Here is a 72,089-nt window from a genome sequence, read left to right as displayed (position 1 = left end):
CTAATGGTATGCAATAGAGTCCCTTTTTTAGGCCAATAGATGGTTATTTTGCTCAAAGAAGAAATCTTGCTATCGATGCATAATTGTCTGTGCATTTCTTGATTTCCTGGTTTTTATATGTTTGCTGATAATTTTAAGTTCTGGAATGTAATACAAAAATATTAATTTTAAAACCAGTCATTGTTTCACAGAAAAATAAATTGCAAGAGACTGGTAAAGAATAGAAGGAAGCAAAAAAAACCATGGTCTTTATCTTTTCCTTCTGAAAGTACATATTCTTTGTTCTTGCTTCTAAATCAGAATTGTATTGTGACTTCTTTACTACTCTATAGCCAAAGCATTCTGTGTACCCCTTAAATATCACCCTGCAAAGGACCTTATTCATTGCCATCAAGATATATGTTTGTGGGAGCTGCAATTTTAGGAGTTTAATCCCACCCTATTACATTTGCTAAGCAGTATCAATCTTTCTTTTGATTCCTGGTTTGTTCCCAGATGTTTGCTAGTGTCTTGATTATTTTCTTCAGCACAGTGATCACAACTAAGAAAACATCTGTATTGAGCTTCTCTATTCATACAATAGAAAGTGTAGTAACTATTGCCATCATTCAGGTTTCATAAAGTATGAGTTAGCCTTTTTATGGCATTACATTTATCCTTGCTTTTATCTACATCCATTGTAATTTTTTAATATTTATTCTTGACTAAGAGTAAAATATAAATCTAATATTTTACAAGATGCATCTTGACTATATTATATGATAGAAAGGTAAAGAGTAACATTGCATATTTAAGTGCTTGCCTTGCTGTGACTGTCACAACTAATGTTTTAAAAGGAATTATTGGTTTGGAAAGACATTGGTGTAGAGCAGGGTGTCCAACCTTGGCAACTTTAAGACTTGTGGACTTCAACTCCCAGAATTCCTCAGCCAGCTTTGCTGGCTGAGGAATTCTGGGAGTTGAAGTCCACAAGTCTTAAAGTTGCCAAGGTTGGACACCCCTGGTGTAGAGGAAATTGTATTTCCTTTTTTAAATAGTTCCAACCTATCAAAATCAAATATATGTAATTTTGTGACTCATAAAGGGAAAATATCATAATGATCTTGATATTTAAAATATTAACATTTAATTCATACCCTACCAGTGGGTGCTTCATGAACTGCCCTTTTTTCTTTTCAGATTTAGAGTAGTGTTCTTTTCTAACGGAGTGCCTTCCAGCTGGATGAATATTCAATTTAAAAAGCTGTATCACTTAACTCAGCCTCTTCTTAATCTCCAGCAAGCAGGATTGCTTAAAATTTAGTTCCCTGAAGCTGAACAGTGAGATCAGTAAAAAGTCAAGTGAATTCATGTCAATTTTACTTCTCCTAAGTTCTGAAATATGTGTCTAAGAAAATGACAGCGTTTTTCTAGGATTCCAGTTTACCACAAAAATGGCCTTTTTCCTCCATAATTTCCCCATAATTTGTAGTTGAAAGCAGTGCGAACATTTTAAAACAATTGTGCTGCTTGTCTAAAAATTATCCTTATTTATATGGATTGTATTTTATTTAATGATGTTACCTAATTGGGTAATGAAAATCTGCAAGCAAACTGTCAAGAGCTCCAAGAACACTTCATCCCTGAGTTAAAGGTATTTTCTTCTGTCAAGATGAGACTAATAAGATGGAAAATTAAATGTCCATAGACATTTTGGATAGAATGGGAGAAAACGCCATGTCCCCATTTATATGGCATTGTCATCATACATCTGCTTCCCAAATCATTACAACTACATAAAAATATAATTAGCAGGTGAAAAATGAACACTGCATATATCATTATGAATAGGAAGAGAAGGAAATGAGCAAAATATCCATTCCAAATATTAGTTAATACAGCTGCAGAAAAAATCATTTAACACCCACCCACATTTTTTTCCTTAGGAATGCAGTTTGTACCTCAGTGCACTTTTAAATAGACATTTTCCAAAATAAAGCTTGATTTACCTTGCACAAATTTTACTATTTTACCAACAGTAAGGGGAAATGGCTACTTTAATTAAAATAGAAATACAGCCTATGGTTCCAGTGTCTGCTGGTTATTAATGTTTTCTTGAAAGAAAATATTCTCTTCCACTCTTCTGCAACTCAAAATCTACAAGTACTGCATTGTAGTGTAAGAGCCCTGTCTGTTGTTTCTGTCCTGTATGGCAACAATAATCACCATAGAGATAAACAATATGGGATACATGAATTGAAAAATGCATTTCCTTCCCATTGGTGGAATAGCATATGAAATATCCTGAAGAGAATAGTGAAATATCTTAAAGAAAACTTGAAACAGGGAAATTGTTTTCCAGTTCTTTCCTCCTCAAATTCCATTCTTCACAAGTTTTCCCAAGGTGTCAATTCAGTGCCATCTTCAGGGTAAGGAAAAACTAATAATATAGTCAGCGTGATGGTTATGCAGATTGCTAGAAGCCCTGCCCTTTTTTGTGTGTCTACATCACGGACATTAAAAGGGGTGGGGCTTGGCTTGTGCTGCCTCCCATCTTGATTTTTTGACCCCACAGTGCAGACGGCAGCTCTCTAAAACTATTTTAAATCAAAACTAGTTTCCTGCAAAGTCTATGGTTTAACGTGTCTACACAAAGTAAACGTTGGTTTCTCAGCTAAACTGTAGCTAAGCCCAGAGTTGCTCTGTGAATGAGAAGGGTGGTTTCTAAATTTTCATATAAATAAATAATCTTAAAAGCGCATGCATTTTTCACTCTTCTTTTTTCCCCTTTCTGAACTGTAAGCTTTTTGGGGATAGAGGATTCTCTGTTCATACATGTTTGTAATTCTAAGCACTGTGAATGCTGTGGGTGTATGCAGCATAAATAAATCATTACCCTGAGTGAAGTGGTTACGTAGAAAGTTAGAAGTAGTTGTAGTCCTTTGAACATAGTAGAACATAGTAGAATGGGAACTACTGCCCAGGCATGAAGTACCTTAAGTAACGTAAAAAGAATTTAGTTCCCGTCATATTTCATGAATGAGCAAGGCCATCAATTTTTCACCAGTGTGCAATTTAGGCTGACATCCCCCTTGTTCTTAGTTGCATATATAGTTTGTGACAAAATAGGATCCAGAAGGCATTTCCTACATCCCCATCCATTGTTCATGAGTACTTTCATTTCTACTGTAGGTTAATGGTTGCTCATGATACCGCCCATACTGCATGTGTTATTTATTGTAGTACTTCCCATGCCTGTTTTAATTTTCTTCTCGCCATAGGAAATGAGTTCTTTGAAGTATTAGCTCTTAAGATGTAAACAACCTATTGGATATTTCAAACAAAATAATACTGACATTTCAAAAGACAACTGGCTTGCCATTCACAGAAAAAATAGCATAGCTGTTATGGGAAAGTGGATTTTTACCCATAAGATCCAGGACTAGCAAAATGGGTTAGCTGCCCTTGAGCTATGGGCTTTGATGCTGTTTGGATTTCAATAAAGTTAATTGGAACATGTCATCACGCTGACAAAGATTTGTAAGGGGATAATATGGGATTGTGAGGTGCTTCACAAGTGCACTGTGTTATAGTTTAATGTAAAAATCAAGGCTTTCATTCAGCAGAGAGAAATAGAAACAAAGATGGGTTACTAGTCACAGATGGACATCCCTAGAATGCAATTCAGTGTCATCAGTTTTAATATCTTAAATTGTCATTTCTTGAGTACTATATTAAATGCAGTGTAAGCCACCTGTAGGCGTGAGCTTGAATGGACTTCAGAAGATGGTAGAAGACAGGAAGGCCCGGAGGAACGTTGTCCATGGGGTTGTGATGGGTCGGACATGACTTCGCAACTAACAACAACAAATCCACCTGGCTCTGAGTTTGTTGGTTGCAAATGAATCATAAAAGAATATATAGGGAGTTCAGCATATTTTCTGTTATCAGATACATTTCACAGTATCAACCTAGCGTTGGTACCTGCTAAATTTTTTTCTGGTTACTGTTTTGTTCAAAAATATATATCCCTAAGTATCCATCTGAGCCATTTTGTGATACCTAGATCCCATAAGCTGTACTACTGAACTTGGTGTTGTCAATGCCTTCCTACCATCTTCAGTCTAGTATGAATTTGGAAATATGGACCTTTTTAGCTTAAGATCCATTTCCTCAGCTTTAGAATGAAAAGAATAGATTATCCTAAAGATAATTTCAATAGTAATTAGAAGACTATTACAGTTACAATATTACAATGTTCTAATATTACACTGAGGAGACAATTGCAGGTAGTTCTCAACGTACAACTATAATTGAGACCACAATTTCCATTGTCAAGGAAGGCAATTATTAAGTGAATTCTGCCTGATTTCATAACCTTTTTTTTGCCACGGTTGTTAAGTGAAACATGGTTGCTAAGCAAATTTGGCTTCCCCCATTTCCTTTTCTTGTCAGAAGCTGATTGAAAAGGTAACAGATGGTGAACACATGATTACCAGATGCTGCAACTATCAAAAATACATGCTGGTTGCCAAGTGCCCAAATTTTGATCATAAAATGTTGCAATGGTCATTACAACTATTCAAATATCCTTTTTCACAAATTTTGTTACCAAGCTAGGTATCCTTTCTCCTATACCTGTACATTTTAACCTGTATCTTAAATTTTATTTTGTCACATTTTCAGTTCACATCTTTTATATTAACTTTTTAAATTTTATTTATCTCCTCTAGCTATCTTATTTGATGGTTATTTTAGCACCATAGGATGCAATTTGTCTGGCCTTGAAAATATAAACCTATTCAAAATAAATTTATATTCCCTGGTGACATTTCTATGGGCCTGAACCCCTGGTCTTCATCCAACTCTTCACAATCACTTGGTAGAACATATGCACACCTTGCTGGAGAAAACCGAAAGAGGAGGTGACTAGCTGTGCCTTTTATTTGTTGCCTCTTAGGATTTGCTATCTTGCATCTGGCAAATGGATCCTTTTCTCTTTCTTTATTTTGAAAAAAATCTAAGAATGCCCTTTTGATTCTTAGTATTATTCACCAACCTTCATTCATTCTGAAATTTAGCTTTTCTGACACTATTTCTGCGCTACAGGTAGTCCTCAACTTACCACCACAACTGAGCCCAAAATTTATGTTGCTAAGTGAATCACTGCAGTTGTTAAGTTAGTAACACAGTTGTTAAATGAATCTGGTTTCCCCATTGATTTTTCTTGTCAGAAGGTCGCACAAGGGGACCACGGGACACTGCAACCATCATAAAGATGAGTCAGTTGCCAGGCATCTGAATTTTGATCATGTAACCACGAGGATACTGGAATATTGTAAGTGTGAAAAATGATCATAAGTCACTTTTCAGTGTTGTTGTAATTTACACTAAACAAACTGTTGTAAGTTAAGGATTACCTATATTAGACAAATACCTTTTCCTTCAATATCCATCTGTATATTTGCTTTCTCTTTCTTTCTTTCTTTCTTTCTTTCTTTCTTTCTTTCTTTCTTTCTTTCTTTCTTTCTTTCTTTCTTTCTTTCTTTCTTTCTTTCTTCTATCAATTTTGATCCCGCCTTTATTACTTTATAGGTAACTCAAGATGAAAACATACATAATGCCCATTCCTCCTATTTTCCCCGCAACAACTCTGCGAAGTGAATTGGGCTTTGAGAGAGAAAGTGGTCCAAGACACTCAATGGCTCTTGGGCCTACGGTGCAACTAGAACTTACAGTCTCCTGGTTGTGCCTGGCTCCTTAATACTTTTGCACCTATATGCACCTTTTGTTGTTCTTCTTGTGTTGTTTTCATATTGTTGCTTTTTCTTCAACTACAACATTTTTTCCTGACGTTTTCTTCCCAAACTCCAAATGTAGCCATTTTTCTATTTCCTTTTTTAGCATATCCTTCTTTTAGGAGTTCCCATCCTCCCAGTCCTTCTTTTCGGGCTGCAGAATCCTACTTATCATCGGTGTACATCAATTAAAGTCCACAGATTTAACTTCACTCAGGTTTTTGTTTTTAAACAAAAAATATCAGCATTACATGGCTACTTTCCTCCAATGTCGCTGCTATTCCTATTTCCTCAGGTAAGACTTCCCTATTGGTTAGCATCAAGTTAAGGATAGCTGATCCTCTTGTGCCTGCCTCCATCCTCCGAAGGAGAAAGTTGTCAGCAAGACAAGTCAGGAATTTCCTGTAAAGTCCATGCTTGGCAGAGTTTATCTCCTAACAGATGTTGAGGTAATTAAAGTCCCACATCACTACTACTTCATGACTCTTTGAAAGAATTGCAGTTTACTTTTGGAAAGCAATCATGCCTCTTCTCCTTAGTTGGGCTGGCGATGGTAGCCCTCCAACAACATGGCTGTCATTTATTTTCTTCAGTTGGCTTTTTTAACCTAGATGCTCTCTACAGTGTCACCAGGTCTGTTCGCTTGGATTTCTATTTTTAACTTACAGTATAAATCCTCCTCCCTCTTTATACTTTCTGTTTCTCCTGAATAAATTATGTCCTTCAATTCCATTTGGAGGAGTCATTCCACCAGATCTACATTATACCTATTAAATCACATTTGCTTTCCTGTACTAAGAGTCTAATCCTACCGTGTTTATTTCCCATACTTTTTAGCATGTAGACAGTGAAGGCCATGAACTTTAGGAGGTTTTTTTCCCCCCACTGAGTGATTTAATAGGCCCCACGATAGGAAGAAACACTCCCACTCCTTTCTCTAGTGCACAAGCACCTGAAATTTTTTCCTCAAGGTTTGTGACTCCAACCCCCCACAAGATTCATTATAAAGCCATTCTGGTTCAACTTTGCCATACTTCAGCCAAAATATTTTTACTAGACATTGAGAGGTTCAACCCATTCTTGTGCCATTTGGAGCTATTGTTCTAATAGCTCAAACTACACGCCCAGAAACTAAAATCCTCTACCAAAATCAATTGACTGGGAAGGTTGCAAAAGGCAATCCCATGTCCCCAGGACATTGCGACCATCGTAAATACTAGCATCGAAATTTTGATCGATGAAATTTTAATGGTCATAGATGCCATAACTGCTAGTAAGTTAGTTTTTCAGTGTTGTAAGTTTGAATGGCCGCTAAACAAATGATTGTAAGTCAAGGACTAAATACCAGGAGTGTCACACTTGCATCGTCACGGCGTTGTCACAAGATGGATCACAAGTTTTTTTCCCTTTGCTAAACCAGGCATGGGCGTGGTCAGTGTGTGACACATCCGGGCCATGGGCCACGAGTTTGACACCCCTGCTTTATACATTAGTTACAAGACTTTCCCTTCCCCTTCTCCTTCCCCTTTCTCTTTCCCTTTCCCTTTCCCTTTCCCTTCCCCCTCCTGTTCTGCTCCCTCTCTCTTTTTCTTTCTGTTTCTCTTTCTTAACAGATAACAGATCATCAGAGTTGGAAGGGACCTTGTAGGTCATCTAGTCCAACCCCCCACCCAAGCGGGAGACCCTACATCATTTCTGACAAATGGCAGTCCAATCTCTTCTTGAAAGTCTCAAGTGATGGCGCTCCCACAACTTCCGAGGGCAACTTCTGTTCCATTGATTGATTGTTCTCACTGTCAGAAAGATTCTCCTTATTTCCAGGTTAAATCTCTCCTTGTTCAGTTTCCATCCATTATTCCTTTTCTGGCCTACAGGCGCTTTAGAAAATAGCTTGACCCCTTCCTCTCTGTGGCAGCCCCTCAAATATTGGAAGACCATTATCATGTCTCCCCTGGTCCTTCTCTTTACTAGACCAGCCAAGCCCAGTTCCTGTAACTGTTCTTCGTATGTTTTAGTCTCCAGTCCCCTAATCATCCTGGTTGCTCTTCTCTGCACTTTTCCTAGAGTCTCTCTAGAGTCCTCTTTCTCTTTGTAGCAGCATTCTGATGGACTAAAAGGAGACTAGTCTCTTCACTGAAAACAAAAGTTTACAGCTGGTTGGGTTTTTTTTTTAAACTAATTTTTCAAGCTATCAATCTGGAACTTTTAGTGTGCAGATAGATACAACAGTTGATAAGAATCTGACTGTACTCTTCTTTATCCACATAGTTTTGTATGTTAAAAACATATCAAAAGTGCCGTAATGGGAAGAGGAAGAGGTTGGCAATAGAAAATTTCAAAATTCTTCTTGGGACATTCAGTAATGCCTTTAGTGTCCAACTCAAAAGCAAAAACAAAAAATGTGTTCTAAGAGCTCCAGATATCATTACCAAACATGATTTTACAAAAAGCAGGATAGTGAAGGAAGGAAAAGAAGGGAAAAGGGCTGATTTGATATTCAACAGTCTTTGATGACCCGAAGACTCTGCCACCTCACCCAAATGCAAATACAGTAACATTCAAATTAATAAACTGGAAACAAGGGGCTTGTAATACATCGTTCTAGTATACAGCGATCACTCAGAACCTAAAATTAGTATATTATATAAAGGCCTCGCATTGTCCATTTGAATAGTTGCAGTCTTGGATTACTATGTCACTCATCTCTTGTGAGTCTTTCATTATTGTGGAGTTTAGTCAGAGATCAAGACAGATCGAAGAGGCATCAACTCATAACCAAATAAAGCATCAGGAATGAAACAGAAAGCTGTAACTGACCAGGAGTGAAGAAACAAAACAACAATACCATCTCGATAAAACAAAGTGTATCTTTTTTTTAAATAAAATCTGAATTTGTAGATCTACATACATACATATATATATTACTTGCACTTGCACTTGCTGTGAGCATATATGAAAACTTTTCCTACTTTTCAGGGGTGGGATCCGACTGGTGTAACTACTGGTTCGGTGATTTATGTTTTACACACACACGCGTGCATTTGACGTGCACACGTGTAAAATGTCATCAGCTTGTTGCCTGGACAGCTGAGCAGCGCTGCGGGTGTGCAGCGTTTGAAAAAGCACTTTTTTCCTGCTTTTTCAACCGCAGCTATGCTGCGCAAAGCAGCTGAGGTTGAAAAAGCAGGAAATAAAGGTCAGGTAAGAGCCTGGGCAGGTGGGTAGGCCAAAACAGCAGCAGACATAAAACCGGTTCTATGCTGCTCTTCAGAGCTACCAGTTCTACAGAGCTGGACAGAACCAGTAGAATCTCACCCCTGCTACTTTTATCCAATAAAATCTAATAATGTGCATTGATATAATCCATATGTCTCATAGAAGCCATGCCTAATATAAGCAAGTCCTTTCCAGCAACACCCTGCGCACGCATACAAAGAAGAAATGAAATTCATGCATCGGACAGCACCCCTACTCCAGACTTTCTCTCTTGTTTTTACACCCAGCTCAACTTCTCGTCCTTTTCTTTTGTTTCCTACCTGGGTCAATTTGAAATTGTGCAATTTGACCAATTTCAACTTCGTGATCATTTTTTTTTTTTTTTTTTGCAACATTCCAGCCAGTTGTCGACGATTAGTTGAAGGTCTATTGGACAATCTGCCGGACTCCAGATATGTTGGATGACAGATTCTAGACACTCCATTAAGCAGGAATGACCAGGTGGTGGTAGGGAGCTTCCCTCCTCACCGAAAAAGGGGGGGGTATAACACAGGTAAGAAAGGGGACAGGGCTTCGATGATGTAGTGGCAGCTTCCATTTTTACTTTTTTGACTCGCTGTGCAGATAACCTGCTAGGCAGCTTGAGTCTTGAGTCAACTTAGAATTACATTTAATAAATAATGAATAAACCTCATCCTATATATGTGGATGGCAACAGGTTAAAGAAGAATGTCATAGGACCTATCGGTGGATTTTATCTTTAAATTGCAGCTGAGACAATAGTCTGATATAAGAAATGCAAAAGAGGGTTGAGGTCTCAGAAGGGATCCTCCTCGGGCTCTGAAAGGTAGAAGCAAGGAACGGGAGAGATGCTTTCACACTTGCAAGGTTCTGTTACTATAACTTACAATAAAGGTAATGTTAGTATAAATGGTTTTAGTTTCCTGTCTGGACTATCTCAAAGGATTGACAGCGAATGGAAAAAGCTCTGACCTTTTTCTAAGTTTCTGCATTGGGCTTTCCTCTTCTTGTTTCATTTTGCTTCTTGTTTTTGTTTCTGAAATGTTTCCAGAGGACAGGTGCATGTTGCATTCAAGCAGGCATCCAAATTAAAATGCTTTCAGCCCCGCCACTTAAGACATTTAATTGTAGAACTGCAGTAGGTATATAGATGCACGCTCAATATTATGATAGTTAATGTCTCTCAAGAGAGAAATTATACACAATGTTTTTTTCTGGGAGCAGTTTTCATTTTAAAACTTCCTGGAAAGAACCAATTTCAGTGCATACAAATATTAATTTTTAGAATTCCTCTCGCCTTGAACATGCTACTCCACTCACAAACATTTCAAAACATTTTCAGCTTACATGTGTCTTCCTTTTACATTAGATGGCCAACTTCTACCTTGTGTGCGAACCTTGGCCCGTTCATTGCCAGCTATAAAACATGTTTCAAGAAGAGTTGTTTAGAAAAGCATTTACAGTATAACCTTATGGTGAGTGCCGAAAGAGGAATAAAATCATCGGTACCACATAAGGAATGGGGAATTGAAAATAAATTAAGCCCGTTCCTCATTTCCTCTGGAATGACATTTGACCATTTCAAAAGACCTGGCAATAAAACATATGATTGAGTGATCACCAGAGAATGCCTTTGCTATAAAGCAACGCATTAGTGGTGTGTTAGGTATGCCACAACTGTACTTGTGGTTTATGCTATTGCAGGCAGCAAATGAGCTTAGGCTGAGCCCCAGGGATTTCCCAATGGAACTATTTATACTCTTAAGACAGGTGTTACTGTACATTATATAAAGGTTTGATGTGCAGTATTAAACTACATATTGGGGTTGGGCATTTGTAAAAGAGATAGAAATGCAAATGAGAATTGATTATTTGGATCCTTAAAAAAAAACATCAAACCTGAAGATCCTTTTAAATAGCAATAGTGCTTAGACTTACATACTGCTTCACAGTGCATTACAGCCCTCTCTAAGTGGCTTACAGAATCAGCATATTGCCCCCAACAGTCTGCGTCTTCATTTTACCAACCTTGGAAGGATGGAAGGCTGCGTCAATTGAGCTGGTGAGGATTGAACTCCTGGCAATGGGCAGAGTTAGCCTGCAATACTGCATTCTAACCACTGCACCACCACAGCTCTTCTTAGACATGAAATACACTATTTGCATAATGTTTTCCTTCCTTTTGCATCCATCTGTACATCCTTAAAAAAATGGAGCAGGAGGTAGTAGACATTTCCCTGGATGGAATGGAATTGAGACCAGAAGCCAGTTGGGAAGGAGAACTCATTCAAAATTCTAAGACGGTTCTATTCAGGATGTCTATGGAAATTCTCAGTCATCCAGGTCATGGTTGTCCCAAAAGTGCTTTTTCAAGAGACAGCTGGACTTGCTTTATTTTTCCTTAAAGATGTTGTGCTTCTCATCCAATAATTCTGCAATCATTCTCTTGGATGAGAAGCAAAAAGTCTTCAAGGAAAAACAAAGAAAGTCCAGTTGCCTTTTGAAAAAGCATCTTTGGGTTATCTTCAGGATGTTCATTGAAAGAATGCATCATCTCATTCCATTGTTCAACAGATGGGTTGAATGCTGGGGAAGGTACATTTATAGGTTAAATATATATATAAAAAATTTTCTGGTGAACTTTATTAAGTTAAATTCCCTTTGGATAAAACTGATCATTTTAAAGGACATCAAAATTGTGCTTACTTTTAAAAATATATTTAGCACATTTGTTCAATTCACAATGTCTATTTAGAGATTACCAGATAGAGTACCAGAGAAGTAGTATTTCATGGCTTTTTTTCTGGGGTGTTTTTGACTTCCAATCCAGCCTAGAGTCCTGAGATTTTTCTAAAGCTCCTCATTCAAATACTAACCATATCTCACCATGTTTAGCTGCTTACACTAAGGGAAAAAATAAACTAATCTATGGAGGGAATTAAATACACTGACCCTAGAATAATGCAACACCAGAGTTTATATTATTTGTCCCCCTATCACACGTTCCCCTATTTAGTCTTTTACTGCCAACCTAATTCCAAGTAATTCAATTGTATCTTATCCATGGGAAGGAGGAAAAAAGGAGAGGGAGAAAGGAAAGAAAAGGAAAGGAAGGAAGGAAGGAAGGAAGGAAGGAAGGAAGGAAGGAGGAAGAAAGGAAGGAGGGAGGGAGGGAGGGAGGGGAAGGGAAGGGAAGGGAAGGGAAGGAAGGAAGGAAGGAAATGGTGCCATCCGTAAAACAGGAAAAAAAAACCTACAAATCTTGAATACTTGGAAATCATTTATCAGGACTTATTTATGCATCAGAAGGATGGTTGCTGTTATTCTTAGCTAAGGACAAATGCAGATGTGTTTGGCATTGACCTCCTCCCCTTCTTTTGACAGACAGAACAAAGTGCACTTGATGAAGGTCGATTTCATAAGAATATCCAAGGGCTTGACATTCTACTAGCTCTTCCACTTCTGCCTTAGTGCTTTGAAACTTGGGACCAATTATTTTTCTTGTTGCTATTTATTTCAGAGCTGTCAGTGGCCTCCTACCCTGCCCAAAATCGCTCTCACTTCTCTGAGCAAAGCATCTGAAGCTTCCCAGGCTAACATTCCAAGTTCTTCTTTTAGTTGTCCCTAGAAAGTAGCGCATGTCTGAAGGCAATAACAGCCTTCTCTCTATATGAGAGAAGAATTGTGAATGTAGCTCTTTGGACATGGCAGCCTTTCAATTCCAGGGCCCTTTCTCTCCCTCTCCTCTCTCTCTCCCTCCCTCCCCTCTCCCTCCCTCCCTCTCTCCCCCCACCCCACACACGAAACACATCCCTTGCCAAATAAAAACTAGAGCAAGTGCATATATCATATCACAAATCCAGGAGGCATGTGGATCATTTGAACAGGATGTTTCAGTGCTATCGTGGTTTGGATCTCTGGCTACTGCTAACACAGAAATGTTTGTACATCCCAGCCTCCAGCATTCTTACCATTAAGCTTTCCCTCTAGGCTTTAATGTGGCTGCTTCTGTTGATGGATGAAATTAGCCTCTGTAGTAACTGGAATAGGATGTGCAAAAGATGTGGTGTTGCAATATAAATGACTTTTATCCTTCGAGTTGTTCTGACCTATTCTGAAATATGGCCTCTCTAAGTATAAAAAGAACCCGCTCATGGGTAGGTTGGAATTTAATTATTATTTTAATTTGGGAAGAACGGTGGGCAAGTTGACAGCTTTGCTCAAGAACAAGATGGGAGGAATGAGATATATAAAAAAGGACAGGAAAAAAGACAGCCCCAGAAAGGAATACTCAAAGATGGTATGATAATAGATGGGGCATTGTGCTGGCAGACTAGCCATTTTTTTTTTCATTAAAGCACTAGACATTTAATGTGTATGAGAGAGAATATAAACCCCAAAAGGCATAAGCATCAGATGGGATCAAAATCAGTGAATTAGCGCAGTGTTTCTCAACCTCAGGAACTTTAAGATTTTATTTATTTATTTATTTATTTTGTCAAGCAATTATAAGATAATAGGTGTAAGTAAAAACATAATTATGAATACATGGATACATATAAGAAAAATAAAAGAAGCAATAGGACAGGGATGGTAGGCATGTTGGTGCGCTTATGCACATCCCTTATAGACCTCTTAGGAAAGGGGTGAGGTCAATAGTAGACAGTCTAAGGTTAAAGTTTTTGGGGTTTGGGGAAGAACCCACAGAGTCAGGTAGAGTATTCCAGACATTGACCACTCTGTTGCTGAAGTCGCATTTCCTGCAATCAAGTTTGGTGTGATTAACCTTGAGTTTGTATCTATTGTGTGGTCTTGTGTTGTTATGGTTGAAGCTGAAGTATTCATTGACAGGTAGGACATTGCAATGTATGATTTTATATACTCTACTTAGATCAGACCGAAGGCGGTTTGGTTCTTGGTTTTCTAGGTCTAGAAATTCAAGTCTGGTGGCATAAGGATATATGGATATATTGAAGTCCACACATTGAGGTCCACACATTGAGGTTGAGGTGGTGAACAGAACATTGGGATGCAAGCCACTGAGGCTTTCACGGTGACACTTCACCTGCCATCCTGTCAATTTTTTAAAATAAAATTTTATTTGTATTTTACAAAAAAAAACCTAACAAGAACTAATATTCGATTCTTCTGCATTCACCCATGGACATGAAACAAAAAGGGACATAGTCTCCATTCAGGCAGAGGGCTTCCGTTAAACCTCCAATTTAGAATTAGAATTGCCAACGGTTTCCTTTCACAAGGTCCTCTTTAATAGCTCCAGGTTTTCTCCATGTTGAAAGGCATTCCATTTGTTAAATTTTGGCAGGGGAGTTTGGTGTAAAAACTATTCAGTGGGGTCTTATATCACTTTTTAAAAAATATTTTTCTATATCTTTACCTTTGGAAAATTCAAATTTAGGAGGAGAGAAAGGATTCTCCTAAAACATGTATTGCTACAGTCAGTCAATCACATGTGATTGGTGAAATGTCTTGATGAGTCCCAAGAGTCTCATGAATTGTTGTTTTTTATCTTTCACATGTGCTTCAACTAGCTGAGTGTACACAAGTATGTAGAACAAGGCCAGTTGCTGTTCAGAGGCAGAATTGCTTTATATTGCCTAAGAAATCAGCCATCGGTCATGTATGTAAGGGACCCCCAGAGCAACAAATCCCCTCAGCTAATATACGTCTGATTCCCAATAAGGTGATCTCGTACTGAACCAGAGCATCTGCAGGGAGAGGTTAAAAAAAAACCTCAAGATGGCACCCACAACCATGTGATCCAAGCTCTGTATGAGTGATGTCACAGGAAAAAGGGTGGAGCATAAATTGTGCAAGTGCAGCCACCATCTTGACTTTTTTCGAGGGGGACAACCCAAAGCCTTACCTGCCTTTGAGATTCTGTTCCAAAAAGTCAGGAGACAAAAGCCATCTTTAAAGTTGTGCAACAATGACAATTAATTACCTCATAACAATAGAAAGAAGCTTTATTTCATAAAAAGTTTATAAAATGCATATTGTACAAAAATAAAGTCTGTAGAGAACTTTGCTTGACACAAACGGCTGAGACGTCAATTGGAGGTGAAGTAAAAATCCCCAATAATAACAATTATGTTTTATTTATTTATTTATTTTCAATTCTTATTTCCAGAATGGGCAAAAATCACAAACTTTACCTTTTTGGTTTGTTAGCATTAAGCTGCTATTAACAGGTGAAAAGGGCTGGGGAACAGGCTGAGGGGAAACTACTGGTTGCTGAAAGAGGCTCACAGCAAAGGTGAACTGATTCCTGTAAAGGTGCTTGAATGCTTCATGAGAAGAAATGGAACCTGTTGCCCTGGTTGGTTTGGATCAGGGGTGGGATTCTACCGGTTCAGACTGGTTCATGCAAACCGGTAGTTACAGCAGTGATTTGGCCCCACCCACCTGCACCTGCCCTAGTCTGTCCTTTATTTCTGGGATTTTCAGCTCAGCTGATCAGCGCAGCACAGAGGATTGCCACGCCTCAGCTGACTTACTCACCAGGGCTGCAGTAGAAGGTAAGTATTAGAGTGCGCATTCACTGAATCGGTTGTTACACCGGTTGAATCCCACCCCTGGTTTGGATGAATATTCTGAGGGTATCATTTTGCCTTCTGCAGGCTTCCCTGTCTGAAAAGATAACTGTACTCATGCATACAGAAAAGCTTGAGAATAGGAACTATGATGTTCTTACATCATCAAATCCATTAGATTTTTCCAATTGATGACCACATAGTACCATATTATGATTAAGGATAAACCAGTCATAAAACTACAACATATCCTAAATATGACAGCCAATTGTTCAGAATACGTACCAGCCGAATTTATGCCTTGCTTATTTATCTTACAGGGAACACAATGAGGTTCATGCATTGCACTAAACCATAAACCCTGGTTTTGACATAGCAGTTAGATACCTTCACAAAAGCCAAAACTCATTATGGCTTAATACAAGATGTGAAACTGCTATTGGTCCTGATTTGCCAGAAGCAATCAAGATTTAACAGACTGATGGATTGTAATGCAGCCTATTTGGGAATATTCCTTCTATGTTAAAATTCAGATTGTGGAAACTCATTAAAGGATAAACTTTCATTCAGTCTTGTATCCTGTCATGTGACCATTCTACCACTATTCCTTCATCATTTTTTTCTCCTTTTGGATAAAATCCAGTAAAATTCCTTTTGTTTCAGTGGGAATATTAAACAAATGTTTAAATCCTTTCTATGAAAGCCAGACTTACAGGAAACATCAAAGGTTCACTGGAAAGGAAATTAAAACTGGAAGTAAATGTGACAATAATTCTAGCTGAAAGAGTCTTAGGTTGCTCTCTGGAGTAAGTCCTATTGAAGGTAATCAGTTTTACCTCTGAGTAGATAGGCATTGATGCTGATAATATTTATTTAGATGTGGAAATATAGGGTAGCAGCTGGCTATGTTATCGTAGCTCAATAGTTTCGACTTCAGTGAATCTTGATCCTTACCAGCATAGCTGCCAGTTTGACACTCCTGCCTTAGAACATAGGACAACTCTGTTGGAAGGGACCTTGGAAGTGTTCTAGTCCAACCCCACCCAAACAGGAAACCCTATAATATTTCAGACAAATAACTGTCCAATCTTTTCTTACAAACCTCCAGTGTTGGAGTACCCACAACTTCTGGAGGCAAGTTGTTCCACTAAATTTTCTAATTAATTCTTAATTATTATTAATTGTAGGTGAAACCACAACTGGGAGCATTCTCACATTGTTCTAACCCATTATATCAAGGAAACCCGTTTCTTTTCTCCAGTAGACCTGGCATTTTATAAGTCAAAATATCTGGATGCTTCTACACTGCCTCCGTCTATGCTAACCTATAGGGCTATGGATGCTTCAAAAAGTATACCAGAGAAGAACCTTGCACATCTGCACAAGTATGAATGCAGGACTCTCTGCTAGACAGTAAGGCAGCTCACAGTTGTTCAGGTTAATACCTAAACTTGAAGAAAAGTTGCAGCTGCTTTAAGAATCACGTAAGTCAACTCCTTAAAGCAATGAGATTGTTCTCTAGAGGCCTGCTGGGGGTGGGGTGGGGAAGAAAACTTTTTAGCAAATAGCAGAGAGCTGTCAAGCTTGTGCAAGAAGTCTGAAGCCCCTTCTCTGAATCATTTTGGAAGCAGGTGCAGCCCTTTTAAACAATTAAAACTAGGGGTATGTTCCTTTTCATTTTAACTGGGGATGCTGCTGAACACAGGAGAATATATCTCTAAAATGAGCATGGATAACAACAGCCGCACAAATTTCTGGAGCAACAGGATAAAAAGTGGCTTCAAGATGAGCATTAGGCAGGCACGTGAGATGTAATCCATAGAAAGGTCAACATCCCTAGGACAAAATCAAAATATTTTGCTGGAAGCTTTAGAAACCTTTTCCCAAATGGATGGAACACATTCTCGATGACAGAGATATACTGAACTGCTGGCTTAAATCCCACTCAGATCCCATTCTTGCAATAGATATTTCTCAGATGCAAAGGCCGCATGAATGAAGTGTATGCACAGCACAGCAAAATTACTTATCAACATTTCCAAAAACAAAGTGCTTGGAATTATTTTTAAAATAATTCTCATATACCCACTCCAAGGAAATTAATTGAAGTTAAATCTATTTTATTTCAATAGAATACTAATGTGATGGGCTTGGGAATATATTCCATTGATTTCAGAAATCTTATTTTCAATGTTAATATGAATAGAGTTATAGCCCAGGATATGATATACGGTATATTCTCTGAATTACAGTCACTTATGTTTATTGGAGACCAATTGTATAAAAAAAATAAGAGTCAAAAAGAGATAGAAATTGCACTTAAAATATTTGGATGAAAATTATAGTGTTCCCGTGTCTGTAGTACATTTGCAATGGTAGCAGACATGAAAAAACTAATATTTGCAGGTTTTAGTCAAAGTTTCAATAGCATCCATGATAATGTAATCAAAGTTCCACCTGTATTTTTATGTGCATACATGATATGCATAAAAAACAGGTGGGACTTGGAACCCACTATTGTGGCTGCCACCTTGAGGACATCTCTGCACACAAATGAATCAATTCTTCTGTATTTGCTTTCTGGTGGAAAAAATAAGGCTACATTTTGATGAAATTTTGTTTATGGATTAATTGGTGTTGAGTGCAATTTTTATTTTATTTTCATTATTACATAATCCACATGTGCTCTGTAGTTTTTGGCAGAATGAGATAACATGGCTTTCTTTTCTCTTTGGTCTTTATCTTATCAAGTGCTGATAATTTTTTTTCAAATTCCACATTAATTATTTTCTACGTGTTATGGTGTTGCAAATCCAATAAATATTCTACCTACTACATCAAAGAAATAACTGTTGAATTCTGTCAGGCAGTTAAAAGACACTGACTCTCTTTCTTTTTGGAAGAAACCTCTGAACACTGTAGGACTGGGGGAAATTTTCTTTTGGACTGTCTCCACATGGCAGATTTAAGAGGGGGATTGTAGAAGTTCCTAGCTATCTCACCTTGGTAAACGATACATATTGAAACATGGGTCTTCCTTGCCTCCATAGTTCAATTGTATGAAGGTAGGATTGGCAGATAGCTCAAGTAGGAAATGGTGAGCATAAAGTTATGTGTCCCAAGAAGCCACAAGTAATCATCCTATAAGATAATATATTACATGAAAAAAATAAAGGTGTGGCAGGGAGAATGGAAAGTTTAATCCAAGAATATATTAAGATTCATAAAGTTCCTATATCTCAGTATGTCTATGGAGATTTTCAGTCTTCCAGGTCATGGTTGTCCCAAAGATGCTTTTTCAAAAACCAACTGGAATTTGTTTTTCCTTGAAGATGTTTCACTTCTCATCCAAGAAACTTCTTCAATTCTCATACATTGCACTTCTGAACTGAAGAAGCTTCTTCTTGGATGAAAAGCTAAATGTCTTCAAGGGGAAACAAACTTCAGTTGCCCTTAAAAAAGCACCTTTGGGATGATTATATCTCAGTAGTAATATGGTAGGCAATAGCAGCAGAAATAGCAAACCAGCTTCAAACATGTAAGATCTTCATTTTCATTTCCTGGGACCTCTGCTTTAAGAACATTAAATTAGAACACTGGGAGATAAAACTCTTTTTAGCTATTGTCAGTCAGAATCAAAAGGCAGGACAAAAGGATCTGGCTTATTATGAACTATTGTCATAAGTAATAAAGATTCTAAAATTTGCACAATTTAATCCCTCCCCCCCATGCTACTCTTTAAAAACAAGGAGAGCTCCATTAGAAACGTTGATTAAATTCCTAGGTGTATTTAAACAACGTTTTAGCAGCTTAAGACCAATACTAGGAACTAACATCTGCCAAAGACTACAGAAATACTATATAACTACTTTTTCATAATGGGTGAAATGTTCAGATACTATGAATATGTTTCCAGGTATAAAATGCTCTTGATCAATAATATGCAAGGATGTAAAATGCTTCTTAGGAGAAGAGTTTGATATAAGCATCCCAAGAAACATTATGTTCCATCTGAAGCAGAAACAATGTAGAAAATTAAGAATCACCGAATTGGGCACTATCAAATATTGTTCACTTCATTGAGACAGCATTAAACAAATGCTTAACTTCCTTGTCTAAATGGCCAATGACTAAGCCTTTGCTGCAATGGGTTTGCCTCAGCTCTAAGTCCCTTTCAAATAGATACTTGTATAGTTGTTATTTTAGGGACTATGTCAAGCTTGGTCATCCAACAATTTGTATGCAGATTTCCACTGAAATGCACTTCAGATAATTTAAAAGAACATCGTATTAAAAATGTATGCATGCATGCAGATGTTCATCTAGTGCAGTGCTTCTCAACCTTAGCAACTTTAAGAAAGGTAGACTTCAATTCCCAGAATTCCCCAGCCAGCCGGCTGGGGAATTCTGGGAGTTGAAGTCCACCTTTCTTAAAGTTGCCAAGGTTGAGAAATTCTGATCTACTGCATACAACAGTTTGCATCAGTTGACCCAATGGCTTCTTATTGGAAATAATGGTTTTTGAAATGAATATAGTTCAGTTGTTTGAAAGCCATCACTAAGTTATTATTTCAAATAGCTCATCTTTGATGGTCTCCAATCACTTTCCTATGCTGAATGAGGCCAAGGAAAAGACACCTCAAAATTAAACCCATTAAGATCTGACAGAATATTCATCTATCAGAATATTCTTGATATTTTCTGGTCTTTATGGTACTTTGCCTCTCCTCACCTTCAAAGGTAACAAAGTATGACATCTCTTCTGACCTCAACCCTTCCCAACAACATTGTCAGAAGTTAAGGACTCTTCAAATGTTCCACTAGTTAAAGAAGATCAATGATAAAACATATTGCAATGAGTATGATGAAGTACTATCCAATTGGGCTTCCATGATTTTTGTTCAAATGGTAAAGTAAGTGATTTTTTAAAAAACAATAACAACAACAACAGTTTGCTTTTCTTATATGAATTCTTAATACTTTTTTTAAAAAAAAAAGAAAAACGATATACCTTGATCCCAGCATTACTATCCCATTGTAACTTTGGCACCTCTTTAGAAGAAAGAAGCTTTAATAAATAATGAAACTGAAACTCATGTCTGAACCATAATAAATAATAATAATAACTTAAATCTCAATAAATATTTTCTCTAGATTTGACTTTAAACAGGATGCATTGCATCAAGTAGTCTTTCTTTTCACTCACGATGACCGCAAATAAAAAATGTAGTTCAAATGTAGTAAGTGACCTTCTTTAAACCATTAAAAGATCCACATTTTTTTTTTAAAATGGCATTTTGCTAGACAGGTGATTAAAAACACAGCCTGCTATGTTGAGAAACAGAAAGGGTAATATCTCTCTCCCCCTCCAACATTAATCCTTTTTCAGTTACATTCTAAATTAGTTAGCTTTTAGAAATCCTCCATCTTTTTCATAATCATGTGTTTAGAATTTAGCAATATAATTAAAAGTTGAGCTTGACTTCTTTCCCATATAGGTACTCCTTGACTTACATTCACCATCGAGACCAGAAGTTCTGTTGCTAAGCAAGATGATCCATTAAGTAAGCCCCACTCAATTTTACAACCTTTTCTGTCATGGTTATTAAGCAAATTACTCCAGTTATTAAGTGAATCGCACGATTCAGTGAATCCGGCTTCACCTATCAACTTTGCTTGTTGGCAGCCAGCTGGGAAGGTGATCACAGATGGTGATCTCCTGACCTCAGAATACTGCAGCGGTCGTAAATACAGTTGATGCCAGTTGCCAAGCACCTGAATTTTGATCACAGGATCATGGGGATAATGCAATGGTCATAAGTGTGAGGATCACTTGTAAGGCCCCTTTTTCAGGTCGATAACTTCACATGGTTGGCACATGAATGATTGTTAATTGAGGGCTACCTGTATATAAAAATATGGAATTGCTTTCGATTTACAGCTAGTCCTCAAATTACGACCACAATTCAGCCCAAAATTTCTGTTGCTAAGTGAAACATTTGTTAAGTGAGTTTGCCCCATTTTTTTTTTACTTTTCTTGTGACAGTTGTTAAGTAAATCGGGGCATTTATTAAGCCAATAACATGGTTGTTAAGTGAATCTGGCTTCCCCATAGACTTCTCTTGACAGAAGGGTCACGAAAGCTGATCCCATAACCCTGGGACATTGCAACCATCATATATATGAGTCAGTTAACATTAATTTTGATTCGTGTGACCAGGGGGATGTTGCAAAGGTTGTAAGTGTGAAAAGCGGTCCTAAGTCACTTTTTTCAGTGCCGTTGTAACTTTGAACTTTGGCCCCTAAACGAACTCTTGTAAGTCGAGGATTACTTGTATATGTAGCTCTACTTGAAGCTTTGTAACTAGGGGATTCTGTTGTGAGTCTACTTTCTGACCGATTGGTATGGGTAAAATAGTTCTGCGTTATTCATAAGGCACAGGAACAGAAGCTGATTATTAGCTTTACATCACAGAAAAGAGGGATGTTGTGATGTACAATTTAGCTAAGTGGTCTGTAGATCAAGGGCAGAATTTCAAGTTCAGATTTCCATGAAGGATTTCTAAAAGAGATCATTAGCAATGGAAGACAAAGGTCTACCCTAACTAGGCTTTCCAAGTATCAAAAAAGTGCTGAGTGAATTGTTGGGAATTGTCCGTTCTCAAGCTGGGAAAATTTAGCCAGCAATTTGTATGAACGGCAAGTTCTGCTAGGATAATTTCCTCCTTCCATCAAGTGTGTTTTATCCATTATCACCTCTCTATATATTCCACTCTTGCATCTCAAATATCCTGATAAATTCCTCAGGATTGCTCAGACAGTTGGCCTTCCTCAACCTGGGATCTCAGTTTTCAGAATGCTTCAGCCAGTATGGCCATTATGAAATAATTCTGGAAACCCAGTCCATATTGACTGGAGGATGCAAGGTTAGGGAAGGTTTGAAAGATCAGAGGGGAGAGATTAACAAGAGCAAAATCATGGCTAGGGCTGGGTAACCAAAGCACAGTTCCTTTTTAACGTGCATCAGACATGCATGAAAAGGGTTGGAACTCCAGCCATCTGATCATGGTGGCCATTCTGACATTGTTGACACTGTCCCCCACTCCCAGAAGCCCCTGCAGCTGATCATGAAACACGTTCTTCTCAATATGAAAGACAGATTATGCCTCCAGATCGGGATGAAGGCCTACTACATTAGTTTAACTTCAATTTGGAGGTGGGGGGGAGAGAGAAAACAAAGAAGGAAAGGAGCTTGTATTGATAAGCACCTGTTCGACCAAGTTTTGCCAATGGTGGATCACCTCAAAACCAGTGGTGTAAAGTAATTCCCATTCATCCTGGATCTCAGCCCCTGAGCATTGATGTCTATTTGCCTTCCTGTAGAAACCAAAAGCTCCATCATGTTGTAGCTTCACCAGTTATCCCGTGCTGGATTTCCATCAACCAGGCTCCCACAGCTGTTGTTCTCCTGTATGCTTGGTCCTCTTCCTTCATCTGAAGCCAACTTTTTCTTTCCTCAGGAGCCTTGGTCCCCTTCGTTGCCCATTTTAGCAGGAATGCAATATCATAGCCATGTCCAAACACACAAGGACATCAAACGCACCCACATTTTTTAGCGGAATGTTTCCTCAGTATGTGATAAGTTGATAGGTCATCGTCCAAAAACGAAACGTCATCATCATAAGCAATGGGTCTGCAACAAGGCTGTGGCCTGATTTTGTCACTGACCAACTTTTTATTTTGGGTTAAATTGTTTAGAATTTGGTCATACAGGGTTACAGCAGTCTCGCACGAACCACTACAATAACGGAAAATCAATTCTTCTTTGGTAGTGTATCCCAAACCCAAGTCAGTCACATTTAAGTGAATCTCACTTAAGACACAATCCCGAGATTTGAGCCTTTGAGCTCTCCGTCCTTTCCTGTGGTTGGAATTATTGTTCCTTCCTGCATTTTGCCGGTTTCTTTCCCGTTTGGAGAAACGTGGTTTATCTGGTGACCTCTTTAGTCTTTTTAAAGTGGTTTGAATAAAATCCATCACATCCTCAAGTTGGCTGGGATAATCCACAAGTATATTAGCTGTTTGGAAAAGGAGAAAAACAATTTGTCAAATGATTACGTATCCATCTTATTTCACATGGAGAAAATTACTGAAATTACTTACTGAAATTTCTAGCAGGCATATGGTTAAATCTGGGAGTGACAACTGCATATGTTAAAGGCTACAAAATTCAATTTTTTAAAATTTATATATTACTGGATTTATTACTGGACCCAACTCAACAATGAGACTCTGAGTGATACACTAACAAAACACAAGCCATAAACCAAACAAGAACCATAGTGTGAAAAGAGATATTGTACAATAGATAAATATGACATACAGAATATAAAATGATGACCAGTAAACAACCCAAAGGAAACTCTGCTCATCTGGACCCAAATTATTCCATGATCATGCCAGTTTAATAAAATGTATGTTCTATAGGCATGTATTCAAAATTCACAAGGATTAATACATCAATTAATAAATCAAGGCAAGAAAATTCATTGCTGCCTTCTTCTTTTAGGTACAGACATTATATAAGGTGATTGTGAAAATTCCAACATTACTTCTGATGTTTAAAGAAGTCCATAGGACAGACTAACCTATTTAATACATATCCATTGGTTGACTAAGTGTTTCCATGGAAAACTAGATTAAGTGAAATATTAGATTGTGATGTATTCTCACAGCACCTAGTCACTCTTGAACAGACAGAAAACTTCCTTAACTTGATATTCCCAATGCATTGGAGTACAACTGTAATTTCTATCCAGGGGGACCACTGGGAATTATGAAAGTGGTGATCTGATACATTTGGAGGGTTCAGATTACAGAAAATTGTTCTATTCCTTGTCTATGACACTCTATAAGTTGCCTATTCATCGTTCTATTCCATTTCCACAACTGTCTGAGCATTGTTATCCACCTTTTATGGTAAAAATGAGCACAAATTACAGCTGGAAGAGAAGGACATTTTTATTTGGAGCATGGCAATGACACAGTGAATAGGATTGAAACGTTGGTCTTCAAATTTATTCAGGATGGGTTTACATAAAAAAAAAAATGCATTAAGCCTCAAAATATAACAGAAAGATAACAGATAATCAGAGTTGGAAGGGACCTTGTAGGTCATCTAGTCCAACCCCCCACCCAAGCGGGAGACCCTACACCATTTCTGACAGATGGCAGTTCTCACTGTCAGAAAGTTTCTCCTTATTTCCAGATTAAATCTCTCCTTGTTCAGTTTCCATCTAACAGTTTCCATATAACCGATTACTTTTAAAGTTTGAAAATAACTAGTCCAAAGAAAAACAGGTCTTCAGGCCACATCTAACCCATGATTCATAGGATTACCATGCCTGATTTACTGGAAAACATCTGCCTGGATTCAAGCCACTTTCAATCTATCTCTGTGTGAATGCATCTCCTCCTTTGAGTGACACTTGCCCTGGAGAATCGCATCATAGATATCATCCCCTCAACAAATATTCTTATCCAATTCTAGAAAAATTGGTACCATTCAAAGACTGAGTGCAATGATTAGGAATTCTGGTAGTCGTAATCAACAATAATGAAGATAACCCTGATATATACAGAAAGTATGGAAGCAAGCAAACAACTGAACTGTTTGAAGAATGAGTAAGAAAGTTGACCTTGACATAAATTTGCTGCCATAAGTCATCAAAGCAAGGAGGAGAAAAAGGTAGCTTAAATCTTAACCAAGCAGAAAGTATGCAGAGGTGGATCAGATAGACTCCTCCCTAATTCACATGGGTATAAGGAGGGAGAGGAAATACTTCCCAATTAGATTTCCAAGGTTCTGTTATTATATCCCATGTCAAAAGAGTTTTAGCCTGCCTGTAGAGTTGATTTCTTGGTCTGATCTACATAATGGGCTTGTATAAAACTAAGTTATTCCAAATATTCCAGCCTGCTTTCCAGGCATGGCAGTGACTGAGAAGTCATCTGAATTGACAAGTTAGAACCAGAAGATTGTAGAATTGGGAGGGACTACAAGGCTTATCTAGTCAAACCCTCTGCAACATGTAGCAAAACCAATTAAATCATCCATGGAAGGTAAGTATCCAGCCTTTTGTTATTTTTTTTTAAAAAAAACTTCCACAGATGGAGAACCAACAAACTCCTTAGGTGAACTATTCCTGCTGCTTACATCCAGATTAAGAAAGCACTTCCTTACAAAATGCACAAGCTTTGGAGGAAATGGAAGCATGTTCACCAACGATGGATGATGTATTAACAATGCTAAGGAAAAACAAACTTTGAATGAATCAAACAGTCCTTGTTGGCTTACCAAACTAGAAAAGACAGCTGGCCAGCAATCCTTCCTATAATATAAACTAGTCCTGTATTTCTTTTTCAGCAAGGTGAAAGATTGCATCCAATTTCTGAGACACTGAAAAAAATAAGCAGCACAGCCTATTTATTCGGTGATATTTTTGTGCCTGGAGACCATCTACGACAAGGGTGTCAAACTCAAGGTTCATGGGCTGCAGATCTGGCCCATAGGGCCACCCCGAAAACAGCGAGGGACCAGCCCGCGGTGCCTCTGCCAGTAAAAATGGAGCTCAGGAGGGCTATGCGCGGTCCTCCAAGCTCTGTTTTCTGCTGCAATGGCCTCCTGCAACCCTCTGCCAGCAAAAACGGAGCCCAGGAAGGCTCTGTTTTTGCTCGCAGAGTGTCGGACCACCACAAGTGCTCCAGACTCAAGTGACGTCCAGCTGGCCACACCCACCCTGGCCAGCCCCTCCCCTAAGGTCAAACACAATCCTGATGCTGCCCTCAATGAAATTTGAGTTCGACACCCCTGATCTACGAGATCTCATGCCAGGACTCAAGTGGGAAGAGGAAAAACCAAGAAGCCCTTTCTTTGAACCTTCATGTACAGTCAGGCTGTTCATGTGTAGTTTTGCACTAGCTTGTAAACTGACAGGTTTTGCTTCTGTCTAGTCTAGCCTTGAGCTGTACGGAGGCAAATACTAATTGGGTGAGGAATTATCAGCCTGTAGGTGCAATGCAAGCAGTTTCTTCTATCAATCCAGCTAGTAGGTTGTTAGAGAATCAGCAACTATACCAATCCGCTATTTGGGAAAGAAAAAGAACTGATTTTTATATTGAACAGCTGATTTGCCACAACTGTGCAGGGTTGCTTGAAGGAATGGTGCCACATTTGCTGCCATTTGTATTGTTTTACAAGGGAGGCAGTTGACACAGAAAAATATGCATTTTGCTCAGGGGTGAGATTCAATTTTTTAAATAACTGGTTCTGTGGGCATGGCTCAGGTGGTGGGCGTGGCTTGGTGGTCATGTGACTGGGTAGACATGGTTTGGTGGTCATGTTATTGGCTGGGTGTGGCCAACTCAGCATCACCCACATCGAGGCAGGCATCTCCTCGCCTGGCCTCTCATGACTATGGGGATGCTGCAACAGTCGTAAGTGTGAAAAATGGTCATAAGTCACTTTTTTCAGTGCCATTGTAACTTTGAATGGTCACTCCACACAAGCAAAGTACCAGCAAAGGAGGGGGAAAAAACTCCAGAGAAGTTCCTGAGACAGGAAGTCTAGTCCTGCCAAGAATGTAATAAGGGTTAAAAGAGAGGCAGTTTCTGTAAGCAACACCAGAATGTTTCCTTCCTGCCTTCCTTACAGGATTAGGCCAGTAATTTCTTCTAATAACCAGTTCTCCGAACTGCTTAGAATGTTAATGACCAGTTCTAACGAATAGGTGCGAACAGGTAGAATCCCACCCCTGATTTTGTTATATAGTGATGTCATTTACAGCATATATTTAGCACAGGTACATAGCACAATATCGGATCCTCCTAAGTCTCCCAGAGACAATCCTTCTGTGTCTCTCTTGCATCCTCTCTTTTTCCCACAATTCTTTCCCCCTTTTCAGTCTTTTACAATAACAAGCTTGATCTTCTCCTGCTCAGCTGAATATCTACTGCTTCTTTGCTGGGGGAAGAAGAATCGGGGTCATCTGCCCACTCCTTCTCCAGCCATGAACAGCTGATCATCTCCTTCCCCCCCATGGACCTTCCTTCTCCTTTTCCAACCAGGAAATTAAGCGTGTGGGTCACACACTTCACTTCTCTCTTCAACTTTCTTCTCCAGCCACTCCGTTAATTTTATGCACAGACTTTTCCCTCTCCCTTCTCCTCCTTCCCTGCTCTATTTTTAGTCAGACTAGTAGCATGACACACAACCCCCCAGTGGAGGTGGATGACACCTCCCCCACCCCAGCTATCTAGCAGACTGAAACAATGGGACTGCTGTCTCCAAAATCTCCCCACAAAAGTCTTGGCCAGCCAGAGCAGCTCATCAGGCCTTGTGATAAGTGCAGCTTCTCTTCAAGGCCAAAACCGAGCGGCCTTTCCTCCTTTTACTCACTCCAATAGCTGGCTCATATCAGTGGAACAGCCACCATGCCAGGCCCCTGAAACCCCATGGGCCACATTATCTCTGCTTATTGAATGTAATGAGAATTTAAAAAATATTTCAGTGCAATAAATATTTACTCCTAGTTGCTTATGCCTCTGAAACAAACCAAGTCCATTTTTGTAACGCCACCGAATTATGCCCTCTGAATCATGCAAGCCAATAAATGGTATGCAGATGTGTCAATTTATACATAAGCATTGCTCAATAGTTGTTTTTATAATTAAGTAACAACTGAAATTTTTATCCAATTTCAAGGTCAATGGATTAAGTTCTGCCTGTGCAGGGAAAGAAAGATAGAAGGCCTTATATCCTTAATTGTTTGGAAAGACCCTATATAATTTCATACATAGTATATCTCTTCAACAGGAAGATTGAGAGGTTCAAAAGCATAATTTTGTGTACAGGGACAGCAGTATCATTGTGCACATGAGCAATCCATTGAAACAGCAGCTAATAGAGACAATCCCAATCCAAACCATATGTATTTTGAATCAAAACCTGCCTCAAAGCTTATATAACATTAATTAATAGTTATTCCAGTTTATGAAATATTAATTGGGAGGACAGATCAAAATAGCAATAGCACTTAGACTTATATACTGCTTCAGAGTGCTTTACAGCCCTTTACAGTGGTTTACAGAGTCAGCATATTGCACCCAACAATGGGTCCTTATTTTACCAACCTCGGAAGGATGGAAGTCAATCTTGAGCCAGTGAGAATCTGGCAATCAGCAGAGTTAACCTGCAATACTGCATTCTAACCACTGCGCCAACATGGCTCTGCCTCCCCTAGTCTTTGATGAGAGTAGCTTTTATGCTATACCGCTGTTTCATGAAGCTTGATTTTTGCTCAGTGATATATATTGACTGAGCATACCTTACATATTTAATGTATGATGTGGAGGAAGAAAGCAACTACAAATATAACTGGTTGTGGCTGACTAAAAATATCAACGACTATGTTATATCACATTTTCTAAGTTTATTCAACTTGTAAAACAAGCAGCGATAGTGTGATCAAGGGAAAGTTGAAGTTTCAGAAGATACTAAATTAATTTTAACTCATTCTCAAATTTAAACACCAAGATTAATCTAGATATAATTTTTTTTTACTAAAGCTATTTTTTGTTATTGATGAGCCTCCTTGCAAATAGTTATTTCCTAGCCCAGCTTTCACAACATTAGATTGATGTATGAAGAAAGTAATTATGATTTAAACCCTTTTACAAGGAATAACTAACAGCAATAATCATCATTGACTGGACAATGACAGTTTACTTCTGGCATTTATTGCCAGAAATTTTTATTTGTGTGTTTTCATTACACTACCATATTTCCCTAAAGCAACTGAAGAGGGATTCTAAAGACAAAGAAACCTGAGACTTTCTAGAATGTCTATTTGGGTATGAATGCCTTCATTATACAGAAAAGAATCAACAATTGAATCAACAGTCAACAACTGAAAAATTATAGTAGTTAGTGTGGTAGAAGGAAGAAAGAATGACAAAAGTTTAAACATTTTGGCTAACTTGCATCATTCCTGTGGCTTCCTTCCAAAAAAAAAGTGAAGAGGGAAACCCAGGAAAGATTCCAGTGGAAAGGCAGAAAAGGAGGAACAGACAAGGCAGAAAAGTGGAAGAATGCAGATGTGGTTTTGCATCTGTTGGAAAGATGCTGAAGAGGCAAAAATGGCTGAGAATCCCTATGTCACCAGAAAGCAACAGTTGAAGACTACTGTATAATTTGCTACAAACACAATAAAACCCACCCAAGGAGCCCAAAGGGTGGCTACAACTCATGGAGTCTATCTCATTTGCACATAAGAAGCTGCTCCTTGATCCCCTTTGTGTTACAACAGGGTGAGGCAAAGTCATTGCAAGGCATAACTATCCACAATAGTGTTTCGCAACCTTGGCAACTTTAAGATATGTGGACTTCAAGTCCCAGAATTCCCTAGCCAGCCAACAGTTCTAGAAGTTGAAGTCCACACATTTAAAAATTGCTATGGTTGAGAAACACTGATCTATAAGCTTCGCTAGGAAAGCATTATTCTATCCAGGTTTTTTGTGGAAAAAGGTAGATTGCTGCCACATAAATAATATTAAATTCTAATGCAGCACAACACTCCAGGAAACAGACACAAGGACAGGTTCATTCTCATTTATTCAGCGAATGTGGGAAAGAAAGAAAAAAGAAAGCAGGACTGTGTTTTGTTCCAGTGTTGGCACATTCAAGTCCCTACCATCTGTTGGAAGGATCACACATGGAAGGTTGAGCAAGCCATTATAGCAATATTATCTATCTCCTTCGTGTGAAGAAAGGCCTTGAAGTAAGCAGAGTTCCTGAAAGCATGAAGGAATTAAACCAGCGGTGGGATTCTACCGGTTCTGTCCACCTCTGTAGAACCGGTAGTTCTGAAGAGCAGCAGACAGAGAGCATACACAGAACCGGTTCTATGTCTGCTGCTGTTTTGGCCCACCTGCCTGCCCGGGCTCTTACCTGACCTTTATTTCCTGCTTTTTCAACCGTAGCTGCTTTGCGAGACACAGCTGCAGTTGAAAAGAAGGGGAAAAAAATGCTTTTTCAACTGCTGCGCACTTGCACGCAGTGCTGCTCAGCTGTCCTGGCAGCTCAGCAGGTCGTAAATTGCACTCGCGTGACTCGCAGAGCGACAGAACTGGTAGTTATACCGGTCGGATCCCATCCCTGAATTAAACATGCGTCACCAACTGCATGAATGTTATAGAACAGGGGTGTCAAACTCAAGGCCCATGGGCTGGATCTGGCCCACAGGGTGCTTAGATCCGGCCCGTGGGATTGTCCTGGAAATAGCGAAGGACTTGCCCGTGGTGCCTCTACCAGCAAAAACTGCCATTTTCATTGGTAGTGGGCTATCAGAACAAACTAAAAACAAAACAAAAGGAGAAATGTTTCCCCTTTTGCATTTGAGCATGCAAGAAGGGACAGGAAAGGAGATAGGGAAAGACAAGGAAAAAGAAGGGAAGATGGGAAGAGAGCAAGGAAGGAAAAATAAGGAAAAGGGAAGAAAAAGGAAAAAGGAATGAAGAGAGAAGGAAAAAGAAGAAAAGGAATGAATGAATGAAGGAAGGAAGGTGTAGTGTATTTAAATAGAGACTTCTAGGACGATGTTCCTATTGGTTAACAGAAGCAGCGATACGATTGGTTAGTAACGTTAGTACCTGATTGGCTGCCAATAGCGGCGGGAAGTTTAACTAAATGTCATTGGTTGCAAGCCATGGAGCAGCCGCTATAAAAAGGGCTGCTGCGGTTCGACTGCAGTTGAAGTTACTGTTATTATTAAAGAGCTGAATTCAACTCCGGTCTGCGAGTCTCTTTACTGGCGACAGAACAAAAGGAAGGAAGGAAGATTATAATGTGAGGGAGGGAGGGTCTCAGGGAAGTCCTGCATTAACACATGGCCATGACAGGTGCCCCTGAAACGAGTCTCGTGTCATGCTCACCATGCCCACCCCGGCCACACCCACCATGGCGATGCCTACCCTCCAGCCCTCCGAGGTCAAACACAACCGTGATGTGGCCCTCAGCGAAATCAAGTTTGACACCCCTGTTATAGAACATGGCCTTCCCTGGGTGCAGATTGCAGTACAGTCCTATTCCTTACTCTGTCCATACTTCCACGTAGATGTGAAGGGAAAGTGAATAGAAGCCCGCACTACATGCGTTCCAAGACAGTCAGCGGTATATCACCAGTGAAAATATTTCATTTCATCATGAAAATCCCTAGATTAATTTGAATTAAATTAATTTCAAGAAAATCTGACTTTCATTCCTAGGATGCAAAACTCAGTGCATGTGGGAATTGGCCCAGCTGAGTTCAGGAGGTCTTGAATAAATAAGACTAAAACCGTAAATTGTAAGGCTCTTGATCTGAAGGAAATCTCAAGGAAGCAATCTCTGCAATGTGGCTTCTACTCAACAACTTATAGAGAAGACCCAAGCTTCCTGACCAACCCAACTTGGAAAAGACTAGTTAAAAAAAAACAAAGAAGATACAGGAAGCTGATTTGCTGAAGAGCAAAGCAACAGCCACTAGCATCATACTGATTTGTAGGAAGGCCTTTCGTCTTAGTTTATCTTTGGCTATGGGGCAACAACAATGGCAAACCCTTGACTGTTTCTTCCTTAGGCCCCATCTGCCCATCCCCATCTGAGTCCCTGTTGGAAGGCACAGATGAACGGATCATCTCAAAATGAAAAGAAAAAAGAAAAGAAAAGCTGAAGGCCAGTAAGCAACGGTAAAAGAATAACAAGAAGTGGCAGCAAGAAAGTGGAATGTGTGCTTACAATCCATTTGGCCAGCGTAGGGATTCAGCAGCCTGCTGGTAGTGTGGTCTTCTTCAGCTCTTCCTAGCACTGAGCGGGCCTTTTCTGGAGGTCTCTTACCAGCGGGAAGCGGAAAGGTCGAGATCGAGTTGAGTAGCACCAGGCAGACAGTCACCAGATCCCATAAATTCATCTTAGATTCCCTTCCAGCACAAGACCCTGGCAAATGGGAGACATACATTAGTTTTCACCTCTTCTTCCCTTTGAGTGCCATCTGTCTTCATCTCCACCTCTCTTTCCTAACCTGGCCTGCCTTGCCCATCTATTGTAAATGCAACCGTTTTAATGATCGATATAATAGTAAGCACAATGCTTAGCATTTAAGTGTTTATTAATAGTGAGTCATAACTTTTATGGGTGTCTTTCATTCCAAGGCACCACAGCTCCCCCAAACAGCTGGAGTTCATGTATAAAATCAAGGGGAAACAATGATTTAAAAAAATCTGGAATGAGAATAAGAACTAGTTAATAGAATATTGGTCAAGATTCTGGAGCTCTATTTATTGTCCCTACTTTGGATCCCCAACATTTTCTGCAATGTTGTCATGGCCATAAGCCCTATTTTATTTTATTGTTATTGTTATCTCTCTCTCTCTCTCTCTCTCTCTCATCTATCTATCTATCTATCTATCTATCTATCTATCTATCTATCTATCTATCTATCTATCTATCTATCTATCTCTATCTCTATCTCTATCTCTATCTCTATCTCTATCTCTATCTCTATCTCTATCTATCTATCTATTGCACCCCCTACACAATTAATTCTTAAATGAAGACCAAGAGTGAAAAGTTGAGCCTTAAAATTGCTCAGCAACCATTTCCATTTGGAGAGCAGCAGGTTCCTGGTCCCAATTTTGCCCAGTAAATTGAAAAGTACTGTATATCTCACTAATTAGGTCTAATATGTAATATCAACATACATAAATGGAAAGCATAAATTTGTTCCTTTTTTCTGGAGATGAACTATCATCTATCTTCATCATCATCATCTATCCATCATTAATATTATATATCCAGTGAATTATATATCTAGTGAATGTTTGTTCTTTGCTGTCTGGTAAACTCACCAGAATCCATCAGTGGAAGGCAGAGGTCCAGCAAAAATAATTGTATCCAGGGTTTTCCTGAACCAGATGACATGCTTTAACTTAGGTCCTGTCTAGTTTGGCATGGCTCACAATTCCTATTTTGGATAGTGGATCACAACTGCCTGCTATCAGAGTGTTTTGTATCCAGAGTTTCTTTCCAGCAGTTCTTTCACAGCCTAGCAATTGGCCCTGATGAAAAAACTTGTCTGTCTGAGCTATACCATTTCATATTGCAATTGTCTGAGCTGCACCATTTCATATCCTCTTAAACAACTCCCCACCCAGGAGTTGCCAATGAAAGGCTCCAAACACTTCAAAATATAGAATTATACCTCGCATACTCAGTGATATTAGAAGCACAATTTCATTTGAAGAAAAACCTTTATTGCAGACAACGACCAGTTCATAAAAACAACTTACATGCATACCAATCAATCAAACACTCTGCACTTCTTACATACTGCACGACAAAATTTGGCTTTCCTTAAGGAAATAGAATCATTTGAATTTGAAAGGAAAGGTTTTTCAATAAGAGACAAACGTATTTAATTCGGTGTGGGGGTTAACAATTCCCAGTAAAAATCAGTATAAAATGGACCATACAATAATTTCACTGACTTTTTCATCACATGGGCAGAGTTTGGATTTAAGCGAATTGTCTCCATATCTCCTTCTAAAACCATCAATGGAAGGATATGTCAAGGTTAGGGCCTTCCTTAACTTGGGAACACTAATTTGTTTCGGGTATTTGGCTGGACTATACAGAGTACAGAGGTATACTTAAAAATACTACTTTGAAGACAAGATCGTTGTATTTTAATATCAGTATTCTTAAATCACTGCTTGATTGTCTTCTCTAGGTATTCTTGCCTTAGCATCTGCTCTTAGGGAAAACCCGCAAAGTTCAAGTTTTTGTTATGTAATGGTCCATGTTTCCTTCCTCTCTGCCCAAGTGAGTTATCTAAGTTAGACAACAACTAGTTCTTGACAGTGAAAAGTAAAGCTGGAGGGCCGCTATGAGTTCATGATGGCTTCCTGCAATGGATGAGGGGGCAGGAGTCATTCCCCATTTGACTGTCAACTGAAATGGCATAGGGTTTCCTACTTGATCAGGGGGTTGGACTAGAAGACCTCCAAGGTCCCTTCTATCTCTGTTATTCTGTGAAGCTGTTACTCTCCCCTATGTTTAATTAACAATGTTTCTGGGCTGGCATTGCCAGGCCCCTTTGCCACTGCCTCTTTGACCATCTAAGCTGCCATGTTTAGAATAGTTGAATAGGGATGCCTGAATCTAGAAGTGGATGGTTCCCGTTTGTGGCAGCTATGACAGACACCAGATTACTGCTCTCTGCTGCTTAAGATTTCCAAAACTTTTAGAATAGAGTAACAGAGTTGGAAGGGACCTTGGAGGTCTTCTAGTCCAACCCCCTGCTTAGGCAGGAAATCCTATAACATTTCAGACAAACTGTTTGTCCAATCTCTTCTTAAAAACTTCCAGTGTTGGAGCATTCACAACTTCTGGAGGCACGTTGTTTTACTTATTAATTGTTCTAACTATCAGAAAATTTCTCCTTAGCTCTAGGTTATTTCTCTCCTTGATTAGTTTCCACCCATTGCTTCTTGTCCTGCCCTCAGGTCCTTTGGAGAATAGCTTGACTCCCTCTTCTTTGTGGAAGCCCCTGAGATATCGGAACACTGCTATCATGTCACCCCAGTCCTTCTTTTCATTAAACTAGACATACCCAATTCCAGCAATTTTAGTGACAGTTTATACAAGGCCATGACATCAGAATCTCAAAAGATTGCATGCATTCCTGGTTCTAAAAAGTGTGGTTTAAATCAACCTGTCAGACCTCATGGACCACTAAATTCATAATTTTAAATCCTGCGGACCACTAATATGATTTATTTTAAAAAAAAGATAAAATAGTATTTAGTGCAATATAAAAAAATGCAAATAACTTTTCTGCAGACTACCAAAATTTTCTCACGGACCACCAGTGGTCTATGGACCACTGGTTGGTGACCGCTGGTTTAAATCATCTAAATTAATAGCATTATGTCCAGTGGTGGGATTCAAAATTTTTTATTACCGGTTCTGTGGGCGTGGCTTGGTGGGCGTGGCAAGGGAAGGATACTGTAAAATCTCCAGTCAGAGGTGGTATTTGCTGCTTCTTTGAACTACTCAAAATTTCCACTACTGGTTCTCCAGAACTGGTCAGAACCTGCTGAATATCAGTTCTGATTATGTCTTAAGAGCCTTTCCATGAACAAAAGAATGAGAGGGTAACAGGTAATATATTGGCTTTTTTTTTTTTTGCAAAGGTAGTTTGCATTAATTGATTGTTTCCACTGTGTGCAACAGATAGCAACAGACCAGTTCCTTTCAATTAAAGTGTTTTCTCCCCAATGAGGATAGTGAGTCACTAAGATTGAGTTGTATGGATTATTAGCTTGACTTGGAAGAAAGCAGGGTTTTTTTCCCTCTGAACTTAAGCCATTCATTTATGCTGCAGCCTCTCACATTCTGTATCCCCTTTGTGAACATAAACAGAAGCAGATGAGGCCCATTTAGTAAGCATCTGGACCTACCTTTGCATTGCAGAAGAAATACAAAATGCAAAAAAAAAAAACACCAAAAAAAACAACAACACCCCACCCTCACTTATGCAAACAACAGCATGTGTTTGAAAACTCATAAAGAAAGAAACACAAAAGAGAAACAACAATAACAAAGTTTCTATCTTAGTCACAAATTATAACTTGATGCTCTCCTGCAGACTCAAGGTTAAATTAACCTGGTTCCAGGTCAGACTGTACAAATCTGTTGCGATACATAGGATTTCAGGATTTTAACCCAAAAGCTTCCAGGGAGTGCTTTTCAAAAAACACTTCCAATCAAAATAACTCCCAGGTTTCCTACGTTGGTATTAAGGTATGTGTAAGAAGGTTTTCAAGTAAAAGGCTGGGCTCCCTGATAAAATTCTGCAAAATAAATGGATTGACTGTCCATAAACCTTAATGCTCAAGATAGCCTGAGTCATTTGCTTTGTTTCCTTCCAAGGAGAAGAAATTCTATTCTTATCAGGACAACTCCTGTCCGGGAAAGCTATTACAAGCAGCTGAATGGGAGAGCCATTCTCTCATTTCCTTTAGAAGGTTCATCAAAGGTACAGCTGTACCTCTACTAAAGATGCAGAAACTGTACATTCTTTGCAGATGTTCAACTAATAATATACAACTCACAAGTGGAGGGAGAGAGAGGCTTTAGGATTTGAAATACATCTGTAAAAAATCTCATCTGGGCCCCAGATGTGTGGTTACCTGGTTTGGTGAAGGATAAAACTTTCTGGGCTTGCTCAAACAAAGATTATTATGAATGCCCCATGGAGCTGACATTTTCGATGGTCTTCGAAATGCACTCCTGGTTCTTTCTTTCTTTGCAGTTCAGAGTGGGCTACAGTTGAAGGGCCTCTCGCTTGTTTACAGAAGAAGGTTAATCTGGCTTTCACATCAAAAAAGCAACACTTGGGCAACTTCCAATAGTCAAAGGTTGTATGGGTACCATGCCTGGTAAAGCTGGAGTGGTTGAGCAGAAACGAGAACAGGGGCGGGGGGGAGAGAAAAAAATCATCTGCAGAGTTGGAAGAAAACGTAGCTCTTTTGGCTGAATTTTCCTATCCCCACTGAAGCCATTATCCGCCTTGCAAACAGGCAATCTGGGACCAATCAAGGCATTTCCCATCCTTTCAGCTCGTTTCACCAGAAGAGGCTGGTGTGCAGACTGCCTTAAATTCCACTGGAAATATTTCAAAACTGCCCTTTGATTGGAGACGAGCTTCTTTCATTTGACCCCAGTTTTGGACACTGCAAGCAGTTTGGAGGTCATGGGCAAAGGAAGCAAAAGAGTTTGCAGGTGCTTAATTAGATCCAGCATGCAATACTTCCCATCCAATTTTTTTCCCATTGCCAAATCTTTCATGGCAAAAGGCCATGCAGGTAAATCTGCAGTGTGCTTACCTCTTAACACTGAATAATTATAAACAGTTTATCATCACAACCTGGATTAAGGCTTCTTAAAGCAAGGGAATAATAGATTCGAAACAAGCTGGTGAGTGAAACTCTCTCACAGTCAGTTTGGTTTCAGTGGGAATAAAAGCCACACCAATCCACAACCCACTGAGCATTAGGTTTTAGATTTAACCAGACTGGTAACACTTCCTAGAACAAATTACATCCTAGAACGAATGTATCTTTTCTTTATATATACTGAGAGTATTTACACCAAGGCAAATTCCACCACCACTAGATGGACTCGCAACTGGCTGGCAAACCGTACACAACGAGTAGTCCTTAATGGGTCTAAGTCTACATGGAGGGAAGTAAGCAGTGGGGTGCCACAAAGTTCAGTCTTAGGCCCAATACTCTTCAATATCTTTATTAACGCCTTGGATGAGGGAACAGAAGGGGAACTTACCAAATTTGCAGATGATACTAAGCTGGCAGGAATAGCTAACACCCAAGAAGATAGGCTCAAGATCCAGATGGATCTTGACAGACTAGAACACTGGGCCGTATCTAACAAAATGAAATTCAATGTAGAGAAAAGTAAAGTCCTACACTTAGGCAAGAAAAACCAAAAGTACACATATAGACTGGGTGAAACCAGACTCAATAGCAGTAACTGTGACAAAGATCTTGGAGTCTTAGTGGACAACCAGCTAAATATGAGCCAGCAGTGTGCAGCAGCAGCCAAAAAAGCTAATGCAGTCCTAAGTTGTATTAACAGAGGGATACAATCAAGATCAAGGGAAGTACTAATACCACTCTATAAAGCTTTAGTAAGACCACCCCTAGAGTACTGCATCCAGTTTTGCTCAGCACATTATAAAAAAGATGTTGAGACTCTAGAAAAAGTACAGAGAAGAGCAACCAGGATGATTAGGGGACTGGAGGCTAAAACATACAATGAACGGTTGCAGGAACTGGGCTTGGCTAATCCAGTAAAGAGAAGGACCAGGGGAGACATGATAACAGCCAATAAAGTATTCTATTCTATTCTATTCTATTCTATTCTATTCTATTCTATTCTATTCTATCATCCTAAATTACATAACACTTAAAGACAACCTTTTCCGGTGGAGGGTTTTAAAATGATTATATATTCTTTCCAGGCTTCTTAATTATGGATGAATTTTGCTTCCATGTTCTATGTTGAGTCCTGTTATTTTTCCTGACTTGAAGTATTTCAGTAAGTTAAGAATTCTAAGTGTCTTTAATGCTTGGGATGTTGGTCTGGACTTAAGATGGCACTCAGAAACTCAAAATGACGCCAAAGCTTCAATGACAACCACATTTTCAACTGACTTTATCTGATTGATACCACAAACCGTAAACATTGCCCTTAGATATACAGATCTATGCATCTTTCATCACAAGTATGCCCCATGGTGCCTAAGTCTATAGAAAGTTCCAAGGGTTTCCAAAGGCATTCAAAAGGATGAAGCAAAGGAAGCTTAGGAGAATTATAAAAAATAAAGTACCCATTTCTAGTTCTCTCACATCATTTTGCAAATGAGCATGCATGTTTGTGTAAGGGCCACTTAGTTGGACAAGACCGAGGGAGCAAGAACCACACAGATTTCAGTAAGGTATCCTTTAATGCCATCCTTGTGTAAATATTATATCTTGGAAGCAAAGTGGAATTTCCAGTGTTCATTTATAGTGTGTGATTAAATGGTTTGAAAAACTTCTTCCAGGATTTCTTGCCAGCTGGGCTGTGTTGCTGTTTATGAGATAAGCTGCCAACAAAGTCATCTTCTGTGTCTGTTTGTATCTATTCTTCCTTCCATTCTTTTCTCAGCCTTCCCACCGTCTTTCAAAAGTAATTGCATGCTAGAAGACTTTATTCCAAGGCACCTTCACCACCAGGGCTATGGGACAACTCCTTTCCGTTGATCCCTAAGCCTTTATTCATATAGCATCCTGAACCATGCTTAGCCATGATTTAGTTCAGAGGTGGTATTCAGCAGGTTCTGAACAGTTCTAGAGAACCAGTCCCAGAAATTTTGAGTAGTTCAGAGAACTGGTAGCGGAAATTTTGAATAGTTCGGAGAACCGGTAGTGGAAATTTTGAGTAGTTCGGAGAACCAGTAGCAGAAATTTTGAATAGTTTGGAGAACCGGTAGCAGAAATTTTGAGTAGTTCGGAGAACTGGTAGTAGAAATTTTGAGTAGTCCAGAGAATGTTGGACACACCCACTCAGTCACATGACCCTCCCACACCAGGCCACGCCCACAGAACCACTAGGGAAAAAAACTGAACACCACCACTGATCTGACCAGTTCTGGAGAACCGGTAGCAGAAATTTTGAGTAGTTTGGAGAACTGGCATATACCACCTCTGACTGGCCCTGCCCCCATCTATTCTCTGCCTCCCGAGTCCCAGCTGATCAGCTGGGTCTTCTTTTGTTGCCCTCCATAGGAGAACAGAGCTGGAAAGCAGGTTAGTGGGGTGGGGAGGGAATGGAGATTTTACAGTAACCTTCCCCTGTCACTCCCCCAAGCCACACCATGCCCACCAAACCATGACCACAGAACCGCTAGTAAAAATTTTTGAATCCCACCACTGATTTAAGTCATCTAAACTATTTTCTAGCTTCTTATGCTATTATAAGACAAAGAGGCCCTTAAGTGAAGTTTGCACTTTTATGTATTTTTCATGGAAGTATTATGGAAACAGTTTTGCTACAGCTTCTTCCAGAATATTTTTGTTTATTCCAGCTTTCTAGTCTATCTACCCTATGGTCCTGGAATTCCTTCTTTCAGTTGGTCTCCCATCCAAACATTTACATTCCTGATCCTGCTTAACTTCAAAGCTCAGATTAGCTTGATCAGATACTGTCATGGCTGTGATGTATGTGGCATAAAACACCATAAACTAATTGCATACACTGTGTTTGTGAAATAGGAGTGGCCAGTTTGTTTAGTAATCATATTCTCTCCTCTTGTCCCCTTCCACTTTTGAAAACTGTTCAAAATCTTCTTCCTCTCTGGTAGTTCTGTGCTTCTCAAATGCTTTGCTTTAGTACAAAGATGGAGCAACATCAATTGTTCACTATGAATGGTGTGTTAACAATGGTTTGGTACTAGCCAAAGGTACATAACCCAGCAGAATCCTATTTAGAGGCTCCTCCTTCAGTTGCTTCTCTTCACAAATGCAATCTACTTGTTGATGTACTTCTTGTTCCCTGGGCCCCAAAAAGGTGATGATATGAAGGAAGAACACTAAGCTTTTTATGGTTGGTCTGCTCACCAGCCATTTTAGGCAAAGAAGGAGAAGGCAATGATGAGAAAGAAAGGGAAGCAACCACTAGAGTGAAGATTGATTCATGCATGCATTTGCCAGAGGTAATAGTAATAGCACTTAAGACTTGTATACCGCTTCACAGTGCTTTACAGTGCACTCTAAACAGTTTACAGAGTCAGCATATTCCCCCCAACAATTTGGGTCCTCATTTTACCCACCTTGGAAGGGTGGAAGGCTGAATCAACCTTGAGCCTGGTGAGATTCAAACTGTGAAATTGCAGTCAGTCGGTAGTCAGCAGAAGTAGCCTGCAGTACTGCATTCTAACCACTGCGCCACTGCGGCTCTGAGTTAAAGGCACAGTGACTATGTTCACAAGACACATTGACACCAGTCACAATGAAGTGTAGCTGTCATGAGAACCTAGATAGTGGTTACTTTATGGCTGAATGTGTTGTGTAAGTCCCCCAAAAATTGAGTTATGTAAACCCTGGGTCATGGGTATCTCTATAGCCCAGTCACATTCAGATCAGAATTATAGCCAACTAATTTCAAAGTATCCAAGGGTAATTGTAAATAATGTTATCTTATCCTTGTGTTGTCTGAGATCAAAAGACAAAAATTAACTTGAGGTTATTTCTCCCTTTTGGCCTCCAGTTCCAAGGGACTGAGAAAGGAGAGGCCCTGCACAAAGTCATCGCTGCAGACACAATTTCCCCTCCACTTTTCATTTCTACCACTCTTTACTTATTTATGATTTAACATAAATTATATCAGGCGAGCCTATTGAGAATCTTATCTAAAACCAGAATATGGAGCAGTCATTAAGAAAGGACTGCACTGACACGTTTCTGCAATCAAATAAATTTGGATTGAAAAGTACCTATTTTCTTCCCCACACCACAGCCTGCCAGCCTGGACAATCTCTAAGGTCCATTTTTCAAACTAAAAAAGGTTCAACCACGCATGCAAATGATGGGATGATGCAGTTTGCATCATTTGAACTTGGACATTCAGAGATGCTATGCCCAAGAGGTTAGCATTCAACTCCTCAATAAAGTAGGAAGGAAGGAGGGCTGCTTTGTTCACCTGTTCATTCATACCTTCCCTACACATCACATAAACAAGATTCATGGTGACCTATGTTATATATCCAAAAAAGCATGTGGGAACACTAATGTAGGTAGGAAATGACCATAAATTGCTCCTCTTCTTTTTGCACACAAAAATTATTCCATCTTATTTCAACCCTGGCCATATGTCTTGACCTCCTCAAATGGATCTTCTCCTGGCTGGCCTGATTGTGGAGTATTGGGTTAAACGTTGACCACCAAACTCACAAGAATATGAATATATTCTTCTTCTTTACTTCCTCTTTTATGGCTTTGGGTGTTGAGGGAATCAATATGTTACAAGCAAAAAAGCTAGAGAAAGAGGAAAAGCAATTGAGAAGAGGCAGACAGACCTGCTTCCTGGAGTTCAGAAGACTAGATTTTGATAAACTCAAAGGGAAGGCAATTCAGGTTTAATGCCTTTAAATATTTCAGGGGAACAGGCATCCAGGAAATGACTCTAAGCAAATAAGGTGTACTTGGAAACAAGCCCCACGAAAGGGAAAAGCTAGAGAAATCTGAAGATATGTAAATAATGCAAAGTTCTCGAAAACAGTGAAGTAAAAAAGGGACAGGTGCAAGAAATGGAGAGGAACACAGCCAAAATAAAATACAAGGTTATCCCCAGAAAATGTAGTAACTCTATTGGAAAGATGATAATCAGAAAGATGAGTCTTGTGAGACATAACAAAAACAACAAAAAGGATAAGCTTGGGTATGCTAGAAATAAAAGAAAGTCAAAGGTAGTGAAGGTCCATTGTAAGAAGAAAGTAGTAAATGTGTGATGAGGAGGAGTCACCTCTCCCAGAAGAAGGAGTCAAGCTATTCTCCAAAGCACCTGAGGGCAGGTCAAGAAGCAATGGATGGAAACTGATCAAGGAGAGAAGCAACCTAGAACTGAGGAGACATTTCCTGACAGAACAATTAATCAGTGGAACAACTTTCCTCCAGAATTTGTGAATGCTCCAACACTGGAAGTTTTAAAGAAGAGATTGGATAACTATTTGTCTGAAATCTATTTTATTTATTTATTTTATTTATTTGATTTGCCAATTGTTTACAAGATAATAAGTACAAGTGTGTACATAGTTGTGAATACATGAAATGGGTACATATAAGAAAAATAAAAGAAGAATAAGAGAAACAATAGGACAGGGACGGTAGGCACGTTGGTGCGCTTTATGCACGCCCCTACAGACCTCTTAGGAAAGGGGTGAGGTCAATAGTAGACAGTCTAAGGTTAAAGTTTTTGGGGTTTGGGGAAGAGACTACAGAGTCGGGTAGAGTATTCCAGACATTGACCACTCTATTGCTGAAGTCGTGTAGGATTTCGTGTAGGATTTCCTGCCTGAGCAGGGGTTGGACTAGAAGACTTCTACGGTCTCTTCCAACTCTGTTATTCTATTATTCTTGTTGTGTATGCACATGCACAGCCGGAGGTTTCCCTCCGGTCTGCGCTAAGTGCAGGAAAATAGTTTAAACCTGTTGGCTAATGGCTGACAGCTCTCTATAAAGAGAGCTGCCAGCTGGCAGTTTTGGGAGATAGGTACTTTGTAGCCTTCTTAGCTCAATAAACGAACAGTTGCAGATTCCAGCTCTGAGTCTCTTCCTTCCAACCGCCGATCTAACAATTGTCTTGTGTCTGAAGTGAATGGAGCTGGTCATTGTTATGTTTCTGGGTGAATAAGAGAATTGTAGTTTAGACAGCTAGTTGTTTTTTTTTAATCTTCAAGGCCAGAATGATGAAGGAACTAACCGACCATAGAACTACCTTCTGTAATCTTTGAGAACTCCACCTTCAAAAAAGTGAAAGAGGATCCAAAAATTTACAGTTCTGTCAAGTTGGCATCTGTATGAGCCATCAGCTTTGAACATACTGCCAAGCTGTGCTGTTTAACATTTTTATCAATGACTTGAATGAGGGAGTGGAGGAGATACCAAACTGGGAGGGGCGGCAAATAGTTTGGAAGAAAAAAAGATAAGATTAAAACAGATCTGGGAAAGCTTGAAGAGTGGGTTGAAATGAATAGGATAGAATTAAAGGTTAAGTTCTGCATACGGCAGGACAAATATAAGCACAAGGACAAGAAGGTGTAGGTTTGGCTTGGCAAACACATGGGCAAGGGAACTGGGTGTCCTTGTTAATGAGAAGTTAAACACGGTCCTACAACATGATGCAATTGGCAATTCTAGTTTGAGGGACATTAACAGGATCATAGAGTTCAGTTCACAGGAAGCAAGGGATTGTTTTCACCCAGGCCAGACCTCATTTGGAGTAAAGTACCAATTTCTGAGCACCACACTAAAACCATGACAAGATCTGGAGCAAGTTGAGAGGTGAGCTATTAATATGATGAAGGATCTGAAAAACAACCCTTTATGAGGCATTATTATGAGGTTATAGGACAAGGGTCTTCAAACTTGGCAAGTTTAAGACTTGTGGACTTCAACTCCCAGAATTCCTGAGCTAACATGACTGGAGGAGGAATTGTGGGAGTTGAAGTCCACAAGTCTTAAAGCTGTCAAGTTTGAAGGACCATGTTATAGGACATAGTCATATTTGGACTAAGCAACTCTATGAGTCAACAAAGGAGGTTGGTTGGAAGAACATCTTGGAAATTATGACCTACTCAGAAATAGGCTAATGTTGCTTGAAACCTGTGCTACTCTAGTAATTCTATTGCGGGTGCCTCTAGCAACCCAGATATGAAATTGTCTGCTTGTTCCATAAAGCCATTGGGAGAGGACGGAATACTTGAGTCTCTTATTGCAGCTGAAGACAGCAACTACAATGGAATTACAACGTGTGTTTTAAACAAATCTTTGCCCCTCCATATCTTTCTACTTCTCAACACCCTCCAGGTTATTTGGTCTAATAGTAGAGTTTGCCTTTCTTCTGTCAAAGGATGGAAAGGTACATTTGAGACTAGCAAACCCGAGAGACCTTTCACTGGAATCAAATTGACAATGTCTAGGCAACATGGAGGCCCTTGTCTATTTCTTTCCTGGCACCTCACCTTAGACTTTGCCTTGAGTTTTTGTTTAACTGGCAGCCAAGTGAAACAGACATGGGATTTTTCAGTACAATAAATCATTTCCATGTTGATAGAACGTTAGGAAAAACATTTGCTTCTCTCTTGTGCTATTTGTGATGGCTGCCACTGTTAGAGAGGAACAGAAAATGGAAAGAATGCTGAATACATCCGAAGTAAATCAAAGATTGTATACAAATTATTTTAGATCTATTTAGTTCTACAAGTTGAAAAATCTCAAGCACGTCCTTGAGGAAAATTGGGTCTTGCTTATGCTAGTTTACCTTAACACAAGAGTGGGAAACAAATATTATTACAAAATATTGATGAACCAGAAGTCTGGAGAACCCCAATCTGCATGGTTAGTAGTAAAGTTACTACTTTACTGCTGAAGTTAGTAATAAAGTTACTGCATAGTTAATAGTAAAAAACAAACGCTGGGAGTTGTAGTTCATAAATATTTACAGGTTGCCCATCAAATTTACTTCCATTCTTGTTATAGGTGTTCATCATATCTTCAGAGGCAGAATCTCAGGAAGACAACAGTATTTTCCCCCCAAGAAGACAGGCCTTAACCTAGATATGTCCTAAAAGATCCCAGAATATAAAATTATTCATATTTTTGAAGAACTCAGTCAAGGATAAGGAACTATCTTAGATTGTCATTTTGGTTTTCAGAGAGATAGCCATATTTGTCTGCTGTAAAAAAAAATGTGATTCTTTAAAGACTAACAAATTCATGATGACCTAAACTTTAATATATTGTATTACAGACCACTTTATCAGATGTTGATAAAGAATGGTAAAAAATATAACAAAATGTACTTTGTCTTTAAGATCAATAAGTCTCTTCACCATTTTTTTTGCTTTTAGTAGGATTTTAATAGATATAAATTTTAAAAGCAGATATAAATTTCTCTACTTTCACTTCCACTTTTTAAGGTTGCTCTGTGCTAGGGAATGCTTCTCTGTCCTATAAGTGTAGTGTATATACATTTCTTAATATATTTATGTTCTATTTCACCCTCCCCCCACCATCTTGAATAAATGCCTTCGAAGGAAACCAAATTCTGAGTGTGTCCAGAAACATTTCACTGTTCAGCCCTGGAATGAATACCATAACAACTTACTACAAACAGATAACTTTCGGATAACTCATTTTTCTTCTTTTGCATTCTCTGCTCTCATTTCACAGAGCTGCATTTTCTAATCTCGTTTCAGTGAATTAATCATGTTATTCTAATAAGATTCCTTCTCCAAGGATGGTGGTGGTGAGGGAACTGTAAACCAAAGTGTAGCTCTGCTCATTAGAGGCTCTAATAGGCTAGAATTGCTCTATAGAAGAATCAAAACAAGTCATTTAGACTTTGGGGGTGTAATCTTCTTCCATGGGTCAGTTGACAATATTGAGCAACTTTCTATCATGGAGAACCGAATGTGCAGTGTTAAATAAAGTTCCTTTATTCAGTGGTGGGATTCAAACATTTTTACTACTGGTTCTTTGGGCGTGGCTTGGTGGGCATGGCTTGGTGGGTGTGGCAGGGGAAGGATACTGCAAAATCTCCATTCCCTCCCCACCCCACTAACCCACTAACTGTTTTCCTGTGCAGGGCAACCAAAGAAGACCCAGCCGATCATCTGGGACTCGGGAGGCAGAGAATAGATGGGAGTGGGGCCAGTCAGAGGTGGTATTTGCCAGTTCTCTGCACTATTCCAAATTTCCATTACCAATTCTCCAAAACTGGTCACTGTCAGGATTCCAGCAATCGACCTTATTAAATCATGATTCTGGAGCCAAACTTCAAAAAACTTCAAAGGATTTATTAGAGGCGACATACTGGCATTCCTATACCTGTTTTAGTTGCTAGTCAGAATCTGCTGAATGCCACCTCTGCCTTTATTGTGAGTCACAGTTTGGATCATTAAATCCAGTTCAGTCTACTCAGGTTGGCCAAGATTTTACCAGGGCTGCTTGTACTTATACCTGCCTTTTAAAGAAGAAGCTAAAAATCCAAAGTACTTTATTTGTAAACGTCTTGTTTCCCACCAAACCCCTATCATGGACTGAGGTGTCAGTTGTTTTAATCCACTATCCAATATTCCCTGCATGGTGTTCAGCATCCAGAAAAGGGGAAGACCAAATTCCAGTCATTCTCAAATAATTCACATGAGAACTTTTAACTGAAAGCAAAATTATTTGAGAATAGTTTCGATGTAGTGAAACAGGCCTTCCACAGTGCTAGTAAAGATCATTCAGCAGGAGTTCTAAGTTTTCTTCCTTTGCAGGAAAAAAAATGGAACAAGTGATGGGGAAGGATGGGATCAGTAACAAATCAGACATCTTTCTTAGAACCCCATGTTAAATGCCACGAATAAAGCAGTGCTAATGCCAGTAAATCACCCCAGCACTATTAAACCACCAATTTTGACTTCATTTATCCTTGATTTCTACTGTGCCCCTACTTGGGTGCTCAAAACCAGATCTGGAGAGCTATTAAATCATGCCAAGCCACTTATTTTGCTAGTGGATCACCATCTTTGATTAATTGTGCCCATTTCTTTTAGCAATTTGAACTAGCTCAGTCTCCCCCAAAATATTGAGGACCACAGGCTGGGAAAGACTGAGATACTAATATGTGTAAAAAATACTGTTTGTAACTACCACTAGAGGGTAGTAGAAACCAATGGCTTCTTCCAGTCACTGCACTCAGCTCCTCCCCTTTGTAAATACATAGAACCCATTAGTTTGGGGTGGATCATGGGTTTGCTAACCTATATAGAACTTTAGAAAAGACAACTTCATGGCAATGGCAATGGATACTATCTTTCAAAGCCTAACCAAAGTATTGCAAAATTCTTTAGCAAGGAAAGGGAAGTGCTTCCCTCAGTACTCATTTCTGAATGCATAAAATTCACGCAGTCCAGGTGTTCCTTCCAATGGAGGAATTCCCCTTATGTTGCAATATCAACCAGGTAGTTTTGAAGCACCTTAAATATAATATTATGAAGAGCCATGCTGGCGCAGTGGTTAGAATGCAATACTGCAGTCTAATTCTGCTGACTGCCAACTGTGACTGTCAGGAGTTCGATTCTCACTGGCTCAGTGAGGTTGGCTCAGCTTTCCGTCCTTCTGAGGTCTGTAAAAAGAGGACCCAGATTGTTGGGGGCAACATGCTGACTCTAAAACCGCTAAGAGAGGGCTATAAAGTGCGGTGAAGTGGTATATAAGTCTATTGCCTCTCAAGCATTTAAACTCATCTGATCTAAATGTTCAGATTTAATTTGCTAAGGTATTAATCATTCCTGCTGAATTTAATGTGAAAGTTGAGTGCCTGATAAAATGATAGATCTGTGGGTCTCTTCTCTCCTAAACCTTAAAATCCCCCAAGATATGACAAAGAGCTTTCACATGACATACTGAGTCGCATATTAAATCATCTCACCACAGCCTTGAATCATGGGGCAAACCCAACCCAGGTACGACTTGGGTCCTAAGGTTCATGAGAACCTAGAAAATCATGTTTATTCTCTAAATCACAGCTTAGTTAACCATGGTTTAACTTGCCATGGGAACCCAACATCAAAGTATCTGTTTTTTTAAGTCAGTACAAGTCCCTCAATCAAAGAGGTCAAAGGGTATATATTTCAGAAAACGACCAGGTTCAACTTATCATCCAATCCTCTCTGATGATTTACACCAGGGTTCTTCAAACTTGACAGCTTTAAGACTTGTGAACTTCAACTCCCAGAATTCCTCCTCTAGTCATGTTAGCTCAGGAATTCTGGGAGTTGAAGTCTACAAGTCTTAAATTTGCCAAGTTTGAAGACCCTTGATTTACACAAAGCTGCTCTGAGATATGCTGACCTCATATGAAACTTTTTATTCCAGACATAGACATAAAATTACAGGGTTGGAAGGGACTAATGAGGATCCACTAGGACACCTAGATCTTTCTCACAGTTACGGTTGAACCAGGTACTACCTATTCTATATGTCTATGGAGATTTTCAAGTCATCCAGGTCATGGTTGTCCCAAAGGTGCTTTTTCAAGAGGCAATGGACTTTGTGGTTTTTCTTTGATGACATTTAGGTTCTCATCCAAGATGCTTCTTCAGCTCTTCAGCTCTTGGATGAGAAGCAAAACGTCTTCAAAGAAAAACCAGAAAGTCCAGTTGCCTCTTGAAAAAGCACCTTTGGGACTATCTGTTCTATATCTCTGCATTGGGTTCTGTGTGATATTGTTGCCTGTCTTAATGCCATGCACACACCTATTACCTACATACACACACACCGTATTCCTTCTTTGACTGATCTCAGGGAGGCCCAGACAAAGTATCTCTCTGCATACTTGGATCTGATTACTTTTTCTATGCAACAGTGCATATTTGGGCTGGGATTTCCAAGAGACTGAATAAAGGCGGTGATGGCATACAGGAATGCCTTACTGTTTTCTGCAAATGATGGGGAAAGGACATCAAGGCAGTTTGGAGAATAAATAGGTGTACTCAAAGAAAGGGGTTATCTAGATTCTTTTTTTTTTTGGGAATGGTTTTGGCTTTTGCTCAGCACAGAGGGCTAGCATTAATGTCTATCTACTTGGCCGTGCCTTGGGGAAACTCCTCAATCTTGGCAACTTTAAGATTCCCAGAATTCCCCTGCCAGCCTTGGCTTCTGAAGTCCATGCATGTTAAAAGTTTCCAAAGTTGAGAAACGCTGCTCTAAACACACTTTTAGGCATCCTTTCTCTTCCCTAGCTCTTTTGAAAAGAGGGAAGAAAAGAGAATATCAAGAGGAAAAGTCAGGCTTTCAGCAAAAACTTTCAATTCCAAGCCTTTTTTTCCCTTCTTTTTGGTCAGGAGTGCCTTTAACCTGGTTTGTGGCTTAAACACCATATATTGTTTCTTCACCTATTTCCTGATCAAGATCTTGAAACCCACAAGCAAGTGGATTGCTGACCCTTAGCACACATTTCCCCCCAAAGCTTAATTTTGCAAGAAAAAAAATAATAGGCAAAGTGAGCTCAGCATTTCTTCTCCCCAAATCAGAAACTAAGGCTAAGAAAGAAATGCCACACATGTTCCACATTCATGAAAGAATTTGGCAACAGCAAAAAATAGAGGAAGCTTTGATGCTCGACTTATTTGGGAGAAAACCCCCAAACGGAATCATGAAGTGTTATTTCTGAATAGACAGGGAAGAACAGTGATGAAGGCACTAATACATAAACGGATAGCCCTCTATGCAAACTCTCCAGAACATGGGAGCCGAAACACTAGATTGGGGGTGATCCGGTGCAAAAGTCTCAAGAAATTCATTGGGCAGTTTAGAACCAGGGATAATCCATCCCTTAATTTAATCTACTTTACAGCAGGGGTCTCCAACCTTGGCAACTTTAAGCCTGGCGGACTTCAACTCCCAGAATTCCCCAGCCAGCAAAGCTGGCTGGGGAATTCTGGGAGTTGAAGTCCGCCAGGCTTAAAGTTGCCAAGGTTGGAGACCCCTGCCTTACAGGACAGAGACGAAGATAAAAAGTAGAAGAGGGACAATCTCAACTAAGAGATTGGACAGAAATGTGACACGTATGTACCCACCCTTGCAGGAATTGGTTCTTGGGATTGAAGGCAGAGAGCCAGCCAGTAAACCATTCCAGGCATTGGAGAAAAGCAAAAAGCAAAAGGGATGTAAAGTAATGTAGCTACAGTCATCTGGATCAGCGAAGTGATTCTGTTGTATTAAGAAGTTTACACTCCAAATTTAAAGTAACGGTGTTGTGCTTGGCAGCATCTACTGAAAAGGAGCAAACAGGAGGAGGGGGAGACCACACCCCTGAGGAGATTCCATTGGAGGATACCAACTCCTTTTATTTCTCAATCCCTTGGTCCTAGATCAGAGGTCTCCAAACTTGGCAACTTTAAGACTTGTGGACTTCAACTCCCAGAATTCTCCAGCCAGGACCCCTGTCCTAGATTAACCATCTTTGATACCTGGGGGTTGAGGTCCACAAGTCTTAAAGTTGCCAAGTTTGGAGACCTCTGTCCTAGATTAACCATCTTTGATACCTGGGGGCCTTCGCATTCCTTCCAGGAGAGAAGTGAATAAAACAAAAACAAAAACTTTGAGTTGTAATATTCCCAAGCTTCTTGCTAGCCGAGTGTGTGTTTTGTGTGTGTGTCGTTCTTTCCCCCAACTATCCTAGGCGTTAGAAATCTCTAGGGGATCCTCCTCCCACCGCAAAGCCAAGGCGGGAGAAGCAAGGCTTCTTAATAAAACTAACGGTGGTTGCCCCAACACGGAATAGTTGCGGGGAGAAAAAGAAAAAGAAAACCAGCCAAGATCGAATAGAGAGCGCTCAGGTCTTTCTGAATGTGGATAGAAAAGGATAGAAAAGATAAGTCAGGGACGGAAAGAGAAAGAGAGGGAGGGGAGAGAGAGAGAGAGAGAGGAGGAGAAGGGAGAGAGGGAGGGAGAAAGTGAGGGAGAGAAAGAGAAAGGAGAGAGGGAGGGAGACAGGGGAGAGAGAAAAGGAGAGAGGGAGGAAGAGGGGGAGAGAGGGGGAGGGAGAGAGAGGGGGAGAGAGAGGAGAGAGGGAGAGAGAGAGAAAGAGAACGGGAGAGAGGGAGAGGGAGGGGACAGGGGAGAGAGGGAGAGGGAGGGGAGGGAGGGAGAGGGAGAGAAAGAGAGGGAGAGAAAGAGAAAGGAGAGAGGAGAGATGGGGGAGAGAGAGAGAGAGGAGAGAAAGAGAAAGGGAGAGAGGGAGGGAGACGGGGGAGAGAGAGGAGGGAGAGAAAGAGGGAGAGAGAGAAAGGGAGGGAAACGGGGGGAGAAGAGAGGGAGAGATCGATCCTTCGCACTTTTAGTTCACAAACTGTTGCCCTAGCAGCCCATCCGAAAACGGCACCCGAAACCCCACCCGCGCCGCAACCTGTCCACACACAACCTTGGAGGCTTCCCGATCCGGGCCGGGCGGGTGGCTGCTTGGGCCGGGGCCGACTTCCCCTCCTCCTCCTTACCTTTGAGCTGGTCTTCTTCCCAGGCCCCGAGGTGACATGAACGCCAGGCTTGCCCGCTCTCCAGCTAGCTCCGAGAGAGAGAGAGAGAGAGAGATGCGAACGGGATCCTTCCAAGTGGGTGGGCGCGCTTTGGGGTGGCTGGCTGGCTGGGTGGGGGAGAAGGTTGCCTTCGGCTGACTTGGCGCTGGGGCGATCGCAGGCGGGGGAGGGAGCTTCTGCTGGCGGCTCCGCGCCCTCCCTCCCCCCCGCCCCGCTTTCCCCGCAGGTGCAGCCGCGGGACTCCCGCCTTTCCCGGAGCGTCGAGCGAGCCGGGGCTTTCGCGCACTTCCAAAAGCTTCAGGACAGACGGGGCGAGAAGCCCGCCTGGCCGCGCCGGGCGCCGCCGCCTGACAGGAGGAGCTGGCTCGGGATCCTACCGTTGCCAAGGCGCTGGTTGGAAAGCGGAGAAGGACCCCCCATCAACGGCGGCGGGGAGTCCCGTGGAGACATCAGGGGGGGCTTGCGACGCCAGCTGGTCCAAGGAGAAGCGGCCGGCGGCGGAGGAGGAGGAGGCTGCGGGGAGCCCTGGAGAAAGCAAGGTGGCCCGGCGGGAAGGGGATCCAGCCACGGCAGGGGTCTCCGGAGGTGGTGGTGGAGCGGGGTTGCGAGGGCCAGCGGACGCCCGAGGTAGATCCACGTGGGACGCCGTGTCGCTCCTCCCCAGGATCGATGGACTCCGCGGCTCTTGCAAATCCACCGCGGTGGCGAGGCGGGACGAGCGCTTCTTGCTCTCCCTTTTCCTCGCCCAGGTAACTCGGTAAAATCCGCAGGAAAAATCGAGGAGGACGGGGAGGAGGAGGAGGGGAGAAAGAGAGAGAGAGAGAGAGAGAGAGAAGAAAGGAAGGAAGGAGAAAGGAAAGGAAAGGAAGGAAGGAAGGAAGGAAGGAAGGAAAGCGGTCGAACTCCTGCCTCGGGAGGTGTAGCTCAGCGTTTACACCAGGGGGCAGAGGCGGGCGCTCCAAGCCCTCGAAAACACACGCCTGGCCGGGTCTCTTTGCCGGGGAAAAGTGAGACTGGAGATGCCTTTATAGGGCTCGAGGTCGGTGACGTTTTCTCAGCGGCGCCTCTGATTCGCCCGCGACCTAAACACACACACACACACACACAGAGAGAGGGAGACACACACACACACACACACACAGAGGGAGACGCACATACACACACACACGCAGAGGGAGACGCACATACACACACACAGAGAGAGAGAGAGAGACGTGCGCGCACACACACTCTCTCTCACACATTGAGACACACACACACACACGCACGCACACAGAGAGAGACGTGCGCACACACACTCACAAACAGACACACAGAGACAGACAGACATACAGAGAGAGAGAGACGCACACGCACACAGAACAGATAGATAGACAGACACAGAGAGACGCGCACACACACTCACACACAGACACATAGACAGAGAGAGATGCACATATGTACACACACACACACACAGAGACAGACACACACACACAGACACACACAGATAGACAGACACAGAGAGAGACGCGCGCGCACACACAGAGAGAGACAGAGAGACACGCACATGCACACACACACAGAGAGAGACAGAGACACACACACACACAAACGCACAGAGAGAGAGAGAGAGACACACAGAGGAGCGCGCACAGACAGACTAGCTGGACTTCTCTCTCTCTCTCTCTCTCTCTCTCTCTGTCTCTCACACTTCCCTCCCTCCTTCCCTCCCGCTCTCCCTTTCTCCCCCAAATCATCAAACAACGCTAGAAGCTCCAGCAAATATCTCTCGGCTGAAGTCAGCGGCTCGACATATATCGTGTATTACATGGCAAGCAACGGAGAAGCCTTCTGAAGTTGACCCGGCATCTTAGGCTTACATTTTCTTGCCGAGGTAACCTAAAACCAGACTTTGGTGGAAGCCGCCCGCTGCCCCCCAATTCCAAAGCGCTCGCATCATTAAGCGCTAAAAGGGCCGGGCAACCAGAGGCTGGAGCCCAGCTGCGCTCGCTCTCGGCCCCCTTGCCGACCGAAAGGCAGGCGGCGTCCAGGAGCCGAGAGCAGGTAAATCGGTCTCTCTCTCTGTGTGTGTGTGTGTGTGTGTGTGTGTGTGTGTGTGTGTGTGTGGAGGGAGGAGCTCCTTTCTTCAAAACCCCGCCCACGGAGCCCGCCTCCTAATCTCAGGTGTATAGAAACCTCTAACCTGGACCTGCTGCCAAAGGAGGGAAGGCGAAGGGATGCTTGGATCAAGTGACCGAACGTTTTCCAGCCAGGTTTTTCAGAAGCATCTTCAGATGTCTTTGGCACAACTAAGGTTGAGAAAGGCAGCAAACACTGAAATTGTACAAACTTTAATTGACGTTCATCTCTGGCAACAGAAGCAACAAACTTGCTGGCCACAGTTGAGCCTGATGTGGTAGCCAAGCTGGTGGGGCTATTTCATGGTTCAGCCACAGATTTGTAAACTCAGCCACAGATTTGTAAAATGCACCCAAAATACGGCGATGCAATGTTTGGTGAAAATGTTAAGCCATTCGTGCTTTCATCTGAAGGATGATCAAGAAGGACAAGAGCTACAATTCAGAAGCCTATGGCAATTTGTAACACCCACTTTTAAACTGCATTGCTGGACTTTAAACTTTTAAAACTGCATTGCTGGACTTTCATGTACCGCACTGAATTGTGAAGCATGTAAAAATTAAGTTCTGTAGCACAAGCATTAGTTCAGAATAATTATGTTGATCTAGATAGATTTGCCCTCACCATTTGTACTTCTTTTCCTTGTTGTTCAACATGCTGTCACACTAGTACTGCTGTGATATCACAAAGACAACCTTCCTGTATGATAAAGAATGGAAAACTGAAAACTAATGTAAGTTGCTTTATATATAAATACATACAGAATGCATCCTGCTGTCCTAACAGCTTTGGATAGCTTATATATTCTTTGTAAGCTATCCAAAGCTGTTAGGATAACTTTGGATAGCTTACAAAGAATATATCTATATCCGTGTGCGTAGTATGTATAACCATATATAACCAAATTTGGAAATATTAAAATTAAGCATGAAAACATCTAAAAGATTTAAGCCCCTTTCTAAAATGTAATGAGGAAGAGGTCAGTCTCAACTGCAGTGACAAAAAGTTAAGTATGGTCTCTCCATAGATAGAATAAAATTTCCTGCTGATATTTAAAGTACCTTTAAGGATCTAAGAGGACATGAAGATAATACAGGAATAGGTTGGTAACTTTGGCATTAGAACTTTTGACTAAGCTCAGATTTTATAAGTGACAGCAAGCTAATGGGAGACAATGTAAATACCATTTATAATGCAACATATATATTATATAACACATGTATAATTTATAAGGGTTTCCCCCCCACCAGTCCGCATAGCTGGATTTTAGACCTGCATGTTTGCAATCTCTCCTACCTTCCATATATTCTAATAATAGAAGGGAACTTAAAATATAGTTCAATATGAACAATGCCACTTAATGATATGCCCCCCCTCCATAAGCCTGAGAACAATCTCTTATGATGTCATGTCAGGATTTCTGAGTGAGTATTTTCTGGGGATAAAATTGGGAGGATGAAAATTCCAGTGGGATTTCATGGGTTGGAATTGGGACAAATATTGATGGCCTGGAACTGGAGACAGAAGTAGAGGCTGAATTGGAATGAAATCTGACTAGATTAAACATGTTGTCAGTCTAGAACTAGAGAGATCAGAGGTAGGTTTAGGATATAATGTTGAACTCTAGCAAACATAAGAAGCATGGGAATGTTAGATTTTCCAGGTTATTGCCAAACTACAGCCCTGCAACTTTCCTTCTAATTGGTTATTCTGACTGAAAACTCAAGGAATTTTAATTCAGGAACATCTGGAATGCCATACCTATCCTACCATTATTTCTAGACTGCAGATGTGGTATAGAGCAGGAGTCTCCAATCTTGGCCACTTTAAGCCTGGAGGACTTCAACTCCCAGAATTCCCCAGCCAGCTGGCTGGGGAATTCTGGGAGTTGGAGTCCTCCAGGCTTAAAGTGGCCAAGGTTGGAGACTCCTGCCCTAGAGCTCATAATGCGTATTATGAAGAAGAAAATAATCCGTGTTTGAACAGTAGGGATTTAAATACAAATGTGTGCTCTACTCACTTTTGTGGGGATTCAGAACAATCTTTTGGACCGATCTCAAATAAAAATAGCAATATAGTCTCACAGATGGGGAAACCAGGAATTTTTGTCTATACTTTTCTGCTTAAGTTCAGATTCTTCTTTCATTTAGGTGACTACATTAATTAAGGGGTTTCAGGCATTCCTCAAACTTACCAGAGTTAGCTCAACAAAATGTGTAAATCTTTAAATGTTAGCTATTCATAGGTGCGGGTTCCAAATATATTTTCTGAAAGAAGCGGAACCACTTAAAACCTTCTAACTCACGTGCTGCAAAACTCCCAGTGACCTTAAGATGGCAGCAAAGAATTCACTTTTAAAGATGTTGTTATCTAAAGTCACCTGGATATGCTAGATAAGCCAGATCTGCTCTCCCTATTAAATTGCTTTAGTAGGACAGAACTATGTAAGAATAGGACAGAAGTCAAAAATGTTTTTTTTTCTTCAAAAGGCTACTGGATTGTTTTTTTTTTTTCCTTGAGGAAAAAGAAGAAAATGTTTTGCTTCTCATCCAAGAAGCTTCATCAGTTCTGATGATGCGGAGATGGAAGGATAGGTTCTGATAGGATAGGGCATTGTGAGGGGGAGAGAATGGAAGGATTGTGTTTCTTTGCAGTCATCTGATCGTTAGCACTCTGAGAACTCTTGAGGCCACTTGGGAGTTTATCTGTTGCCCTCAGAGTCACCTGAATCAGGGTGCAATTGGTTGTGGAATCTTCTTGGAACTGCTGCAAGGGCTATTTTGTAAATTGGAGATAAGTGGCATCCTATTCCTCTCCCTCTGTTGAGGGAGGGGAGTTCAATTCTAACCCAAGTGGATTTTTTTTTTACCCCAAGTTCCAAACCAATAGTTCTCCTATCCAAAATATGGACTATAAAAGGACAGAACTATGTGAGGAAATAACTTATTTAATGAACTATGATTACACAAAGGATGGTTTATGTGAAGTGTTGTGTTATGTTGTTCTTGCATACTTCAAGCTCAGTCCTCAAACAACTGTTTAAACTTAGTGCACTGAATTATTTTCACTCATTTTCAGTATCAGAATGCCTGTTCTAGCCAAATATTTCAAGAATGTCTTACTAAAGAAATGTTTTCAAGGGCTAATTGGATGTAATTGTGCATGGCTGCCACATGTTGCTACTGTGTTCATTCACACGTGGCTTGGCAACATCTATGCCTTTTCATCATCACAAATCTCACTGGGAGTTCAGCATAAATGTCCCTGGTAATCTCCAAATATCTCACCATCTTCTCATGGGATGGCTGTTCAGGTTGCACTGGTTCACAGAAGTTTGGATAATATATTCTTTACTTGACAGCGATCACAAAGAGAGTAAAACTTCAAGGGAGGCCAATACAGAGGGGGGGATCTGAACAATGGGTCAAAAAAATCAAGATGGCACCTGCACCTGCATGATCAAAGCTCTGACTTTTTTATGTACATAAAAGCAATGTAAACCTCTCAAATCGTGGTTTGTTTAATCATTGTTCATTGAGCCGAAGAAGCTTCTTGGATGAGAAGTGAAATGTCTTCAGAGAAAAACCAGAAAGTCCAGTTGACTCTTGAAAAAGCACCTTTGGGACAACCGTGACCAGGATGACTGAGAATCTCCATAGAAATATTCATTGACTAAGCTCTGCTTTACACACACACACACACACACACACTTTGCAGATGTCCCTTACAATTATGGATAGTTCTTATGCTATTTCATTGGAATGTGACTTGGGTAAATAAACTGTCACTTAAAGGAGGCTGATCAAAAGTGTGTATCAATCAAGTCAGTCCGAACAGAGTTGTTGTGTTTGTCCAGGTCACTTCCTTGAATACAACTAATTCTTGATTTATGACCACAATTGGGACCAGAATTTCTTCCTTTATGACCCCCTTTCTTTCACAACTTTAAGTAGTTAGTACAGTACTTTCTCTGCTGGCTTCAACATCCCTGTGAAATGGAGGACAGGTGATTGTTCCAAAACCATCCATAAGCAATCGTTGGCTGAAATGGACCTGATTCAGGTTTTCCTAATCCTAGACGAGGGACATCATCTGCAGGAACACCTAATCACTTTGCTAAAGATCTAATTCCCATAGTAGTGTCATATGTCTATGTATATGTACCCATATAGTATGTCTGTATTACTATTATCCTTCTCATCTTTTCCACTATTTTTCGCTTATTGGTATCATTATTATGATTATTATTACTCAGTTGTTTTGCATGTACATGCATTGGAGAAAATTTTCTTGCGTATCTAATCACATTTGGCCAAATAAAGCCTATTCTATTCTATTCTATTCTATTCTATTCTATTCTATTCTATTCTATTCTATTCTATTCTATTCTATTCTAGCCCAGCCCAACTGTAGGAGAATATTTGATGCCCCTTCTTGGTATGGCAATAACAATTTGGTATTAATGAGGCTTTTAAGTTTTATTGTTGTTCAGGGTACAGAGAAGACATTGGTTTGTCTCCTTTTCTTTGGTGGGATTCCTACTTTTTACTAGGAATTTAAATGTTTGCACTTTGTGGCAAAATGCCCTATGTGAATGGGGAGAGCTTGCAAATGATGTCATTGTGACATTATCCTGTAGATGATGCACATTATATATGTGCAATATTTGCAACACATGAGTATGACCCAGCTGCTGCAAGCTGTATACAATTTGTGCCATTGCTGTGATGATTTTTGACGGCCACATTATCACTCATGAAAGGCATCTTGCAACAACATGGGATATGCTGTCTTTGTTGGATGCCTGTGATTGCTTGCATTTTCAGTTCTAAGTTAACAGTTGCACTTCAGTTGTCTTATGCATGGTCCCTGGGGTGAATTTATAGTCAGAAATAAGCCCCAATATGAGTTCAGAGAGGCTTGCTCTCAGTCAACTGTGCATAGGATTACAAATCATGCTCTGTAATCTTAAACACAAGGTTTTCTTAGCAATTTGTTTGTTTTGGATTTCTCTGTGTTATAATGGATCCTTAAAGCAAAGGATAAGCCTCATAGAAAAATATTTACATATTTCATAAAGATGCATACAATTTCTCCAGGTAAAACTTTTTTTAAATTTCAAATCTCTTTTGACTATGTGAAGATTTGCATGTCTGGGCTATTGCAAAGTGTCTATATCTGAACCTAGAAATGTCTGCCAGTCTTCCTGTGGGGGAATAATGCAATTAGTGCTTGCATTTCAAAGTGTATTGCTCTACTGTTACTCAACATATAACCGACAAAGAGTTGCAATAAAAATATGTAATAAAATGGACCAAACAGCTAGTCATAGGATGTTGTGAAAATAACCTATGTGTTCATCACAAGAATGCTTTATGTTTTCAGAGGTTTAGTATTAAAGCAGCTTGGCTGCATGTCTCAAAATGATACTGGCGATAAAACATCTGGGAATGTGATTTTGAATTCTGGCATTTCATTTGACCAGAGACAAAAGACTGTGGGGCAAAAGAAAAAAAAAAAAATACAGACTATGAGCAATCCCAGGCTATCATGCCACTTTCAACTCACTGAGCAAAATCATTATTTTTCACCAGACAAATTATGAATGCAACAGATTTTTGAGGGACATCGAATAACAATAGAGGTTGAGGAGGGCAATATGAAGGGCAGAGGTTGAGATCCAGGGGGTTACACCATAGTAAGCTAATTGTCTGTAATTTGTAACCATGCTGTCTGGGAATTCTGCAAATTGTTCCAAGAGATCTGGACAATACCAGGTTAGGGAAATTAATCTAGCAAGGTTCAAACATTTCAGTACAACATCATTTATTAAGCAAGCATGGGGTATCGTCTATCACAATGCGTTGCAAACTATAGTTTACGATCCACAGTGGATAGGTTCAGATATTATACTATGCAGAGGTGGTATTCAGCAGGTTCTGACCAGTTCTAGAGAACCGATAGTGGAAATTTTGAGTTGTTTGGAGAACCAGCAAATAGCACCTCTGATTGGAGATTTTACAGTATCCTTCCCCTGCCATGCCCACCAAGCCAGAACTGGTAGTAAAAAAAAATGAATTTCACCACTGATACTATGTGGAAACCACTTTCCATTTTACTACAAAGTATGAATCCATTTCTATTATTTCTGTGTGCTGCACTTTCCTCTATTATATCCATTCCTGTATGTGCTCGCTCTCTCTTTCTTTCTTTCTTTCTTTCTTTCTTTCTTTCTTTCTTTCTTTCTTTCTTTCTTTCTTTCTTTCTTTCTTTCTTTCTCCCTCTCTCTCTCTCTTTTTCTTTCTTTCTTTCTTTCTTTCTTTCTTTCTTTCTTTCTTTCTTTCTTTCTTTCTTTCTTTCTTTCTTTCTCTCTCTCTCTCTCTCTCTCTCTCTCTCTCTTGCCTCTCTTTCTTTCTCTCCTTTTCTTTCTCTTTCTCTCCCTTTCTTTTTCTCTTTCTTTCTTCTTTCCTCCCTCCCTCCTTCTTTCTTTCTCTCCCTCTCCCCCCATCTCTGTTTTTTTCTCTTTCATGAATGCAGGTAGACCTTGACTATTGACCACAGTTGGGACCAGAATTTCCCTTGTTAAGACAGTTGTTAAGTGAACTGTGTCCAATTTTATGACCTTTTGCCATTGTTAAGAGAATCACTGCAATGGTTAAGAGAATCACATAGTCATTAAGTGAACCTGGCTTTCCCTTTGACTTTGCTTGTTGGAATCTGTTTGGGAAGGTTGCAAATACTCATTGGGATGCTGCAACCATCATAAATAAATGCTAGTTATCAATCACCTGAATTTTAATCACATGACTGCGGTAATGCTGAAAGAGTTGTAAGTGCAAGGACCAGATATGAGTCAATTTATTTCAATGCCACTGTAATTTTGAATGGTCATCCTGCTAAGTTTTCCTTAACCTTGCCCTGAAAAATAAAGAAAATAAAAAACAAAAATCACACCCCTCCTTCTGGCATTCTGACTGGATCTTAAATACCTGCTGATAAATAAAAGAAAATCAACTAAGACTTAATTTAGGAAATCTATGGGTAGGAAGTATTCCACTATGATTTTGTAGTGGAATAGCTAGAAAAGACTTTGATTGCAATCAGTGTTATAGCAATAGCACTTATATACTGTTTCACAGTGTTTTATAGCCCCCAACAATCTGGCTCCTCATTTTACCAATCTTGGAAGTATGGAAGGCTGAGTCAACTTTGAGCCGGTGAGGATCGAACCCATGGCAGTCAGCAGAAGTAGCCTGCAATACTGCATTCTAACCACTGTGCCACCATGGCCTCTCTTTGAAGACTACCTAGATGTCATATATCTAGCAAAAAAGAACTCACACTAAGTTGCTCCATTATCAAATAGCAAAGCAACCTCCCACAAGAGGAGTTGTGCAAGAACACTGTTTAGACAAATACAAATACAGTACGTTTCAGCAACTCACAACACTAGAAAAAGGAAATGGACCACCTATACATGTTCCAACAAAATATATATCCATGCAATTTGATCAAAAAGTTCCTGTCCAGTCATCCCACTACAGCACAACCAACACAAGCTATGAAAAGGATAACACTGACATAAATCAAAAACATCTCAGAAACAACCAGCAGATTATTAGAACCACATACTATCACTGTACCACACAGACCAACTACAGCCCTGCCAAACATTTTAAATAAATCAAAAGACCTGTAACCCAAGAAGAAAAAAACAAGAATCATCTATAATGCATCGTGTAAGGACTGTAAGAGCCACTATGTAGGACAGATAGGCAGAAGACTAGCAGAGCTCATCCATAAACACCAACTAGTAGTCAAAAGCCAAGATGAAATCTGACAACACACGGAAAGAGTCAACCATCATTTTAAATGGGAAACTGTGACAATCCTAAACCAAGCTAAATCCAAAAAAACCACTAGGGAATTCCTGGAAGCTTGGTGTTCAGACAAATCAGCCATCGATAGACACCTAGAGACAAACTATATTTGCACACCATTCAAAAGAGGCAATTAAAAAAAGCTAAGAAGGAAACAAAAAAGATCGGCAGCTAACACCCAGATAAATAAGGATTAAAACCAGACAAAAAAACAAAAAATACCCCAACCAAGGAACTACCAAGGAGAAAACCAATATCCACAAACACTTCAGACAAGTGACTGAAAGCAAACTCTATGCTCACTTGCACTGATGAGTTTATTGTTGTGAATCAATAAAAGTTACTAGCATAAATGCAAATCAGGGTTTGGAAACCTTCACACCTGATTGGCCCTTATACAACAACTAGGGATTGGTCCATAAGTAGTCCCTGATTGGCCACTATTTTGACACTTCTCATTGGTTATAAGTTTGAACTTGTTGCACATGTCATTGGTTAATAAGGTAGCAGATAACCCTATAAAAGGGTTGCTGTTGCCCATAGCCTTGCTCTGTTCTGTTCTATTTACGATTATTAAAGAGTTGAAGTCACTGGTCAGATGTCTGGTCTCCATTATTCCCCAAACTTAACACTGGCGACGAAGGTGGGATACGGAGACCGAAGAGCTGACTGAGTTACAGAGCAACCAACAGAGCACGTGGTCGAACACGCACCATCAACGGCAACATGGCCAGCGGTGCCGTACCACCCGCTCCCTTCAACCCAGAAACCGAAGACTGGGAGGCATACATGGATCGGTTCCAGATGTTTCTGGAGACCAACAATTTGAACGATGCAACAACCGGCAAAAAAAGAGCTATCTTTCTAACTCACTGCGGGCCTACCGTGTTTAAAATGGCAAAATCACTTGCCAAGCCAGCAGAGGTAAAAGAGATGGACTGGGACGTCCTCGAGCCTTTACTAGGGGCTCACTACGCGCCCACCGTGCCAACCTTAGTCAGAAGACACGAATATTACCAGAGGGACCAACGGAAGGGCGAAAGCCTTGCCAATTACATCGCGGACCTCCGCAACCTTGGAGGCCTCTGCGGATTCGCCGATTTAGAAGAAGCCCTCCGGGACCGCCTGGTTCTGGGCCTAGAAGACGGCACGATCCAGAGCAAAATTATGGCTAAGGGGAACATCAGCCTCACCGATGCCCTTAAAGAAGCCTCGGCAGTGGAGGCGACCAAGAAGTCGGCAGCCCGAATGTGCCGCACCAACGCACCGCTACGTAAACTCGCCAATGATACCTCGCCTCGCTCAGAGAGACACCCGGTATCGACTCACCACAAAGACCTAGAATCCCCATCAGAAAGCAATGAGGAAGAGGTCAACCAACTCCGAACGGAACGAGACCAGTTCACACTACTAACCAGAGCATACAAAACATTTGCTAGACCAATACTCGAATACAGTTCATCAGTCTGGAACCCTCATTACGTATCTGATATTAGCACAATTGAGAAAGTCCAGAAATATTTCACAAGAAGAGTTCTCCACTCTTCTACTCGTTGTAGAATACCTTATGCCACCAGACTTGAAATTCTAGAACTAGAAAACCTTGAATTACGCCGTCTTCGGTCTGATTTAAGCATGGTATATAAAATCATACATTGCAATGTCCTACCTGTCAATGAATACTTCAGCTTCAACCATAACAACACAAGAGCACACAATAGATACAAACTCAAAGTAAACCGCACCAAACTTGATTGCAGGAAATACGACTTCAGCAATAGAGTGGTCAATGTCTGGAATACTCTACCCGACTCTGTAGTCTCTTCCCCAAACCCCAAAAACTTTAACCTTAGACTGTCTACTATTGACCTCACCCCTTTCCTAAGAGGTCTGTAGGGGGCGTGCATAAGCGCACCAACGTGCCTACCATCCCTGTCCTATTGTTTCTGTTATTTTTTTATTTTTCTTATATGTACCCATTTCATGTATTCACAACTATGTATACACTTATACTTATTATCTTGTAAACAATTGGCAAATCAAATAAATAAATAAATAAAAGGCAAAAAAAAAAAAAAAAACCTCATTCCGACCGTGTGCAGGATGTGGGGCGAATCACCCACGATCCAGCTGCAAATTCCTCGACTCACTCTGCCGCAATTGCGGGAGACGAGGTCACATCGTAAAGGTTTGCAGAAGCAAACAAAACTCCAAACCCCGACAGGACGAATGCCAATCTTCAGGATTCTTCGGCACACACCGAGAAGAACTGAACCACCAATGGGGAAACCACTCCTACAGAAACAAGCCATCCACCACTTCCACCAGGCGTGAAGAAACCAGGCGGGAAGAGACCCACCAAACAATCACCATAGGCCACGCTACATCCCTTGATGCCGGGAAAATCCGAGTAAAGTTCGCCATCGAAAACAAACCTTGCGTGATGGAGGTAGACTCGGGATCTTCCCTCTCGATGGTGTCGTGGAAAACGCTCCAACAGCTCCTTCCAACGATTCGCCACCAAGACCTTAACCCTCAAAGGGTTATACTCAAAGACTATCAGGGCAACCGAATTCCCGTCGTCGGGTCCCGCAGATTCCAAATCTCTTTCAAGGACCGTACCGTCGCTTCTACCACTGACTGTCGTGGACCGCGACAGGCCTAGTCTTTAGGCCTTCAATGGTTCAGGCCGCCGGAATTACTGTAGCCGGAGTCCACCGAGCCGAGAGCAACGATTGGGAGGAGGCACTCGTGCAAGAATTCCAAGACGCTTTCGCGAACGGACTAGGCAAGTACAAGGGGACCCCGATCTCGTTTAACTTGAACCCTGAGATAGCACCCATCCGCCTTAAGCCGCGTCGGGTGCCATTCGCCTTGAAGCCTAAAATCGACGAACAACTCGATAAGCTAATAGCGCAGGGCGTGCTGGAACCCACCAACCACGCCCGCTGGGAAACCCCTATAGTGACGCCTATCAAGCCTGATGGGTCACTAAGAATTTGCGGAGACTACCGGGCCACCTTAAACCACGCACTACAGCAAAGTGCATATCCAGTGCCGGTAGTGCAGCACTTGCTCCATTCCCTGGGTGGTGGGAAAGTTTTCGCTAAACTAGATCTAGCCCAGGCGTATCAGCAATTGCCTGTAGATCCGACCACGGCAGAGGCGCAAACTATCGTAACGCATAGGGGCGCATTTAAATGCAACCGGCTCCAGTTCAGGGTAAGCGTTGCCCCTGGAATCTTTCAGAGCTTAATGGAAAGGTTGTTACAAGGGATCAGAGGGGTCGTACCATATTTCGACGATTTACTCATCGCCGCCCTAACAAAGACATCCTAGAAAAACGACTCAGAGAGGTTTTACGAAGATTCCAAAACGCAGGCCTCAGAGTTAAAAAAGATAAATGCCAGTTATGTACCGAAAAAGTAGAATTTTTGGGATACCTCCTGGACAGCCAAGGAATCCATCCCACCGAAGACAAATTAAGGGCGATTAAAAGGCCCCCACTCCAAGGAACAAGGCAGACCTACAGGCGTTCCTTGGACTTATCAATTTCTATAATGTCTTTTTACCCCACAAAGCAACGGTAGCAGAACCATTGCATAGACTATTAGACAAAAAAGCAACGTGGGTTTGGGGACAACGGGAACAATGTGCTTTCCAACAAGTAAAGAAATTGCTAACTTCTGATTCTGTACTTATGCAGTACAACGAGACTCTTCCACTCACTATCACGTGTGACGCATCACCTTTTGGGGTTGGGGCAATTCTGGCCCACGTATTACCAAATGGAGCGGAAGCCCCCATCGCGTTTTTTTCGCGAACCTTAGCTAAAGCTGAAAGAAATTATAGTCAGCTGGACAAAGAAGCTTTAGCTATTGTGGCTGCAGTTAAAAGATTTCATGAATATGTTTATGGCCGTGCATTTACGATAATTACTGATCATAAACCGCTACTGGGGATCATTGCGGGTAATAAACCAACCCCGTATATATTGTCCCCCAGAATGACCCGTTGGTCTGAATTCTTGGCGGCCTACAACTACACCTTGCAACATCGCCCGGGGAAATCAATTCTCCACGCTGATGCATTGAGCAGAACACCGCTCCCAGACTCTGTTGTAGATCCAGCCCCAACCATCTCAACACTACAGATCGAAGCTCTACATGCACCACCCTTGACGGCTAGAGACATTGCCTTTGAAACGAAACGTGACCCAGTTCTGCAACACATCCTACGCTGGGTTGAACGGGGGTGACCGACGGACCAAATAGCACCGGAATGGGCGCCTTTCAAAGCCCGCCAAACCGAACTGTTTTCCCAAAAAGGCTGTATCTTGTGGGGTGATCGAGTCGTAATCCCTGGCAAATTGCAACAAACTGTTTTGGCGGTATTGCATGAAGGACATCCGGGTATCGTGCGGATGAAAGCACTCGCACGCAGCTACGCTTGGTGGCCGGGAATCGACAAAAGAATCGAGGCCTGGGTCGCTACTTGTCAACGTTGCCAGGACGTCAGCAACGCCCGCCTAAAGCAAGCCCAACCGAATGGGAAACTCCGAGGGGACCTTGGTCCCGTATTCATATTGACTTTGCGGGGCCTACCAAAGGACACACTTTCCTTATTACTGTCGACGCCTATTCAAACTGGCTCGAGATTCATCGAATGAACACAACTACAACGGACTCAGTTATCAATAAATTAAACAGACTATTTGCCACACACGGGTTTCCGGACGTGTTGGTCTCGGACAACGGCCCACAGTTTACTGCATTACCCTTTGAACAATATCTTGCTGATCGGGGCATCCGCCATGCGCTAACCTCGCCCAGCGCACCCTGCGGCGAATGGACGTGCAGAACGCATGGTACAATTTGTAAAAAGACCCTTCACAAAATGGAATTTGGCAACATCGACGAGAAAATCAATCGAATTCTCTTGTTGCAGCACATCACACCCCACAGCGTGACCAACAAAACGCCCGCTGAACTTCTTATGGGGCGGAAACTACGATCGCACCTTGACCGGCTCCACCCCGCATTCGCACTGGAAAAGCCTTTCGGCTCCAGCAGCAAATGCCGGGAATTTAAGGTAGGCGATTTAATCTTTGCCAAAAACTTTTCCGGCGACCTGTTATGGATACCCGCAACCGTTACCCACCTTACCGGGCCTAGATCTTACCACCTGCTAACGGACGATGGGAGGGTGTGGAAACGCCACATAGACCAACTCCAATCGAGATTACCACCCAGCACCCATGACTCCCCGGGTTCACCAACTCAAGGGGGAGGAAATATCGAGGAAATTGACTTTGATATGACAAATAGCAGGCCAACGGAAACCCTACGCCCAGCGAAACACCGGAACTTGAAGCGGGAGGGAGTTGAATTTTGCAGGGAACTTTAATACGGGGGAAACCGAACTGCAAAACCCCGAAGAAACACGGAGTAGCAGAGACAACCACAGTGGAAGCAGCACGGAATCACCGTGCAGCGAAACTGAAGTTAATAAAGATCATCCAAACGCTCCACCGGAACCGGACCTTAGACCAAAACCGGTGGAGCCACGGAAATCATCCAGACAGACCAAACGGCCTGTCTATCTTGAGGATTTTATTACAGCTCCCCTCAAACGGAACCCAAGGGGGAGGGGTGTTGTGAATCAATAAAAGTTACTAGCATAAATGCAAATCAGGGTTTGGAAACCTTCACACCTGATTGGCCCTTATACAACAACTAGGGATTGGTCCATAAGTAGTCCCTGATTGGCCACTATTTTGACACTTCTCATTGGTTATAAGTTTGAACTTGTTGCACATGTCATTGGTTAATAAGGTAGCAGATAACCCTATAAAAGGGTTGCTGTTGCCCATAGCCTTGCTCTGTTCTGTTCTATTTACGATTATTAAAGAGTTGAAGTCACTGGTCAGATGTCTGGTCTCCATTATTCCCCAAACTTAACATTTATCTAATTGGGTAATGAAACAAGCAAACAACCAAGTTCAGAGAACAAGGGACTCCACAATTCAATTCTGAACTACATATATGCTCTTTTGTTATATATAGCTGCCTAACTACTAACCAGAGCATACAAAACATTTGCTAGACCAATACTCGAATACAGTTCATCAGTCTGGAACCCTCATTACGTATCTGATATTAGCACAATTGAGAAAGTCCAGAAATATTTTACAAGAAGAGTTCTCCACTCCTCTACTCGTTGTAGAATTCCTTATGCCACCAGACTTGAAATTCTAGAACTAGAAAACCTTGAATTACGCTGTCTTCGGTCTGATTTAAGCATGGTATATAAAATCATACATTGCAATGTCCTACCTGTCAATGAATACTTCAGCTTCAACCATAACAACACAAGAGCACACAATAGATACAAACTCAAAGTAAACCGCACCAAACTTGATTGCAGGAAATACGACTTCAGCAATAGAGTGGTCAATGTCTGGAATACTCAACCCGACTCTGTAGTTTCTTCCCCAAACCCCAAAAACTTTAACCTTAGACTGTCTACTATTGACCTCACCCCTTTCCTAAGAGGTCTGTAGGGGGCGTGCATAAGCGCACCAACGTGCCTACCGTCCCTGTCCTATTGTTTCTCTTATTCTTCTTTTATTTTTCTTATATGTACTCATTTCATGTATTCACAACTATGTATACACTTATACTTATTATCTTGTAAACAATTGGCAAATCAAATAAATAAATAAATAAATAAAATAAATAAGATCTAAAGACATTGTCCTCTGTATCAATGTATTTCCAAGCTAGTTCAAAGCCCTGCTTTTAATGGCTTGGAAACTGGTTATCTGAAATACCAATTTTACCCATCATATCCTGGCTACACTCTGAGGTAGGCCACTGTCTACTACTAAGATAACCTCATAAGAACCATTATGTTTTTGATGGTGATCCCAAACTATGGAATGTATCTCTTTCCCCTTCAGTCCCATTTCCTAGTCTTATCATTGCTGTCTTTAAGATTAAAACTCCCAAAACTGATACACACCAGCTAATTTTTCCAGTTAAAATACACAAGTTTTTTTCTTATATGATTCACTGTAGGTTTCATATTAATTTTCTTATTTTGGTATGTTAATCTGATGGCACAGCTTTTTGTTTATTTAGGTCTATATGCTACTTTAATAATAATTTCTAGTATTAATAAAGTGCTTCAGCTACCACTTATATTACTGCAATCGCTAATAATATGAATCTTGATCTCATTTGCGCTACCATAAAACTTTAACTCATTTTTTTTCTTTCACAGATGACACAGTAAAAAGCATTCATGTATCTGAATACTGAAAATTTTAAGCAGTCAACAGTTAAGAGTTATGCAAGTTCTAACCACAGTAATGTAAAATACTGGCATTTGGGCTCTTAGAAAAGCCTCATTCAGATCTCCAGTATCCTTGCAGACAACGAAAAAAAATGACATCAACTCCCTTTTTTTATCTTGCATTATTCTATAACTTTCTACAGCAATAATTCTGGCATTAATCACAGAAGTGCACAACGGGCTTGTTAGCTTCTTCTCCGTCTCTGTTATCGCATAAATACTTTCCTTCTTTCAGTGTTACTATCCATAATAACCCTGTTTGAGGTATCCAAACTCACTTCAAATCTGGTTTCCAATCTTAGTTAAAATGGCAGCATTAATGTACATGTACTGGGGAACTTTGGTTGGAACTTAATAAGAGATGGGACAAGGTCTGTAGCTGCTACCTGATCTTGATATGATGAAATTAGCAGCAGGTCATTTGTACCATGCCTGCAAAATAAATCTTTACCATTCACCCTACCTCAGTCCAAGCTACTTTACGTACTGTATTTATTGTGCTGATGATAAAATGAAGGGAACAGCTTAGAGCAGGGGTGTCCAACCTTGGCAACTTTAAGACTTGTGGACTTCAACTCCCAGAATTCCTCAGCCAGCAAAGCTGGCTGAGGAATTCTGGGAGTTGAAGTCCACAAGTCTTAAAGTTGCCAAGGTTGGACACCCCTGGCTTAGAGCCTCTGGAGAGCAACTAAGATATAAATCTAACAAATACTGGTAATAACTACATATTTTTTAAATAAACCCAGTGAGTGTGATTTTGTAAACCGTGAATTATGTGAATATTACTGATGTGACATAATCAATAAAGCATGATTCAAAGAATGGCTTAGTGCAATTAATTGTTGAATTCACACATGATATAAAGCTAATCATTGTGATTTGTAAAAGTGATTTATTTAGTATTTTTTGTCAATACAACAAATTTACTTAATATAGTTAGGAAACAATGATTTAGCAAGGGATATGATGCCAATTGCTTTCTTTCAGCTTCAGTACTCTTTCTTGTATTGAGAATTCTCATATCACTGTATTAGAAAAAGAATGAAATCTTGGTTTGAAAAAAGAAGAAGAAGAAAGAAAGTCTTTGTAACTGTCTATAGCACTGTGCTCTGGAATGGCCTTTCCAGTTTCCAAAACTGCTATTTGGACAAAATTCCATTCTGTTTAGTCTTGGGGATGTTTGGTCCTGGGGAAAGGTAAATAGCATTGATCCAAGTATGCTGAAGCAGAATTTAAACTATTTAGAAAGCACTGTGAATATACACAGAATAAATCAAACAGAAGGCCCTAGCCTAATAAGAGATGAAGCTGTTATTCATGGCATTGCTTTCACATTGCTCTCACCAGAAAAAAATAGTAACATACAGATTGGCAATACAGTGACAATAAAAAAAATGTATCTGAAGTATAGGGTATATTTCTAAGTAACTCAGAATTAGGAATAGCTGTATAGTCCACATTTTCTGTCCTCTTAGATCTTCTCTAGACACCATCTTATTGCTTGATTGTTTATACTTTGACTGGGAGAAATGGATAAAGTTACTCAAAGTGATGTTTAACTAAGGAGAATCCTTCTTTTCTCTATTTCCCATTTCAGCCCAAATATCTGCTAAATTGCAAAGGAAATCAGCAAGTAGCCTTATTATTTATTAGTGATTTGTGGAAGATATTTCTCTTTAAGGAAATCCCCAGGATATTTCTCTAGAAGGATTTTCCAGCACTTTCACCCTAGCTGTGGTCTTCTGTGATCTCAGGACTTTGGACTTGTTTCAAAGTTATGCCTGACTCAATGGCTCAGCTGTAATGCTTCTGAAACACCAGTAAAGTTATTCTTTGAAATTTTGTGGTACTGGGTAATTGTGGGTGGTCCATTTCTACACTGGAAGAAGTTCTTGCTTCATTGTGCTTTCTAACTCTTGGATTTTAGCTGTTTTTCAATGGAAAAACTGGTTTGAAGCTATGGCTTATGAGACCCTCTGCAAAATTCCACCCAGACCTAAACTACCCATATGTGGGATGAAGTTCCACCAATTTTGCAAACGTTTATGTCCCACAAATGTTTATTGGGGCCAAAAAAGTGCTGCCCAAAAGCCCATGAATGACATAAATTGTGTATTCCATGTCTGAAGCAGTCAGATAGTACATTTAACGTATTAAATATCTTACAGCTCATCCTGTTTTGCATGTCTATGGAAGCCTGCACACTTATCACTGTGCTGTCACATTGACGTTATGCACTTACGACATTACTATTTCAATAACCAAAATAAGTGTTGCACATAAACATTTGCAAACATTGCTGGGTTTGGTGACCTGCTACTTTATTTAATTAATTTATTGCCCACCCATGTGTATGTCAAAAAAAATCAAGATGGTAGCTACAGTGGCATAAGCAAAGTTCCCACAACTTTTTAGACTGCATTGATGTTTATAAAAGAGGGGTGGGGCTAACTGCATAGTCACCCCTGTTTCCAAGCAACTGCACTTTTAAAATCGTAAGATTTTCTAATATTTTCTAGTTCACAGCATACAGTGTAATGTCTTCTAATTCCAGGTTTTAAAAATTCTCCCTCCCTGTCCTGTCTTAGAAATACCTGGAAATGCTGTTTGGCTTTATGGGTGTGCATATTTAAAATGTCATTATTTTCAGTGAGGGCTAGATGTTATTATTCCACTGAAGATTCTTGCAAAACCTACTTT

At 40.5% G+C, this 72,089-nt stretch overlaps 1 protein-coding gene across 2 annotated transcripts; it reads right to left on the bottom strand.

The window, feature by feature from the left end:
• Nucleotides 1-14,983: 14,983 nt before the first annotated feature.
• GDNF (glial cell derived neurotrophic factor) lies at nucleotides 14,984-52,880 on the bottom strand. Of its 2 annotated transcripts, none has more exons than XM_087958503.1 (3): nucleotides 51,994-52,880; nucleotides 32,403-32,600; nucleotides 14,984-23,646 (listed from the first exon to the last, which is right to left on the bottom strand). In XM_087958503.1, the coding sequence occupies exons 2-3, from the start codon at nucleotides 32,572-32,574 to the stop codon at nucleotides 23,162-23,164; spliced, it is 657 nt and encodes a 218-aa protein (XP_087814629.1). In that variant the 5' UTR covers nucleotides 32,575-32,600; nucleotides 51,994-52,880; the 3' UTR covers nucleotides 14,984-23,161. The 2 variants fall into 2 exon arrangements, with proteins under 2 accessions (XP_087814629.1, XP_087814630.1); XM_087958504.1 differs by lacking the exon at nucleotides 51,994-52,880 and adding an exon at nucleotides 36,857-37,102.
• Between the last annotated feature and the right edge of the window lie 19,209 nt (nucleotides 52,881-72,089).

This window comes from Notechis scutatus, chromosome 2 (assembly GCF_049901735.1).
Source record: "Notechis scutatus isolate UNSWTSFEM ecotype Mainland chromosome 2, rNotScu1.2, whole genome shotgun sequence".
Lineage (NCBI taxonomy): Eukaryota > Metazoa > Chordata > Lepidosauria > Squamata > Elapidae > Notechis > Notechis scutatus.
The sequence above is the reverse complement of the archived record's forward strand: the minus strand, read 5'-3'. Positions and strand labels throughout refer to the sequence as shown.

Coding starts and splice junctions, on each gene's coding strand:
- GDNF (XM_087958503.1), bottom strand. CDS start 32,574: ATGAATTTATGGGATCTGGTGACTGTCTGCCTGGTGCTACTCAACTCG. Junction 23,647..32,402: donor CTACGCTGGCCAAATGGATT/GTAAGCACACAT, acceptor TTTTCCAAACAG/CTAATATACTTGTGGATTAT.